Below are 55,423 nucleotides of genomic sequence, written 5' to 3'. Positions count from 1 at the left end.
TCCGGGGGGGGGGGCATTGTGGCCCTGCGTGATGAGGCAGCCCCAGCCCTGTGGAAGGCAGCCGAGGGGGGGGGGCGCTCTGGCGAAGACATTTGATGCTCTCACTCTTAACCCTTTCACCGCTCTCTGCACCGCTCTCTCTTCCTTCCCGTGGCTTTCTGACTCAAAAGGAGAGTTTTTTTCCAGCAAACATCTCCTGCTGAGAAAGGCCAAAAAGGGTCAGTTGCCAAGCTGTGGGAAGGAAAGGTGTCTGTAGGCATGTGCAGGGTGTATTTCCTCCCTGAGCTGCAGGGCATAGCGTAGGTAATGGGTGGGGCATTGTGAAGCTAAGATGGAGAAGTCCCAAGGTGGGAACCCTGGATTCTGACCCCATACCGTAACAGGTGTGTGAGCAGAGCCCGACCTAGATGCCCTGCCCTGCTCTCCCCAGCCCCAGCCCTTTGCGCATGTTCTGTTCGGTGCAGGGGCCCCAGAGGAGGGGGAGGAAGGGGAAGGAAAGGGGCTTCTGAGTGCACCTGCTGAGGATGGCTGAGTCAGACGGCAGCCAAGAGGCCTGGGGCTCCCCTGGGCTGGAAATTCCTTTAGGCAAACTCCATTGCCCCCCACCTCATGATATGGAAGTGGCAGTACAGGCCCACCTCGCAGGGCCCTGGTGAGATTGTTGTGAAGCAAGGCAGAGAGGGACTGTAATGGGGGGAAGGTCAGCAGGCAGAGAGAGGGGCCAAACCTGTCGGCTCTCTTGGCTGCATGGCTACTGAACCAGGAGGTCCAGGTTGCAGGGCACGGGCTCTGTGATGCCGCCGGGCGTTAAAGAAAAGACAGTTGTGGGCAAAGAGTGGAAGAAAAGGTCTCCTGAGGGTTGCTTGGCAACACAGCTCACTGGCACTGCCCTGGTTTTTTGAATGCCAGGCGCTGGGAGGCATCAGCGTCATGCTCCAGTTCCGGAGTTCCCAGAGATAGCCTGGCCTGGAGGGGCCTTGGGACAGGCCCCCTCCCTCTTTAATTGACCTACTCAGAGACAGAGAGTTCAAATATCCTTTTTGGAGCTTCCTGAATGGGTTAGAAAGAAGGGAAAGGTTTTGCCTTTGCTGCCACAGGGGCAGAAAATGCAGACCCCATTAAAGGGCAGGAGATGAAAGGGGCAGCTGGATGGGAGGGACGGTTTGGCAGGGCTGCAGGTGATCAAAGCCCTGGCTGGGGGGAGTCTGGTGGAGCATTTCTGAACTGTTTGTGGCCCCAGATCTTCCTCTGGGCTCTCCCTCTTTTGCAGGAGTGAAAGGGGATCCCTGTGCCTCCCTTCCCCCCCTTGCTTGGTTGATTCAGTGCTGGTGGGGAACCCGGGATCTCTTTGATCCAGGGACCTTCCTCTCTCCTTTGACAGCTCAGCAGTTAGGAGGGGAAAACTGGTTGCACAGGGTGGCATGTGTATGTGTGTGTGTAGGTGGTAAAAATAGATGCCCCCCTTTTTTTGTCTGCCCTTCCTGCTCAATCTCAGGAGACCAAAATCTTGGTCTCTTGTCCGAACTGGACACAGCTTCTCTTCCTCCTGGCCTGGTCTTCATTGGAATTTCCAAGCATGCATTGCTTTCCAAAAGAGAGGGATGTACGTGTGTGTGTGGGGGTGGGAGAGAGGAAGGGGAAACCATGGTAACGTGCGGTCTAGGAGTGAGACCAGCTTGCGTTTCTGTGTCTGCTCCCGAGTGAACACCAGCAAAAATGCCAGCCAATTTTTATCCTTTCCCACCCCTGTTCCTGCCAATGTAAGGTTGCCAGTGCAATGTAAGGTGCCTGTGGATCAGGAAGAGCTTACCAGGTGTTCCTTGTAACCCACGTGTCTGGATGAGGGCACATTGGGCAAGATTCACCTCTTTGATTCTGCAAGTGCTTGGTGCAGTTGGTCAGAGCGCAACACAACTTTGCACATGCTCAGTGCAGCTGCACTTCTTGGGACCCAGCACTTGGTCCTGTTTTCTCTTCTAAGGCATGCTTCTGTGAGGCTGTTGCAGCGTGTGGTGACGCTCGCACAGGACCCAGTGGGGCAGCTGACACCCCACGCAAGGCAGTTCTGTGGGATCAGACAAGTGATCCTTGGCCCTCTCCAACTGGCAGCCGCTTTCAGTTGAATTGGACTACACCTTCCACCCTCCCCAACACTGTTTGTGCTGGCTGGGATGATGGGGATGATGGTCCAGCACATCTGGAAAGCACCAGATGGGGGAAAGTGGCCTGATCATTTGGTGTATGCTTTTTTTGTTCTGCCCTCCTCTGCTCTCTGGGTGATCGGTGCATAAAAAATGGCAAAGTGTGTTTCCATGTTTTAAATAGCAACCCGTGCCCCACAAACTCTTATTATTTGGTTGCCTGCCCAGGCCCCTGGTGGAGGGATGTTGCTTTTCTTTACTCTCTTGTGAAGGAGCCCCGCTTGGGAGTAGGACCAACTTCACACATCACACAAAGCTATGGCTTGCTTAACCACATATTGCTGAGCGATGTGGTGCTGGGATCATAGCCAGTTATGGCTATGACCCCAGCACACACTGGCCTGTCAAACAAGACATCTGTGCTGAAAGCAGCCATGGTGGGACTCCTGACAGGAGCTGGTTGTGACAGCGGGCCCTTGGTTTGCCTCTGATCCTTGATGGATGCCGTGACCGATCCCATCCTTAGTGCTCCTTCGCTTCCTCTTTCCAGGCTGGTTGCGCTGCACTGAGATGATCTGAGGAGGACTGGGGAGGAGCAGAAAGCTGGTTCTAAGATGACCCGAACAGACCCACCTGATATCCTGGTGTCTGCGGTGTATCAGGACATCCCTGTGGCCTCCCTGGGCTCCGCCAGCTCTGCCTTCTGCCGGCCCACGAGGCGATGTGACTCCTCCATGTCTTCGTCCCTGGAGAACCAGCCTGCCCAACACTTCAACAAGCGACACTGTCGCAGCTTCGATTTTCTTGAGTCTCTCGACGACCCACCGCCTGCAGCTCCCGCCATGGAGCGGCGTTCCCGACGGCCCCCCACGCCGGAACCATCCTCAGCTCCTGCGGGCAAGAAGGTCTCTGTCCGGGCCGCAGCGCAGGAAGACTACGTTTCCCAGGGGAGGGAGGTCCCAAAGGAGGTGGCCCCCAGGGCCGAGCCCAAGAGGCGGGCCCGATCCAAGAGTGCACCCCGGGTCAAATCCACCTTCACTCCGGTTGTCATACCCATGTCCTCGTGCTCTCCACCAGCCCTAACTAGGAGAGGACGTGAAGTCCATCGGGTGTCCCGAGAGCCTGAGCGGGCAGAGGTGTCCCCTCGCCGGGAAAGCAGTTACGCCTCCATGAAAGCCTTGATGAGCGAGGTGCACCCCATCAAGCTGCAGCCTCAGCGGAGCAGCGGCAGCCGCATCTCCCCTCTCTGCGTAACTGGAGCAAACTGCCATGAAGAGGCTGCCCTGGCTGCACGGCTCCTGCTCCCCAGTGTGCATGTCAAGCGTCGGGTGGACATCAAGCCAGATGAGGCCACGGTTCTGCATGCAGCTCGCAGTGCCAAAGGGTCACACGGCCATGGAGAGGCCCCCCTGGTTTGGCCTCGACCTCCAGGCACGCCCCATAGCTTGGCAGTGCCCAGCAGCCGGCAGGTACCTGTGTCTCGGACTCCCACACCCAGTGATACTTACAGCGGGGAACACCGAGGGCTAGCGCCGTACCCTGCTGAATTTTGTGATGGAGGTGCTGCCGTGCCTGAAAGTGGTTGCATTCCTTATGTCCCATATGTGCCAACCAAGTTCTTCTACACTGAGGAGCCAGGCAGTTTCCCTCTGAAAAGTTCCAGCTATAAGTCTTACCCTCCCCATTATGGGGGCCAGGTTCTCCCGCCCCAATCTTTTTATGCAGAAGAACCTCCCCCAAGCAGCTTCTATCCTCTCCCAGCTAGAACCCTTTTTGTGGAGGAAAACAGGACTCATTATCCCATTCAGGAGGCCCCTGCCCAGACTTACTATGGGGATGACCCACGCTTTTACACTCCCAGGACCCCTCCCACAAAAGCTGCTGTTTACACCGAAGACCCTAGGGCATATCCTGCCTTGAGGGCCAACCCACGAGTCTTCTACACTGAAGATTATGGGAAATATCACGAGCGAGAAGCCATGTCTCGCACTTACCCGCATTCCCGTATTGCCCCATCAGTGCAGTTTAACGACTGGTACTGCCCTGAAAGGGGGACAGTGCCCTACCAGACATGGCAGGTGTCCCGCTTTCCAGCTCACCAACCTTCCCCCCAAGCCATGCTGTCATCATGGCATGCCAGCTACAGTGTCAGCCCCCCACGGCTTGATGTTGACACAAGGCACTATTCCAAATCCTGGGACAACATTTTGACCCCTCATGTGCGCCGGGAAGACCATCTGTTGCGTGGTCGTAGCTACGAGAACCTGCTGTCCCGGGATCCACATCGCACTTTCTCCCCTGACGACCGGCGCCAACCAGTGGTGGTGAACCTGTCCAGTTCTCCTAAGCGTTACGCTGCCCTTTCCCTCTCTGAGAATTCCCTCATCGAGAAGATGCACGCGGAAAGGGGGCGCCATGGCTGGTTTGTCACTCCTGAGATCACCATCACAGACAATGATATCCGAGCCAACGGGTTTGGCAGGAGGGAGAGGCGCTCGGCCAGTTGGGATGTGCTGGATACAGGAGATCCGCGAGACAGGGGCTGCATCCCAACCCAGCCCTACGGCTCAGAGCCCAGTGCCAAAGAGAGCACCGCCCGCCAGCGCAGCCTGGAGCAGTTGGATGAGCTCATCACGGACCTGGTAATTGACTACAAGCCCCCTTCCGTTTGCCAGCCCAGCGAGGTCAGCAACTTGGCCGACCAACTGCGGCAGCTGATCAGTGACGGGCTAGGCCTGCCTGCCAAGAAGCCGGATCCTTGGAGATCCGCGGAGCCCCACCCCACCAAGGAGCAGCCTGGCCGCAGCGCCTTCCATGCTGACCTACGCAAAGACCAGGGCCGCCGCTCCACTGACGCCCCAGGGCCTGCCAGGCCCTTGGAAAAAAGCCTGGATGACTGTTCCCCGGATCTCAGCGCTGACGAGGACGATGTGATGATGTGCTCCAACGCCAAGTGCCGCCGCACAGAGACCATGTTCAATGCCTGCCTCTACTTCAAGTCTTGCCACAGCTGCTACACCTACTACTGCTCTCGCCACTGCCGACGGGAGGACTGGGACACACACAAGGAGAGCTGCATCTATGGGCGGATTGGCAGCACCTGCCGCCACGTGCTGCAGTTCTGCCGGGAGAACTGGGAGGTGCACAAGGCCTTCTCCCGCATCGCCAAGGTTGGCTTCCTGTCGCGGGGTCGTGGGGTGCTCTTTCTGGGCTTCCCCAGCTCAGGCTCCGCGGAGAACTTCCTGCAGTTCGGCCTGGAGAGCTTGCTGATGTCACCCACTTACCTGTCACTGCGGGAGCTTGAGGGCTACTCGGACAACCTGGGGGAGTATGCCCAGGAACTCCAGGAAGTGGGCCAGCAGTATGACCCTGAGGAATGCTTCCTCCTGAATGTAACAGTGGCGGTGGGGCAGAACGTGCCCGAGCGGCCGTCCCCAAAGGTACAGGTGCCAACCGTCCGCAAGTACGCCAAGATGGCCTTGGCATCCTCCAGCCCGGAGAAGAAGATCCTCAAGAAGGAGCGGGACATGGAGACGCTGATTTTGACGCCCCCTCCCGGCACGGCTGACCTGGACAAGGACGGTGAGGAAGGGCGCAAAGCGCGAGAGGTTTGCTTCATCAACATCCAGCGTGAGCTGCGCATCCGCGGCGTCTTCCTGCGGCATGAGTTCCCGAAGATTTATGAGCAGCTCTGTGCGTTTGTGGAAAGCAACAAGCGTTTCACGCCCACCACCATCTACCCTATTGATAAACGGACCGGGAAGCAGTTCATGTGCATGATCATGGCAGCCTCTGAGCCACGCACCCTTGACTGGGTGGCCAGCCCCAACCTCCTAGACGACATTATGTGATCCCCCTTCTCCCACGGTTTCCTCTTGCTCTCCTTTCCCTTAGAGGTGTATTTTGCCACTCAAGTACTGATGTGATGTAGTCTGTCCTGTTCTTTCCAAGCAAGGAATGGTCAAGACTGGCCCCTGTGGGCCTGGCAAAGGAAGCGGTTCCCTGGGAGAGACCGTTCCTGCGTTGGTGGCCCTCAGCCCTTACTTGCTTCGGGACGTAGGCATTTCTCGCTCGTTGAAAAGATGAGTCAAAATCTGGCCACCTTACAAAAAAGCAAATATGTTAAGAATTCCAGGTTTGGTCGGTCAACTTTTAAGACAATAATACTCAGCCTTATAGTCCACTTTCTTCTGAATTCCTCCAGACAAGAATGTTCATACTTCATGGGGCGATTTCCTTTATTTTAAACATTTATCCCGGAGAAGGTAGGGGGAGTTTGCCACTGGCATTTCAGTGGGGGATATTTCTCCCCTGACACTGGCAGCTTTGTTGTGCCATCTTCGCAGCCAGACTTGGCAGAGGGTGGGCTGAAGCGTCCCGCCCCCACCGTCCGCTCCATCTGCTTCGGCTGCTGTCCTGTAAACCAAGGCCAGGGAGCAGACTGCAGCCCTTGCGCATGCTCTTTCTCTCTCTCTGGGGTGCTGGGGATGGTAACAGTTCAGGAAGAGCATAAGGGGGACCAGGTGGAGCATCCACCCCTTGCCAGGAAAAAGTGCTTTTGTGTGCCAGTGGCTGGCATCAAACCCTGAAATGTGCTGGCTTCTTTTCCTCTGCTTGTCTTTGCTCTGCACCTCCCACTGAAGCCACTGCCTCCCCGGAGCTCACCCATGTCCAGGGGGTGGGAAGCCACCTCTGCTTGTGGGAGAGCTGTGGGCCTCGGGGCCGAGCCACTTCGCTTTCTGCCAGCAATGCCTCCTCCCATCCAGGTGGGGAAATCCAGGTCAGGAGCCACGAGGATGGAATGTGGTTGCTAGGGAGATACTGCGGGCTCCATCCCTTGCAGACAGGTGGGGGGGTTGGCTGGGGGTTGTATTAACTCCCAAATGGGGCTGGGCATGCACCCTAACCCACAAAGAACAATGAACACCAGGCCTGTGCCTTGGTTATGTAGATTGTATGATGTGATCATTGGTGGTGGGAAGGGTGGAGCGCAGATCAGTCTCCTGGTCTCCTGGAATGCCTGCTGTGCAGCACTGCAGCCTGAGGAAGCCCTTCGCAAAATGCAACCAAGATGGTGGCACTGAGTGCCCCCAAAGGATCCCCAACTGGACCTTGCAGTGTCATCTTTGCTCATTTGCTGCAATCGCAGAATAGTTTGAGGGGTGAAGAGAGGCCTTCCAGGCTCTGCCTCCGGGGTAGTGGCAGACAATCCTCAGGGCTGCATGCTCAGAGTTGCGTGCAGGGTGCCACGAGGCTAAGGTGTGTCATCAGAGATGTAATGATTGAAACAGTATCCCATGGCTTGGGAAGGGGCTGCCTCCGCATCTCTGTATGAGTCCCTGTTCTAGCCAGGCTGCTTTCCCCCGCACCGGTCTTTTCTCGGAGTGACCTGCCAGGTGCCCCCTTCCCGCATTGATTCAGATCCGTGAGGAAGGCTGGTGAGCCCGCCGAGGGCACGACTCTCTTGGGGGGATGTGAAAGAACGCTCCTGCCTTGTTGAGGGGAGGAGGGGGCTTTACGGTGACAGGGTTCTTGGCAGGCTAGCCGGAGGACCAGAGGCCCCCTCCCCTGCATCCCCCAAGTTCCTTCTCCAGGATCCCTTGTGAGCTTTACGACGATTAGGCCCCCTGCCTTGTTTTTCCCAAAGAGAGTTCGGCTGATCTGTTTCCTCGGGTTCTGTTTTTGGGGTGGGTGGGGGAATAAAAAGCATGTTCTGTGGAAAAACAGGCTTGGGAAAGTGGTAGTGGCGTAAATACCGGGACGGTCCGTGTCTTCTCTTGCCCTGTGTTTTCTCACGTTACCGTTGTCCCAGGTCTGCTGGTTTCCCACACCACCATTTGAATAATGAAAAATTAAATCTATAAATAAATGTATAAATATAGACCCAGACGCACACATATAAATATATAGATATATATATATATAAAAACGAAACAAACTATTTCGTTTGAATAAACATAAACTATAACTTGAATGTGCTGCATTTGCGTTTTTGGAGGGAGGCTGGGTGCGCCCCCCCCCCCCCGACCCTGCCAGCGTTTCATTGCTCAAAGTGGGCTCGAAGGAGGCTGCAGCCCTTTGGCGGCTTTGGAGTTCCTGAACCGCAACGCTCGCTCTGCTATGGCAGCCCCAACGCGTTCCGTGGAGTTAATGTAACTGCAGGGGGTTGGGCTAGATGACCTTGGGATCTCCTTTGGCTCCGCAATTCTGCACTGCTTCTTCCGTTGAGGACCATCCTCCAGGGGGAGGGACTACAACTCCCATCGCCCCAGGCAGCAGCGCCACCGTCGTCCGGCACACAGTACTGTACAATTGGTGGGGGGCAGCCCCTCCTGACAGGTCGCCGAGTAGGTTCCGTGAGCGAGAGCGCCACCTGCGTGGGAAAGGTGGCAAAAGGGAGGCTGCTGCGGGGAGAATTTGTTCCGCGTGCAGTAGCGGAGAAGTCTGCATACGCTCAGAGGCAGTCTCGTGCCCATGCGAAGGACCATCCCACTCACGAAGCGTCGCGTCCCCTTTAAGACATCCGCGCATGCGCAAACGCGTTCGGCTCCCTCCCGCCCCCTCCCCTCCTGCGGTGCTCCGGTTGGCCGCCACGCGAGCCGCGTCATGGTGGCTCATTGGTGAAGATCCGCGGGTGCTGCGCCTCGATTGGTGGGAGCGTCTCCGGCAGACACGCGCGCGCAGAAGCTCCCAGGCGGAGGCGGCGATGGCGGCCGGAGTTCTGAGCGGCGTCCCTGACGCGGTGATTGATTCGGACGGGGTCTTCAAGTACGTTTTGATCCACGTGGAGCCCGCGGGAGCGGGGCCGGGCAAGGACATCGTCCGCGGACACGCCTGGGCTGAATACCACGGTAGGGGCGCGCAGGGCGGGCGGGGCCTGTCGCTGCCGCAGCCCTTTCGCTATTGGAAGAAGACCCGAGAGGGGCGGGGCTGGGGCTCTGGGGCGGGCCCCGTTCCCCGGCAACCGGCTGCTGCGCGCGCGGCGTCGGGGGCGGGGCCTGCCTTGCCGCGCCCGCGGGCCGCGGGCCGCGTCCGGGTGGGCTGCGAAGCGGGGAGCGGCCGGCGGGCGGGCAGTCGCGGCTGACGGCGGGGGCGAGCGTCGAGGCCAGCTTGGGAAAAGGCTGCTGCAAGGAAGGGGCGGCCTGCGCGGCCCGGAAGATGCCAGGACGGCCCGCGGTGGGCACTTGGAGGGGGCGGCGAGGGGGGCGCTCACCGCCCTGGAAGAGAAGGGCGCGATGGGCGGGGCTGAGGCTTGCCGTCCCCTTCCCCCCGAGACCCGGCTGGGCTCGCCTGCCCACGGGCGGCCGACCGACCGACCGACCCTCTCCCCTCTCCGCCCAGCCGATCTCTACGAGGAAGCGGCGGAAGAGCTGGAGAAGCGGGGCCTGCGGTGCCGGTGCCTGGGCGGCGGCAGGATCTCCCACCAGAGCGGGGCCAAGAAGATCCACGTGTACGGCTACTCCGTGGTAAGAGCCAGCCGGGTGGACCCCTGCACAGGGCGCCCCGGCTCTGAGCGACGATGCCGGGGCGGCGCAGGCGAGGGAGGAAGCCTATAAAAACCCTAGAGCTGGAGGGCGGCCCGAGCCCGCCCAGCGCAGCCCCAGCTCAGGCCTGGAGTCCAAATGAAAGCTTCCCTCGAAGCCGATTTAGTGGCCTGCTGGAACCACTGAAATGGAGCAGAGCTTATAACACAGCTGAGAAGCTGGCACAGAAAAGAGCGTTATCTTAAAATGGCTTTAATGAGCATATCAGAGAAACACAGGTTATTGATCTTACACTCGGCTCTCCCAAGCATAAAGAATCACACATTTAGACTGATTAGGTTAAGAAGTAAAAAGTATCTGACTTTATTGTCGCTTCTGTTACATCCGTCTTGGTGGAAACGATGAAGTTCCTTTGTTCTTCTTTCCTTTCTAAATACTTAGTTTGCCCTAAACTCTCAGCCCTACAGCTGCCAAGAGCTGCGTGGAAGAAAGGGGCAGAATTCTTCATCAAGGCCAGAGCACATGGCCCTGATGAAGAGAGCAGCATCCATGCTGCCTGCTTGATCGGTGGAAGGAGGAGGAAAGAGAGGAAGTGGGAGTGGCAACGGACAGGTTCCTCAGAGTTGTATTGTGGGACAACTTCATTTACATGCTAATTCACATGCTAATAAGGCATGCTGGATTTGCCAGGATTTCCAACATCCCTAACACACACCTCCCTCCATCTAAACACACCCGGGGAAGGAGAGCTCATCCCTTCTTTGAGCCAGTGGTCATGCAGTGAAACTGGTATCACTCTCTGGAAATTCATCTCAACGTTTAGTTGAGTTCTGCCTTCATGTAGCTTAACTCCATTATTCCTACCCGGTACTCTGGAATTAGAGACAAGTCTTGCTTGTCTTCCATGTGGCATTCGTTCAGGTAGTCCACGAGGGATGTTGGGTCCTCCTCAGTCTTCTCTTACCCAGGCTAAACATTCAGAAACGCTTCAGTCTCCCATTGCAGGTTTCGCTTTCTAGTTCCTTTGAGCGCCTTCACTTTCCCGGGATTCCTCTTAAAGAGAATCCCTGTCTTATTTTTGCCTTTGCAATTACCACGGATTTAGTGCAAATGGAAAGTGGGTTTATAAAGCTGATGATAAAGGATTATTTTCATTTGAAGAAGGATCCCTGCAGAGGGACAGCCTGGATAGGGAAGATCTAGCGGTCATGTAAGATTCCTTTGTGGATCTGTGGAGTATGGCGTGAAAGGATTCAGAGGCCTTGTCTCGGTAGAGCGGAGCTGGGATTTCAACCACGCTGGCAGCTTCGTTGGCTAAGTTTACCAAAGACGAATGCTAATCCTCTTTGCCTCCAGTATCTCAGGAAGCATCACGTGTGCAAGTAGTAACGGTGGCCTTGCTTTTTGCAGGGTTTTGGCCGCGCAAAACATGCCATTGCCACAGAGAAGCTGAAAGCCAGGTACCCCGATTATGAAGTCACCTGGGCTGATGAAGGATACTGACCACTTCCTCTAAGGAGCTCACCTTTGCCACGGAACAGCAGCAAGTGGGACTGACGGGGGAAGCCAGATGTTGGTGTGCGTGGAAACCTGTCGGCCTCTGGATTTGTTCTTTAAACTGCCTTATGATCAACCTGCTGTGCCTGTGCATCGATAGAAGGAAATAAACAATTGTGCTCGCTGCTTAAAGTGTCACGTCCCCTCACACATCTTCCTGGATCCGTTCCCTTCCTGCGGTGGCTTTTGACCAGATAGAAACAGCGGCGAAGGGAGGAGGACAGCTTTATGTCCGTGCAGGCCAGGGAAAAACGCAGAGGAGGCAGCTGAGCCCAGCCCAAGCAATTAAGAGCTGAAACAATAAGCACGCAGCGGTAACTGGCAGTACTCAGAATGTAAGCTCGTGGAGAATGTCTCCACTTGCCGCAGGAGCTCTGTTTCGTACATCTACAAAGCAGCAGTACTTCCAACTACAGTTTTAAGCTGCTTTGTTTTCTTGATAACTGTAGCTGTTAGGTTCTTTTTCTCCTGTAAAACAGAGTTGTTGCAACATTTCCTGATATGGAAAGCTGTGGGAAGCTGCTGGAAAAGCAAATAAAAAGGCTCCTTTCTGGGCCTGATCCAGGCCGCATATCAAGGAGGGCTTTGTCTGCTGCAGCCCAGCACGAGAGCATGCCGATTGCTTTGGCGCTTCAGGCCGAGGGTGAAGCAGTGCTTGGGATTGCCCTCTTGATGACCTGGGGACCCAGCTGTTGGACAGCATGCGAGCCTGCAAGGTCTTTCCTGGAGTTTATGGCCTGGTTGCACGAAGTCCAAGGGCGCCTTCGCGGAAAAGAGGGGTTGGGTTTCTTGGATGTGACAGCAGCAAGCTCTTGCGAAACCTCACTTTCTTGGAAGCAAGGTTTTGTAATCTGTTACAGTCTGGATCTCAGGGCATGTTTAAATAAAAGTAGCCATGCATAACTTGTGACTGGTCTGAACTGGGGACAGAAATTCACGGTCCTGTTTGATAGCAAGGTGACTAGCCTGCTTCGTTCTCTTCCACCTGAACGGCTCTTCGCTATTAATGGCAGCTCCCTGTATGGTATATGCTAAAGAGTAAAATGTCTGAAGCAACTTCCCAGGCAGCCATGCAGAGATGTCAAAAATCCCAAGGGGCAGCGAGAGGCCGGAGGAGCCCCAAAAGGCCGAGGGCCGAGGAAGAGTCTCCCGCCAGCCCCCTCTCAGGGAGCACTCGGCCACGAGGCAGTCCCCCAGTGTTGCCCATGTGTCTTGTTCCAGCCAGGAATCCCAGGCCTTTGCCAGAGATGCTGGCCTCAAGAGCCAGGGACTGCTGCCCTTTCTCCCGTTCCTGGGGTGGGGTAGGCTGCAACCAAGGCTGTCCATCCCCGAGCCAGACCTGAGCTTAGAAAGGACCTGGCGTGTGGCACCACCTCCTATTCCAGGGCCTTAAGAGAGTAGCCAGCTATCAAATGCCCTTGGTCATAATGAGGATGGGAAGCTTAGACTAGGGGGTGCAGGGGCACTGGTTTGCTTGCTAGAGTGGCACGCCGCTGCCATTCTCTGCTTCTGCTGTTCCTGTGAATGTGTCCAGGCCATGACCCTCTTCCCGCTGCTGATGGGTGGGTGTGCTCTTCCCGTACCCACCTCCCTGTGGCCAGTCCCCACCCTGTGCCTGGGCTGTGCTTCCCTCCTATTCAGCAACTGCTGCGTTGTCTCAAGAGGTGAAGTGATCCAGGAGGTTGAAGTCCAGGCCACCTTGTCTCCCGAGCAGCCTGTCTCCTTCCCTTTCTTCCTGGCAGGCAGGCTTGATCTTGATGCTGTGCAGGCCCAGGATGTGGGGGTTCTGGTGGCCACTGTCCCTCCTGCTGCTGCAGACGCTCGGTGAGTTTTCAGGGGAGGACGCCACCCCGTTGCTAGGACGGCCTCTGGAGGTCCCGCTGAGGGAGGGAGCACTGAACTTTAGTTTTGGGAAACCAGAAGGAAGCGGCTGGCCAGCCTGAACACCTGCTCCTTCTGGGGCCATTTTACCTCTGGTGAAAAGTTCAAAGCCTGTTCTGTATTTTGAGATTTGCCCTTTGGGGCTGCCCTTGAGTTTGTTTAGGATGCAAGAAAAGTGGTTACTTGTAGTTAGGAAATGGGCTGGCAGCCTTCCTCTAAAATCTACCAGTTGACACCCTTGTAGGTTTCTGGAGAGAGGCAGAAGTTTGTCTCCAAACCTGGGAACTGATTTATGCTGAAAATTTAGTTCTCCACTTTCTGCATTCAGATTATGAACAGCGTCTGAGCTGTTAAATGTGAATTTCCTGAATGGGGTTGTTGGTGTTCCTCATTTTGCCCTCCTGTGTCAAGGAGTGCAAGGTTTTGTCCTGGAGCCGCCTGGTCCATGTTGGTCCTTAAGCTCGCTGAGAAGGGTTGGGCTACGTGTTCTCTCAGCTGAGCCTACTTCACATGTTTGTTGTGACTGTTGAAGGGGGGAACCCTGGAAAACGTCTGGATTCTTCCAAGGTGAATAAGAACCAGGTAGGCAAGGAGATGGTCCTTGCAACCCACCCACCTGGGGTTTCTTTCTTTGTCTCCCAGACGGGCCTCCGTTTTATGTCCAGGCTGCGCTTGTCAACTGGTGTGGAAGTCCAAGTGCGTGTGATTTTGTGTGTGACTGCTGGGATTGTTCGGATGAAAACCAGTGTGGTGAGTTCAGCTCCTTTCTATTTGTTCAGGATGAATTTAAGATGTTGGTGCAGGAAAAAAAGAGGGGTGAAAAGTAGATTGGGTTCCTTGCTCCCTGCTGAATCACAACAGCAATTCTTCTACCCCGTCCCACCCACCCTTCGAGACTGCTGAAAAAGATTGCAGTCCTTGGGAGGAATTCTAATGCCCAGAGACTGGTGGACGGGACCAATTCCAGACAAGTCCTGGCTGTAAAACCCTGTCATTGGAACAGGATCTCTCCTAACAGGGCCTGGTGGTCGGAGCCTGAACCCCAACAAAGGAGAGCCCCTTCCCACAGCTGCTTCCTTTGGGTCCATCTCCTTCCTCTCTAGGGTCTTACGGACAGGGCAGGGATGCTCCTTCTTGGCAGCCCCCTTTGCCAGTCCCTCTGGGAGGTTGTGTACTGGTGGCTCTTCCCCCTCCGTCCCTTCCGTCCAGGGTATCAGAAGGCCTCGGGGGTCCTGGGGACTCGCTTCACCTGTGACTTCGAAGGCAGCGCCTGCGGCTGGGAGGATATCAGCAGCACAGCCTTCCGGTGGAGCCCCGCCCAGGCCAACCTGTCCATAGCAGGGGTGGAACCCCCTTTCGACCATACGCTGGGCACTGATTTGGGTAACCGGTTCTGCTGGGGGGGTGGGCAGGGGGCTGGAAGTCCTCTGCAAGGGCTTGTACATCTGCCTCATGCCGAGGGGGAAGCCCTTGTTGCCTGGAGTGCCTGGGGTTTAAGGTGTGCTGTGCTGGGGCATCCGCATCCCGCTTCTCCTCCCGTCTTCCACTCCCAGACGGGCCCCAGTGGAACCGATATGTGGCCGCCCGAGCCCCTTTCTTCTCGCTTCCTCTGAATGCCTCCGTTGCTCTCCCCCAGGCTGGTACATGACCACCACAAAGCAGAGAGCAAAGCCCTCAGCTGCAGCTCGGCTCAGGTCCCCCCCATTGCAAGAGGCGGCGGCTGCCTGCGAGATCCGAGCTTGGTATCGCCTGTGGGGGTCAGGTAGGTGGGCAGAGGATGGGGCAGAGAACTGGGGGGCAACCAGCAGCGGCAGGGAGGGGCGGGCCAGTGCCTCGCAGGACTTCTGCGCGCACACGTACACACCACCCCCACGCCCCTGTGGAGCTCACAGAGGAGATGCTCCTTGTGAACACAGGTCTCAACGGGACTCAGCAACCTCCGTTGACCCTGGAATTGAGCCAGGGAAATTGCACCCTCACCCTGTGGCGGAGCCCTCCAGGTCGCACCTACGCCTGGCGGGAGCTGGTGGCCTACACCGGCCGGATCCAGGGCACCTTCCAGGTATGTGGCACCTGAGCCCAGCCGTGCCTCCCGCCAATGGCAGCTCCTCCAGCTCACCCAGAATCCTGCATCTTGCAGGTAACCTTCTCCTCGGCCCAGGACTTCTCCTCGACCACGCAGCTGGCCCTGGACGACGTGGAGTTCAGGAACTGTGGCCTTCCATGTAAAGCAGGGGGGTCCTTTGTGTTTTATTGAACTTGCGTGCAGACTCCATTTCCCATAAAGACCATCCCAAAGGATGTCCGGAGGGATGGCTCTCCCTGAACTGCAGACCAGGTTCCACTCCCTTGCCTGCACATTGGTACGCAGGCTGAGGATGGTGGGGCCTGTGCTGCAGTGTGTCTGGTGGTGGGAGGGGCTCCCTTTGGGCAGGCAGTGGACCGCTGCAGCCAGTCCCTCTTCTCCCCAGGAGAGTTTTTACCTCTTCCAGAAAAATTCTGTGGGTAAAGCGGGATGTGCGTGGCCTGCTGGAAAGGAGCCTTGCCCTGACGGGTGGGATCAGCTATTTCCTTTGCATAAAGAGTTGATAGGGTGGCAGAAACAGGGTGCTTGTCTAGAAAATGGCCTTCCCGCTTGTCTCCACCTGATCCACAGACAGCTCCTTTTGGTCCACCCCCGCAGGTCCCCAGATGTGCGGCTCAGAGGCATTCCGCTGCCAGGGGGGTGGCTGCATCGCCCAAGACCGGGTGTGTGACGGCACCGCAGATTGCAGGGCCGGTGATGATGAGAATAGCACCGAGTGTGGTGAGCATCCTGGCAGAGGCTGGCAAGGGACTGGTTCCCCACCACTTGGCCTTTGGGGGGCCAGGGATGTGGGAAGCCCAGGCCTGCAGCTCTTCAGATGGCAGTGGAGGGTCTGGAGGGGCCCGAGAGGAAGGTGCCCGGGTCCTGCTGCTACACTGGTGGGGCTAACATGAGCATCCAGAACACAATCTCTTAGATGTGTTCCATTGGCACCGGGGGCTGCGGCTTTTCTTAAGGGATTGCTGAGCAGCCTGCAGCCCCTCTTCCCCGGTTTCCATGCTGGTTGGCCAAACAGTGCCTCCCCTGAAGCTTCTAAACCGAGCAGCTCGGTGCAGCTGAGGGGTCTGGCCGTGGGTGGTTCCAGAGAGCCGAAATGTGTGAACAACGAGTGCCCTTAATCCTCGTCTTTGCCCCTTTCCACTTACTCTACTCCAACCTGGGTTGATCAGCTCTTGGTTTTCCAGCTTGAAAGCAAAGCAGTTCCTTTCTGGCTGTCCGTATTTAGGGCGGTCCACAGTCTGACAAGCTCCGGGGCCAGCATGCCTCTCTCTCCCTCCACCCCATAGACTCTTTCACAGCTTGTTCCTTCGAGGAGGACTGGTGCCAGTGGACGGCGATGTCCAACGCGACTCTCTCCTGGCTGAGGAACTCGAGCTTCCACCTCGGTTCCTCTTCCACGGGGCCTTTGCGGGATCACAGCACCAATGGCCGGGAAGGTGGGTGCCACGCAGACGGCGATGCCAGGAATGGCTTTCTGTGCTCGCCCGAGAATCCGGTCTCCGTTCAGCACGAGGCCCCGTAGAGTTCGTGTGCAAGTGTGTCGCTGGGCCTTCTGGTTCTCTGCTGCTGTTAAAGCCCAGGACTTCGCGTTTACCTGAGGAGAAATGCTCCTCCTGGTTATTTCCTGTTCTGAGGGAGTGTGTATTTTTCTTTAATAGCAGCGGAATAGCGAGGTGATAAAAATCCGCCCCTGCAGCCCCAAGCAGTAAATCCTTCCCACGGCTTTAGGCTCTGCTGCCCCACTCTGCCGCGTTTTCGTGCTGTTCTTATGGGCCCCGCTCTGCCCCAGGGGCAGGCCCTTCTCCCCAGCAGCTGCAGGGGCCAGGTGGGGGGGCGCTTCCGGAAGGGAGCGCTTGTCTGCCGGCGCGGAAGAGACCTGCTGGGTCGGCTGCTCCAGCCCCCTTTGCTGGCTCCTGGAACTCGGAGACCTTTCGTCCCTGGCTCCGCGTCCCTGGTCAAGGCAGGGTGTTTTGCTCAAGATTCTGCAGCCTCCTGGAGATAGAGCGATCTGCCAGGTCTCCAAAAGCACAAGACCCTGTTGGGGGCAGAGTTAATGTTTGCAAGGCTTGGAGCCAGGCGTGGCTCCAGAGGGGGAGAGACTCCGGTGGGGCGCCCTTTGACTGCTTGATCCACTGCAGGTTTCTTCGTGTACGTCGGCACCCAGAACGCGGACCTCCAGGAGGGAAAAGCTTGGCTGAGCAGCCCCACGCTGGCCCTGGGCCCTGATCAGCAGTGCTACGTGAGTCATCCCGGGTGCCCCCCCAAGGCCCCAGCAGGACAGGCTCCTTTCTGCTGAACTCTCACGGTGGTCTTGTGGGTTTTGGTCCCCCTTGTCATCCGGGCAGCCCCTTTGGGTGCTCGCTCCTCTCTCTTGAATCCCCCCCCCCAACCCTGGGACCTGCCCCCAGAATGGTGGAGGAAGAGCAGACCCCTTTTGGTTCACCTGCATCCCAGGCAGCAGAAGCCTTGGATCTCCCCAGCCCACCGTCCTTGGAGCTGCTTGGATACAGTGACCTGGGGGGGGGTGGACACAGAGCCCTGGGTTGCCTCTCCCTCAAAGCGGCTTTGGCGCTTGGCTGGCTTTCCTTTCAGCTGGTTCTCTACGTCCACCTGCACGGCTCAAACAGCAACAGCCTGAATGTCTACGTCCAGACAGCGGAGGCCCTGCAGCTTGTCTGGAGCCGCACGGGGGACCTGGGTGACTACTGGTTCCGGGAGAAAGTGGATTTCCAGGTGGCACAGACGTTCAAGGTAGACAAGGCCTGGGAGTTGTGGTGCCAATTGCCCAGCCCTCCAAGGTGCAGGGCTGGCAGGCAACTGGGGCCATGAGAGGCTGCTGGCAGCTCCTCTAGCAGGCCCCTCTTTACCCTTTGGCCCACGTTGATCGGGCTGTTTCTTCTTTCAGATCCTCATCGAGGGTAGGATTGGAATGGGGCAGGAAGGGAGCATCGCTCTGGATGACCTTCGTCTGTCCCGTCAGTGCCGAGTGCAGGAGGAAGTGAGTGGCAAAAGTGAGTAGGAAACGTGGGATGGCTCAGCTGAGCCGTCGGCCTTCCAGCTTGCCCTCGCCCATGGCCTGGCACGGGCTCAGGGAGGGTGGGGTGGGTGTGCCTGAGCCAAGCCCCTCCAGAAGTACCTTCCACCAGGTGTGGTGCTGGCCTCTTGGAGTGAGGCGTTGGCGTTTGCCCCTTTCAGCCCCACTCCTGACCCCCGCCACGCCGGAGCCCTCCCACCCTTGCGCCAGGGGGCAGTTTGCGTGTGATCAGGGCAGGCGGTGCCTCGGCCTCGAGCTGGTCTGCAACTTCCAGGCCGAATGTGATGATGGTGCCGACGAGCAGCAGTGTGGTAAGGGGCTTGGGGAGGAGGGAGGCCAGGGAGACTCCGTGGGGACACTCCGTGGGGATCCAGAGGGAGGGATGCAAGGGTCAGTCCAGAGAAGCTCACCCAGCGCCTCTTTTACTGTCTCTGAAGGCACTGCTTTGTTTTCCATGTGTGTGATTTAAGAAGCATGGGTCCGTTGTGCGCAGATTCTGTAAAATGGCAAGCACAGAGGGTGGCGCAGGGTGCAAATTGAGGAGCCTTGGGACTCTCCACCACACCCCAAGCCTGGTCCTGGATAGAAAAGGCGTAGCAAAGGCCATCTTTGCAAAGAGAAAAGCGTTATTTAATCCAGTGAAGGAGAACAAAGCAGACCCAGCCCGATTATAGGTAGAAGCCCACAGGGAGGGGCTGAGCCTGGACTGGAGTGGAATGGAGGAGGAGAGGGGGTCCGTCTCACCCTGGGGTGGCTCATGGTGCACTGCTCAGGAAGGCTCCTTCCCTCCAGGGATGACTGGTTTTGCCAGCGGCCCTGGGGGCTGGATGGACGTCAGCGTGGGCCGGCTGCGATGGACCACCAGCCAGTTGGGTTCTGTGGGTGAGCACGGGGAAGGCTGCAATGGGACTGGGATGACACTGAGGGGGAGCGGGAGGAGGAGCAGTTGGAGGGCAAGACCCACAGACCCCGCTGAGCAGAGAGGCGCTCTGCTCTGCCATTGCAGGGGGCGGGCCGCAGCTGCCTTTTGGCCGGCCCAGGCCCACCGTTGCTCCATTCCTCCGCTGTTCCATTCCTCTGCAGGACCCACTTTCAGTGTGCAGGAGGGCCCAGGGCAGATGTTCTCCATGGCGCGGGCTGCTACCCCTGTGCTGGGTCCTTCGGGATCAGCCTGTGCTCTGCAGATGGGCTTCTCCACTGGCCCCCGAGGTACTGGTGCTGCTTTTGCTCTTTGCTCCGCCCCCTGCGCAGCTGAGTTTTGGCCTGAGGTCACCGCCTCACTCTTCTCCCCCTGGCCCCAGGCTTCCTTGCCCTCGCCATTGCCGATGAGGGCCTGGGGACCCGCTGGTGGGCCTGGTTTGCCCAGGGCAGTGGCACCGCTACTTGGTCAGAGGCCACGGTGCCTCTGGGCGCGAGGAAGAGGCCTTTCCAGGTAGGGCGCTGCCTGCAATTCCCTCTGGGTGGGGCCTGGGTGGGGCCTGGGGGTCAGCTCTGGTGAAAGCCGATGGCCGGGTCCCCACCTGGGATGCCTGTGGGTGCAGCTGCACAGAGAGGAGGGAAGAGGCTACGAGTTGTGTGTTCCCCCCGAAACCCCTCACCCCGTTTCTGTCCCCTGAGCTTGAGCTGCTGGCCATGGAGGATCTCGATGGCCCCCAGGAACCCCTGCCCATCGCCGTCAGCAACATCTCCTTTGTGAACTGCAGTGCCAAAGCCCCGGCCTCAGGTACCGGCCCCCGCCCCCCTCGCTCTTGGCAGCCCGGCTCTTGGAGGCTTTGCCCGTCTATTTTACACGCTGTTGGTGCTGCTGCTGACTTTGAGGGAAATGACAGCTGGGGGGTGCATTAACCCATCCAGGGTGGGTCTGAGCCAAGGAACGAAAACTGGCTCACCACAGCCTGAGACAGCCGTTTGCTGTGCAGCCTTTTCTGCCCCTTCTGTTGACCGTTGCTGACCCGGGGAACGTCCCCAGATGCCCGTGACCGTGTTTGCCAAGCTCTCCTTCCTCACGCTCTGTCCCCCCAGCCCCCCAAGCAGGGCTGTCCTGCAATTTTGAGAGCGACTGGTGCGGCTGGTACCTGGAGCAGAACGATGGCTTCGAATGGGAGCGGAGCAGCAGCCAGGGATGGGCCGCGGACCACACAACGGGCACAGGTAGCGCAGCGGGAGGTGGCGGCTGCCGCGGCCGTTGGGGGGCTCCGGGCCAGGTCCCGGCCCAGCATGCTTGGCTGGACGCGGAAGCCCTGGGCGGCTTGGAGGTGTCTCCGGAAGGATCAGCAGGCGCCGCTTGTGCCAAGGGCCGCGAAGCCACCTTGCTGCCAGCAAAAGCAGCAGTGGGACTGGTGGCGGGGCTCTGGGCGCTGCCTGGATTCCACTCGCCCAAAACGATGTTCTTGCTGCAGAAACTGGAAGCGGTTTAGAAAGTTGCGTGAGTCAGGTACTCATCCATCTAATCCAGAGTTCTCCGTGCTCGTTCTCTGCAATTGTCAGAGTTGTTTGTTTCGGTCATGGACCGTCCTTACCTAGCATGATGAAATGAAAGATCAGATAAGGGACACGAAACGACACAGAATGAAAGACAACTTGGACGTGGCCCCTCTGCAGAGACGCTCCGGAGAGCACCCCGGACCCCGCTGCTGCCCGGCCAGCATTTTGCAATTCTCCTCTCCCACTCAACAGGCTCTTTTCTGTTTGTGGATCCCTCCGGACCCCGGGGCTGGGGCCGGGGCTGGCGGGCGCGCCTCGTTTCTGCTCCGCAGGCCTCTGCGGCCACTGCTGAGGTCTCCTGTCTTTCCTTCTGGTATCGCATGGACGGCCCCCAGATTGGTAAGTGATCCTGGCCAGGCTCACACCCTCCCTTGCAAAGACTCTGTTTCAGGAGTACCAGCAGCCTGCTGCAGCTGCCAGTTGTGGACCTTACAAAGAGGAGAACAGCTGGGAACGGAGTGGCAGGAAGGTGGTAAGATGGGGTGGTCGGATGTTCTGGTCTAGCATCAGAGTGGAAGCCTGCAAGTGGTGCAGTGGTGCCCCCCCCCTCCCCACCCATCATCGTTTAAAAGCCTCTTGGCAGCTTTCACTCCATCTTCTGGCAGAAGGTTCATAAGTTACCAGTGCCTTTGCTCTGGATCCTGTGCTCTGCTGCTTCTTATCTGTGTTGGGGTTTTTAAAGAGCTGCTTATATTTGCATGCTTGCATCTTTTATCTGCCCGGGAAAAAGATCTGAATTTTCCAATCAGACACTCCGTATTCTTCCAGCATGTTTTAAATGTATGAATACAGCACCCTGTGGGATAGCCTGAAGGAACAATTAATTGTGTTGCACGACACTTCTGCGCTTGCCTCCTTCAGAAGACTATGTCCAAGCATACAACACACACAAACACACACGGAGCTTTGGGTTTTGCAGGTACCCTGACCCTCAAAATGAAGGAGGCTGGGGAATCAGAGCAGGTGCTTTGGACCAGGACAGGGAGCAACGGTGCGGTCTGGCATCGAGAGAGCTCCACCATTTCCCCCAAGCCTGGCTGGAGTTACCAGGTAAGGAATGACTGACACAGCCTCTGCTTTGTGTGAAGAAACCCCCAGATCAAGTTGCAGATATCAGGGAGACCTGGGAAGCTGCTGCTCGGAAGTGTTACGGGGCCCAAACCGTCTGACTCAGCCACCTCCTGTTCTTTCCTCCTCGGCCAGACAGCTGTTAAGTCCAAGCAACATCCCTTTGCTTTACAATTGGGTTGAGAAGGTTGCATGTGGGCAAGAACAGCCTTGTAATGGTCGGGATCCAGCTTTGGATCAGCTTGGCACCAGCGAGCTTCCGGGGCATCCTCTGTGCACTCCCTGTGGCCCCAAAATAAATAACCCCCATTTTCGGGTCGAGGAAGAAGGAAGCACAGACCAATTCAAACTGATTAGATCCGTTTGGACATGTTGCTTCCCTGGATTAGAACAGATTTCCCTGCACCCTTGAAAGTCTTCCTCAGATTCCAGTGGCCCCCAATTTTCCTTCATGCCATGAGGGCTAGAAACTTGGGTCTGAATGGGGGAGTCAAAATGCAAAATTCCACCCCTGATAGTTCAAGAACTCTGAAGAGGCTTTTGCCACCTGTCCTGCAGGTGATCTTTGAGGCTCTCCGGGACGGCTTTCTGGGGAGGATAGCTTTGGATGACATCACGGTGACGCCTGGGGCCTGTGCAGCTCAGAAGCATTGCTCCTTCGAGGCTGACGAGTGCGGATTCTCTGCCCCCAGGCAGCAAATGTGGCGGCGGCAGAACGGCACCAGGGGCTGGGGCCCTCCAGTGGATCACACCGTTGGCGAGCCAAGAGGTGGCAGATAGCGGGGTGCAGGACACACCTGCTTTGTCCTTGGAGGGGATGGGACTTGACAGCCCCGCAGGATGGGCCCTGGGGGGGACCTCAGACAGGTTGCTGCATTTGCTGTTGGGCTCCAGCATTCTGGCTTGCAGGAGGAGACAGCAATCCCATTAGGCCTTTTCCCTTTTTGAACCCCTTCCTGCAAATTGGACGCTGCCAGGCATGGTGCCAAATTATTACATGGCTCAGGAAGACAGGACAAATCGTGAATTATGTTTTATTGGAAGGATTCATGGCAGGCACCATCCTTGGAGCTTTTATCAGCTAAAATAACCCCGAGTCTGCCTGCCCTTTGTGAACCTCCGGCCTCTTTCAGCTGAAGCCTGTTCACAGTGAAGGTTCCCCCCCAGGGCATTACATGGTCATCGGCACCAGCGCAGACAAGCTGCCTTCTGGGCAGGTGGCCATCCTGCGGTCTCTCGTCTTCTCGCCTCGGCCCCACACCTACTGCGTCAGCTTTTGGTACTATCCAAGCAGCGGTGACCCAGGTAAGTGGAGTCTGGATGGGCTGGATTTGAAGGTAACCGCAACATCTGTGCTCTTGGCGATTTGGGGCATGTGTGCGTGAGCCTGGCTCACACAGCCAGGAGGGTTACGGTTCCCTTGATTCGCTGGCCTAGCCATTCTCTAGGCTTAGGGCAGAGGGAGGTCCTGCATTCAGGGTTTGTGCTGTTGGCTGCTCCCCTTAGGATCCTTGACTGCCTACGTGGAGGAGGAGGAGGGGGGAGCACAAAGAGGGACGCTCAGCCTGGACACGGCCCAGGGGGCAGCCTGGCGGTACGGCAGCTTCGTGGCAAAGGTCCAAGGGAGATGGCAGGTGGGCACGATAGTATTCCTGAACCCGCGCTGGAGCCTGTATCTCTGGCTTGCAAGGCTGGCAGAAGCAAAGGCTATAACTGGAAATGGGGGTCAGCTGCAGATGGAAGGAGGCCCTGGCAAGCTTGCTGTGAGCCGTCCTCGCCCTGCATGACCCCATCCCTGGTGACTTCCACGGACAGGTGGTCTTTGCGGCAGGAGGGGCTGACGGAGGGCCTGCTTCTTACATCGCCCTCGACGACCTCTTTGTGAAGGAGGGAGGCTGCTCTGAACCAGGTGAATGCACAGGGTGCCACGGAGGGGTGCTGCTATTGCTGCTTTAGATTTATAATCCCACTGCCCTTATTTTCTCGCTGCCTCTGCTCTCTTTTTTTTAAAAGGAAAGGGAATATTATGGGCACTATGGGAGGGCTCCCTCTGGAAGCACACCAGATTGGGAAGGCTGTAGCACAGCCTCGTTTCCATGTGGAAAAAGTGGTTGGCTTGGGATCCCTGTATTCCGAATTCAAAAGGGTTCAAAGGCTTGGCCCCCATTTCCCGGAGGAGGCCCTGACTAGGGAGCCTCGATCCAAGGGGACTCCTCTCCTGAGGTCACCGAGGGCTTTGGCAGCGCCTTCGGTAAGACGTTGGCGGCCTTAGTTCGGCTCTCCTCCGTCTTGGAAGTCTTGGGTCACCACTTTCAAGATTCCCAACCGGCACCCTGTTTGGGGATGGCTGGCTGAGCGGAGGTGGGCCAAGATGGGGAGACTCTGCTGAGGGGGACCCAGGGTCAGGGGTAACTGTGGCGTCCTCTTGGCCCAGGCTCTTGTGACTTCGAGTCAGGCCCCTGTGGATGGAGCAAGCCGCACGGAAACCGGTATGGCTGGGACTGGAAGGGAGCAGCCACCCCACTGCGCTCCCCGTCTCCCAAGGAAGACTGCACCCTCGGCACCGGAGCAGGTCAGCCTCCCTCCCTCCCGTCGCACGGAAGGCGGCTTGGGCTGCTGGGAGACGTCCTCAAGGCAGCTCTGGGCCTGGTGTCTGCCTCTGCCGAGCAGCTTAGCTCACCAGGCCTGCCTTTGACCTTCACTGCACCGCCCATAGATGTCTTTATTCACTTAGAGATTTGTGTGGCTGCCCAACTCACACGTGGCGACTGACTTGCAACGGAGCTGTGATTAGAGGGAGCAGATGGCTCCAGTTTGATGCAGCAACTGCCGTTTGGCAGAAGTTGCCCAGTCTTGCCTAGGTTTGGGGGATCTGACGCACCTTCTTAATCCATGGGTTATTACGTGACCCCGCCACAAGGAAGCCGAAGTCCTGGACGGTGCTCTTCGTCCATTTAGTGGCTTCAATTTCCTCATGAAAACCGTGGCTGGCAGATTGGGCAGGCTGCACATTCTGGGGCACTCGGCACCCTCAGCGCCCCAGCCTGGGGCGCAGTGGACCAAGAGGAAGGAGAACCCGTCTTGGTCTGTTTGATCAGTCCCACAGAAATATGTCCAGGCTGTATTTCCTTCGCACTGTTCAGCTTCTTCTTTGCAGGTTACTATGCCTACGTTGACACGGCAATGCTGGGCCCGGGGAAGAGCACAGCGCGCCTGGCAAGCGAACCCCTGGCACCCACCACGGGCTCCTGCCTGCGGTTCCACTACCACATGAGCTTCCTCGGCCGTGGCTGTGAGTGGGACGGAGGAGCCCCCCCCTTGATTGTGCAGCAGGTGTGGCGCCCTAATGGGGAAGGGCTTAAAGCTCTTTTCGCCAGAGGAGGGAAGCCACGAGCAGGGCTGGTTGGAGGGGATGTGCCGGGTCTCCGGTGGGGGAGGGAGGCACACTTCCTGGTGCAGATGTGGGGAGATCTGAGTTCAGGTCTTGATGCCGAGCCCCTCCTCTGCATCGCCAACTCCAGCGGAGCTCAGGGTGAAGCTGACGGGCACGCAGGGGGAGAGGACGATGTGGAGCGCCACAGGCCATCAGAGCCAGGCCTGGATGAACCAAACGCTCCTGGTGACCAGCCTCGTGGAGCTCCAGGTATGGCCGTAGAAAGGAGCAAGTGGCTTCTGAACTCAGCCTCCCTCCCTGGGACAACCGCGTGCTGCATGGTGACAGGGCCCCCCAACTTGTGGCCCTCGAGCCTCCAGGCATCTACCGAGTGATTGCATTTGCATTGCACGCCGAATTGAGAAGCTGCATCTCCCCACTGCAGCCCCTCAACCTGGGCTCCAAAAGTTGCATGCGGCTTTCTGCATGGATCTCTCTTGCCCATTAGCGGAACTTTTTCTCCAAAACTCCTGCCTCCCTGTGGCTTTGCCCTCTTCCCTGTGATACTCTCCTGTGGCGAGTTTGTATGTGAACTACCCTTCATCATGCCCTTGCCCTCCTGAGCGCCACTCTCTGCCCTTCAGATTGTGCTGGAGGCCACTGGTGGAGCCTGGGCCAGCTCAGGGGTGATCGCCGTGGATGACCTCCAGTACACGGTTGGGCTGGACTGTGCCACTCCTCGGGGAGGCCAAGCAGAAGGTAAAGTGGCGCGCACTGTACCAGTGATGCCACAGCTGCGGGCATCTGGGCAGAAAGGCCGGATGCTGGCGGGATCCCAGCTGGTGCCACCCCGATCCCAGGCGGAAGAGGCCATTGGCATTCCTTTTTTGCCTTGGCAGGGAGTGGCAGCCCCCGCCAGGAGCCAACGGTTGGCATGGTGGCGGGCATTGTGAGCTCCGTCCTCCTGGTGCTGATCGGGGCCGCCTGCTGCCTGTGGAAGCAGAGAGCGACTCGGGAGCAGATGGCAGAGGAGGATGGCAGCGGCCAGGGCTTTGACAACATCGCCTTTCGAGACGTAAGGCAGCCCTGGGGGGGAGCCCTGCTGGGTGCACATTAAACATCCCCTGCTTTCCATCCCAGGCCGCCCGAACTCTTTGTGGCCAGACTGGGAGGCTTCCTCTGGACTGGTCCAGCCCAAGGGCGAGTGACCAAGGCAGCTGGCTCTCCAATCAGACCATCCCTTGCTAGCCTCAAGGCAGCCCGTGCAGCTTCTCTTGGCTGGCAGCTAAGGCCGTCCCGTCCCTTTCCTTCACTCCCAGGACAGAATTATCCTGCCCCAGATGGCTTCTGATACAGCAATGGCCTGAGTCAGCCCCCGCCCTCCACCTGCCGGTCCTGCACAGCCAAGCCCGTCCGGTCTCCTGTCAGCCTCTGTCCCCCCGGAGAGGAAGCCCACAGTGAACCCTAGGACTCTAATAAAGGGGGTGTCCTCGAGACACGAATTGAATCAGTCTCTGTTCTTAACCAAAGACAGCCAGACGTTCGTGAATGTGCATTCTATTGCTTGCTGCTCAAAAAGAATGGTTCAGCGTACCACATAAGTAAAAAAACCCCACTCCCCAGAGGGGTGCAACACACCAGAAACACTCGTTTAAACTCTTGTATGAACCCACCGGATTGCACCATTTTGGCTGTCATGCAAGGAATTTTTAAAAAAATACATTATTTGGAAAAATAGGACAGATTATCAGTTCTTTCCAATGGCAGCCTGGGAGGATTTAAAGGGCCATAAACGGGCACCTAGAAAGCCTCCACCAGCCCCAAGTAAAATTCTTTCCTTTGTCCTGTGCTGGAAAGGTGGTGGTGGGTGAGTGGCAGGAATGTGCGTGCGTGTGAGCCCCAAGTGCTGTGGAGGAAGTTTATTGGAAAGGTAGATCTAAACTTTTTCACACACAAAATACCAGTTGGAGAAAACATTTACGAACATGACACAGATGCAGGCAGCGAAGTTATGGGCTGAAAGTCGGTTTATAAAAATAGCTGGTATAAAGGGCCACGCAATGCACATCGTTTTGAAAACGAAGCAGACTCTACCCCGGACATTTACCGCTCTCCCCCACCCTGGCCCCGCTGCCCCTCCCCACTCTGAAAGCCAACCAGTGGCTGGCAGGAGGGCCAAGGGCAGCTCCTGTTGCTTCTCGCACCCCCACCCTTCGGTTAGGGACCCCCTTGAGGCCTGGCTGCTTTTGAATCCTTAAAGAGAGCGACAACTTTCTGTCTTTCTTGCCCCTGGCAGATTCAGATGCAGTGCTTTATTAGGATTTGGATACTTTGAAAAGGAAGGTGGGAATGTCAGCTGTGGAAAGGTGTCTTGATCTACAATAGGGTGGAAATTTCGGAGGCTTCAGCCCAGCATAGACAAAGAGATCCTGGCCATGCGCAGAGTGGCGAACGGCCAGGCGAGATCAGTCGGGGCAAACTGATTTCGAGGCTTTGTCATCACTTCCCTTTCGGGCCCTTTTCGAGGGGCCTGCCGATGTCCCGCCCACGAAGCTTGAGACCTGGAGCGAGAGCAAAGAGGCGGAAAGGGACTCAGCCGGCCCGCCAGGTGTTCGCACCTTCCCCACCGCCCCTGTGCTCTCTGGAGAGGCGGGAGCCTGCTTCTCAGCCGGTGCTTCCAGAGGCTCGCCCAGAACGCAGCCTTAAGAGAGGCCACAGGCAGCCGGGGAATTCGGAGCCCCGGGGCCAAGAAGGGCCACGGCACCTGCAGCAGGCAAGTGGGTCCCTCACAGGGTGCACCCGCGTTCCTTCGGTCTGCCCCACTTTCCTGCCAGGACAGGCCATCCACGGGAGGCTCGCCTTGCATCTGTGACCATTTTGGGGCTTCGCCATTTATAATGCAGCGATCAGCCAAAGACCAAGCGTAGACCCAGGCGCTCGGTCGGGGCTCAGTTACCGCCCAGTCTTGGCCAGCGTGTTGCAGGAACTGCCCCCCCCCCCAGAAGGCTCCTTTTCGCTCACCGATGGCTCTTTCGATCTTGCCCAGCACCTGGTTGTTGGGGATGGCCCTGCCCGACTCGTAGTCTGCGATGACCTGCGGCTTCTCGTTGATTTTCTGTGGAGACAGAGCAGCTGAGAGGTGCAGGACCCCCACCCGCGCGCCGAGAGGACAGACAGCTCCCCCGTGCCGCGGCCCGCCCCCCGGGCCTACCGTGGCGAGGTCCTTCTGGGTCAGCCCCTTGCTCTGCCGGCCCTGCTGGATGACCTTGCCCACCTCCAGGGGGACCCGGTCGTGGTGCAGCTCCTCGGTCTCGCGGTCCAGCTTGGCGGTGTTCTTGGTGATCGAGTGCTGCTTGTTCTGGCCGGCTGCCCCTGGGGGGAGGCAGGGAGCGCTCGGCCGTCTCAGCCTGCGGCGGGACAGGCCGTTCCTCCGCCAGGGGCGCCAGGCGGGGCAGGCCGGCCCGCCCGCCCGCCGCCGCCCCCAGCGAGCCGCGGTCACCCCCGCCGCCCGCCCGCCCGCGCGCCACGTACATTTCTTGGAGGTCTCCACGTCTTCGCCCCTCCGCTGCGCAGCCAGGACGGCCTAGGGATCAACGGGGGCGTCACCAGCGCGGCCGGAGGAAGGAGCGGCCCCCCGCCCCGAGCCGGCCCCGCTCCTCCCACCGCGGTCTCGGCGGTCACCGGGCGGCTCTCCGCGGAAGCCCGGCTTACCGCCCCCGACCAGGCGGATTCCCCTGCCCGTTTCGCGGGGGCGTCCTGGCCGGCCGGGCGAGCGGACCTTCGGTGGCCTCTCAAGGGTTAGGGTTAGCCCGGAAGGGGAAGGGCGGGTCGCCCGGGATCCCCTCCCGGGGCGGGCGCCGACTCCACCGGGGACATTCCCCCTACGCGGGACGCGACGCCCGGTACCCTCGGAGCAGGAGCCCGGACGCGCCGGGACCCCCGCCCCGAGCAGCTCGACCCCGCCCAGCCGAGGCGGCGGAACCGAGGCCGGAGCTGCCGGGCCCCGCTGGACGAAGTGCGGGCGGAGCCAATGCAAATGAGGGCCTGGTGGGCGTGCCTCCCGGTAGAATGACGGGGGCTCTGCGCAGGCACTCCTCCCACGGGGAGATGGGCGGGGACAGAAGAGGGTGCGCACGCGTGCTCCTGCCCACCCTCACCTGCTTCGATTTGGCTTGAGCCGCGCTGGGCCCCTTCTTGCGCAGCACCGTCACCGTGTCCCAGTCGCTCTCCGCCATGGCGCCTCTTCTTCCTGCCTGCGCTTCTGCTTCTTCTTCTGCCGCCGCCGCCACCTCTTCGCTGCTCAACCTCCGCAATAGGCCGTCCCTCTCGCCGTTCCCTCCCTCATCCCATCTCTCCCTCGCGAGGGCGGAGCGCGCTGCACTCCCATTGGGCCGTCCCGCTGCCGCTCACGGACGAATCCTCAGCGTGATTGGCAGAGGAATTGACCCCTCCCCGTCCTCCCCTCAGACGACGTAACAATGGCAGCCACGCCTCCGCATCGTTCCTGTTTTGAAGGCCTTTAATAGGTCAATTTTCTTGTCGATCAAATCTCCCCTTCCTCGGACTGGTTGAGAAGGACGCGTTTCTTGAGGCTGGCCTGAGAAAAGAACTCCCCGAGAAGCCTGTTCGCAATAGGTTGTTTACCAAGCCGCTCATGATGGTCCGTCGCATGATTGGCTGCAGCGACAACTGGGGGCGGTCCTCCCCTCCTGAGCTGGGGACTGTCCGAAAGTGATGACGGCCCTTGGGCTCCAACTCCGGAGCCTGCGCAGAAGGCTCCGGTTCCGCTGCTCAATTCCTGAACGGGCAGCGCCGCCGCGAATCCAGGGTTTCCGGGAAGCTTCGCTTCTTCGGGGCGGCGCTCTGCCTGTCCCCCGACGGCCCATCTCCCCACTCCCTCCCTCCCGGCTTTATTGCTGCGGACGAGCCTGTGGCCCCTCCGGCAGGGATCGGATGGCGCAGCACGGGGAGATCAGAGCACCCCGCCCGGCCCGCCTCTTCCCTCTGAGTTCTCCGCGATAACGCCGCGATTTCAGCTGCGGCCCCGAAAAGGTAGATGGACCTGCGCCTGACCGTCACCGGACGACGAAGCCCCCTCCAGAGCCGCGGCGGCGGGATGGAAAAAGGCCGCGCCCCTCCTGTCGAGGGAACCGAAGCGACGTGGAACCTCCGCGCTCGGAGGCAGCGGATCCGGGCCCCGAAGCGGCCGGCCGCGTTCAGCCGGGGCAGCCCGAGGGGCCGGCTGACTCGCTGACAGGAGGTGCGCGAATTACCTCAGGGGCGGCCTTCCCGCGCGCCGGCGCCGTTCGCCGCGGCCACGCCCCCGCGCCAATCGCAGCCCGGGGCGGGGCCTCCGGGGGCGGGGCCTCGGCATTGCCGGACGAAGACAAGTGGCGGAAACGTTGGGCGGGGCTTCCGGTCGGTGCTGGGGTGGCCGGACGCGGCTCCGGGTGAGTGGGGGCAGCGACGGCGGCGGCGAGCGACCGGGATCGCCGGACGGGCCTCTCCGGGGGTGGGCCGCAGCCCACCGCTCCTGGCACGCCGGACGACAGGCCCCCTCCGGCCCCGCGTGGCACCGGCTTGGCGGGCTTCGGCGCGCCGCAGCGGCTGGAGGGCCCCCTCCCGCTGCACCGCTGGGTCGCGAAGGGGAGCGCCGACCGGCGCCCGTTTCTGCCTGCCCCGGCAGCCCTCGCGGTCTGGACGGCAGCTCCCGCCCGTCGCTCCGCGAGCCGGCCCGGAGGGCTCCGCGGGGCGGAACGCGGCTGCCGCCTCTCGGAAACGTTCCCGGGAGAGGCCCGCCCGGCGCCTCCCGGGGCTTTCCGAGCGGCCGTGACGTCCGGAGCGGGAAGTCTTCGGGGTGCGACGGGCGTCTCCCCGCCCCGCCCGGCGTCGGGGCCCGCGGGGGCCTCGAGCGGGGAGGGGTCGCTGGGCGGTTGCGATGCCCCAGGCAGCGGGTCCAGGGCCGAGAGCCCGGCGGGCTGTTCCCGCAGTGCAGCCCCCCCGCGGCCACTGGCCACGCCTCGACTGGAGCCTGGCTGCTCCTTCCAGCCGCGCCTTTGGGGGTTGAGGCAGTACGGACCGGGGAAAGGCGCCGTCTCGTCCTGGGTCAGGTCGGGATAAGCCTGGGCTGCGCTTCTAGGTACGCGGGGCGGTCGCGCTCCGGGAGGGCGCTTCGTCTCACCGAGCACGCGCTTGTCGCCGCCTCCCTCCACGGACAGCCGCCCTCTGCCCTCCTGACGGGTCAGCGGCCTTTCGGCTTTCTCTTTTGGCGAACGGGTAGTCGCGGCTAAGTCCCCCTGGGGTGTGCCTGACAGCGCAGCCGAAGTATGGAGCGGCATCCTTCCTGGGGGGCTTGCCTTTGCTGCCCTTTCCTTAGCCCTAATTGCGGCAGCGTGCAGAAAGGTAAACTTGCTAGTAAGGGAGCCAGGAACTGGATCGAGATAGGACAGGCGGAGAAATGAAAGTAGCCGCCTCGATGTCAGATCAGAAGACGGTCGGTTGAAGCGGCCGTGGGAGTCTGGCCTGTACAGGAAATGTCTTTTCTGTCAGTAGACGGGGCAGTGAAGATGGCAGATAAAGCAGTAAGTGGGAGGTGTTGCCAACAATGTTGGTCTTAAGCGTTTGAGGGTAGAGGTCAGATAAATTGGGGGACTTCGGCGGCTGGAAGGGGAAGCTGCTTGCTCTGTTTGCTTGGCAGGAGAGGAGAACTGCCTTTGATCTGCCGTGAGTGAATCTGGGGGTCCTCGGGGCTACAGAATGTGGCAGTGGCGTGAGAGGGGTGGGTTAGGCAAGCAGGGAGGAACAGTCTGTCTTAGCCTAGTGGCACAGCAGCTGGCACAATCCTCCATGGGCAGTGGCAGGCTACCTCTCTGTGCTCCAGGCTGGGGATCCACTCACAACCAGGTTGTTGTGGAAGTTGGATGCTAGCCTTGCAGAAGGCTGGCCTGCTAGAGCCAGCGCTGCTGGGCTTTTGCCTGCCCGTTCCTGGGTATGGGTGGAATCTACCCTTGCCCACTTGGGAGCAGTGCTGGGGGCCCCAGAGTCACACCCAAAGGGGGTGGGCTTGGTGTTAACTACTGAGGGAAAGCTCTTTTTAAAATGGAGCTTAACTGTGGCCCATTGTTCTTCCTTCCAGGGTTGTGAAGGCCACGCGAACAGTCTGGTTCACATGGCATCAGCCAACTCGACCCCTCCTGGCTCTTTGGATGTAAACCAGCCAGGGTTCCCCAAGGAGATTCTGGGCACGGAACTGGTGGGCAAATACCTGTGCTCGGAGTGTAGGAACATCTTGCGGCGGCCGTTTCAAGCCCAGTGCGGCCATCGCTACTGCTCCTATTGCTTGAAGAAAATTCTAAGGTGTCTCTTGCTTGCTTTGCATAAACCCCAGTGCCCTCCGCCAATGCCAACACCGCCCTTTGCAGATGGGAGGGCGAAAGGCTGCATTTCAAATGCTTTTCCCTGAGGAGCTAACTTTGCAGAGATTGTCACCCGGAGTTCCCTGTGCCTTGCCAAGAGTCTGAGGGGAATAGATTCCTCACATGGCTGATGGCTTGTATGGAGTAGGCAGCAGGGCAGTCCCTCCCCTCCCCGCTTGGGTCTGGGCTCCCAACATTTTTTCATGTGGGAAAGATCTCTCAGGGATCTCCCCAAACGTGAGCTTCACCTGTTTAGTTCCGAACCAAACTCTCACCCGTGAAAGCAGCTGCTACACCTTTCTGATTAACTCCCCATCTCCCTCCCTCTGCAGAAAGAGAGGAACCAAGCAGGTCAGCCAGGTAACTAAATGGCCTTGCAAAGAAGAGAGCAGCTGCTTGATTGCACCCAGGACAGGCACTCTGACGCCTGCCAGTTGTTTGGGGATTATTCTGTTGCTTCAGGAGTTGCAGTCAGGAGGGCATCAGGTGCACACCTCGGGATCAGTCAGGGTGGCACGGCCAAAGAGGGAGGGCAGTTCTTCCAGTCCGTAAACAATTCCCACCTGAGGACCTGGAAGCAGTTCCCCCTTGTGATGGTGGCCAGGCCAACGGCTGTTCGATCAGTTTGAGCCAAGCAGGACTGATTGCACATGCTCAGAGAGCCATTGAATGATGTCCGAGCAAACGCAGCTCTGTTCCTTTTTTGAGGAGTGTGTGTCTTGCTGGGGAAATGTCTGCCCAGTTGACTGGGGTGGGGGGTCCCCTGAGACTCTCTGGGATATTCTCACTGTCTCCCTCTCCCCTGCCAGCTTGGGGCCCCAGAAGTGCGCAGCCTGCATCCAAGAGGGGTTGTACGAAGAAGGCGCGTCGATTTTGGAAACGGGGGTGGTAAGTGCAGGGTCCCCCCTCTGTCTGCAGTAGGGGCGGCAGAGAAGTGGCTTCAGGCCAGTGAGTTGGAGGTGTGCCCATGCCTTGCCCCCCTCTCAGAAAAGCTTTCCAGTTGGGCTTGCTTGCTGGTTTGGACCATCCAAGGGCTCCTGTCACCAATCCCCCACCCCTGTACATATTGTAGGATAGACAGGCTGCTCTTATTTTACCTCTTGACACCCCCCCCTCCATCAAGCTGCTGCCACTGAATTGGCTGGCCAGACTTTCGTTCGCCTTCCCAGCATCTCTGTGGCTTAACCCTTCCCCTTTTGCCCTTTGAGGCTTTCCCAGATAACGCAGCTCGGCGGGAAGTGGAGAGTCTCCCGGCCATCTGTCCCAGTGAGGGCTGCACGTGGAAAGGGACGATCAAAGAGTATGAGGTAAAGATCTGAGGGAGCCTCAGCCGGTTTGGCCTCTTCCCATCCAGCCCCTGGCTCAGGAACGGGCTGGGACTTGGCGTCCTTTGTTGTCTGGAGCCTCATGGGGGCCCCCGCGGCTTGGGGCTTTTGTCATTGCTGAGTGTGGGGCTGTGGGCACAGAGCGGGGGCCTTCAGAGGCGGCCCACTCAGGGGCCCAATCCCCCTCCTCCGTGCGAACCCAGCAGCATCTCTTAGGGGGGGCCGTGCTCCCTTTTAGGCCGGAAAGCACTTTTCACATGGCTTCTGGGTTTGCCGTTTGTCCTCCCCAAACACGGGCGTTTCTTTCCTCCACTGTGTATCCGGCGACGTCCTCCCTTAGTGCCCAATTCCAGACTGTGTGTGGAGGCTTCACCTCTCAGAAGCTGAGGGAGAGCAGGTGGCCCTGGGGCTGGGGAGGATGCACCCTGCCCTGTGCAGGAGAGAGAGAATCCCCTGCTTTGCAGGCGGAAGGTCCCGGGAGGAGTTTTTCGGGTTCTGGCACAGAGGCTGCACCCCGTGGAGAGGGGAAGGGCCCAGGGCTTGAAGACACAAAGGCTGGAGCACCCCCCCCCCCTTCTCTAACGAAAACACTCTCCTGGCAGAGACCCCTCGGCGCTATGGCGGCCCTCTTAGTGCTCTCCCCCCTCCTCTCTGCCATGAACCACGAGGCCCGGTGGAGGTCGCGGGACTCTGCAGATGGACAAAGCCTTCTCCAGCCTCCCTCCCCATGGAGAACCGGGGAGTGATTCTGCTTCGGCTGGCTTGCTCAGAAGGCTGCCTGTCTCGCTTGGGCTGATCTCTGGGAGAGCCAGGCTGTCTGCGGCTGGGGACGGCTGCATGCTTTGAGCGTCAGTGCTTCCAGCTTGGAAAGTCCCTGGCGGAAGCCTGCGCAGTGACACCCCTCTGGAAAGTCCCTAAAATACTTGCTTGTTATTCAGCCTGAGAGGAAGTGGGGGCTGCCGGTGGTGCCAAGGGAACAGCAGCCCTGCTCAGGGGCTGGCGTTGGAACCTTGCGCATTTCCCTTCTCGCCATTCGACACCAGCAAAGAGAAGTCCCCCCGCCCCCAACCGCCAGCTGCCTTCTGCCGGTTTTACTTTCTCTCTGGGTGGGGCGCAGGGCTCTCACACGGAAAGCGAAAGTGCATCGCTGTGGCTTTCAGCCCTTCAAAAAGCTCTCGCCTTGGAAAGCTTCCAGGTGTGTCCTGAAGAGCCACAGCCGTGTTCGTACTTCCAAATGTGCAGCTGTTTGGCTCTCCTCGATGGAGTTTCCTCTCTGAGAATTGCCATCCCAGGATCTGACTAAGAACCCCATGGATCGGGAGAAGCCTTCTCCGTTCTGGGTCCAGACCTGGCAGGGTGGAAGTTGGCTTCCAGGGCAGTTCAGATACTTCAATGGGAAGTTGGAAAATCCCAGCCAGGCAGTCAGCCTGACCCCTTCAGTTCGGCCCCTGCACTTTGTGGTGGGGCTCTCTTCTTCTCCCCCCTTAATAAAACAGAGGCCCACCAGAGGACTGTACGCCTCAGCAAACATGACCTTTCACAACAGAGTGAGTCATTTCTGACCGAGGAGCTCCGGCCAGAGAATCCATAGGATTTCCATCTTTTGGCTGCCTGAAGCAGAGCGACGGGCGTGCCTAACCCCCGGCCTCCCCCCTCCTGGGATATTGATTTTAGCAAAATAAACACAAAAGTTAGCAATGCAGTTAAAAAGTTAGAGAATTAGAGAATAAGTCAAACCCAGTCAGAACAAGCGATGTGGCCTAGCACAGATCCCCTCTGACACCAGCAATAGACCAGAGATGTTCTTTGGGTGCAGGGAGTCAAAGAGCTGAAGGGCTTGGCGGACCCCCTTTCGGGATGAGGTTTGGGGCCCTTGCTCAGCGGCAGCTCCCTTCAAACAGCCACGTCCCTCGGGTGGAAGAGTCAGTAGGAGGGCCTTCTGCTTCTCTGACCTGCGCTGGTCCTTTCACTGCAGAGCTGCCATGAGGGCAACTGCCCAGCCATGCTGGTTGCCTGCCCTGCGTGCCAGGGCCTGGTCAGGCTGGGCGAGAAGGAGCAGCATGCAGAGCAGGAGTGCCCTGAGAGGAGCCTCAGCTGCAAGTATTGCCAAGCCCTCTTCCACTTCTCTGAAAGCAAGGTATGGGTCAGAGCTGCCCCCGAAACCCAGGGTCTGCCTCTTGTTGCGCGGCTGCCGCGGCCCCTCAGCCAGGGCTCAGTAGCTGCCTGCTGTGCTCTGAAATGAGGTCGTGTTAACCGCTGAAGGCACCATCTCCGCTTTGTTTTGCCAGGCCCACGACGCAGCGTGCCCCAAATTCCCCCTCGCCTGCGAGGGCTGCGGACGGAAGAAGATCCCCAGGGAGAAGGTCAGGAGAGCGCAAGGCACTCGGCTTTAGTGCCCCCCCCCCATTTCTCCTGTGCAGCTGCCTCGGGAGCACCCTTGAGCTGTGCGCCTTTCTCCCCTCTGTGGCCAGACAGGGTAGCAACCCTTGGCCTATCCTAATGCCCCCCTCCGCTGGCAGGGGGAGTGAGGAAGCTGCCTGCTGCCAGGCCAGGCTCTGGACGGAATAAAGGGCAAGCTGGCCATTTGCTCCCTGTGCTTCTGGGGTGGGACAGGGGCGCAGGGGTGTGCGCCTCCCTCTCCCTTTGAAGCTGCTCTTCTCTCCTGCAGTTCCTAGACCACGTCAAGACCTGCAGCAAATGCAGAGTCCCATGCAGGTTCCAGCCAGTTGGCTGCACCCAGCTGGTAAGTAAGCGCCAGCTGCCCCCTGCCCCCCCTTCCTTGCCAACACCACTCTGAGAGGGAACCCTTCTCCTCCCCTCATCGTGGGATAAATCTCACCGTGCCCCCCCACACTCACTGCCTTGGCCCAGCCTGACTTCCCCTGCACCCCCTGGGGATCTGCAGATGGAAAATGAGAAACTTCCAGACCACGAAGGGAGCCATCTGGGGGAGCACCTCTACATGCTGCTGAGCTTTGTGTTGAGCTTGGGCTCCGCATCCAACAAGCTGGAGCCCCTGCTGGGCCGCCTCTCCGCGGAGGCCGGCTGCGCCCTGGCGGCGGGCAAGCCCCTGGTCCCGGAGGCCGGGCTCCCCAGCTCCCCTGAGCTCCTGGGGAAGTGCGAGGCCCTGGAGAGGAAGGCGGTCACCTTCGAGAATATCGTCTGCGTCCTGAACCGGGAGGTGGAGAAGGTGTCGCTTGTGGCCGAAGCCTCCAGCCGGCAGCACCAGCTCGACCAGGAGAAGATCGAGGCCCTCGGTGCCAAGGTTGGCTGGGATTTCGTGGCTCCCCGGAGGGTGGCATTTCGCTGCCCAGTGTGGGAGTGGCGGCAGGCAGGCAGGAGGAGCTGCGAGCGCGTAGCAATGTTGCTGGCATCCAGAGCTGGACTTGGGGCCTTCTGCGGCTCAGTCCCACTTCCTGGCACGAGGGGAAGGTGCCACTCTGCGCGATGGGATGTGTGTCTGAGCAGGACAGGCAAACCGGGCTGGGGTGGGGGCGGCATGGGTCCACAGAGCAGTGTTTTGTTTTTCACTGCACGCCTGCGTGCACCCCTGCAAAGACTCTAAGCAGGAGACGCCACAAAGCCCCCCGACCATAAAAAGCCCGCATTGTGCCTTTCTGGCCCAGGTGCGGCAACTGGAGAGGAGCATTGCCCTGAAGGACCTGGCCCTGGCCGAGATGGAGCATGCCATCCAGGAGATGGAGGCTGCCTCCTATGATGGCCTCTTCATCTGGAAGATCACCGACTTCGCCAGGAAGCGGCAGGAGGCGGTCGCAGGGCGCTCCCCCGCCATCTTCTCCCCAGGTGGGCCTGCAGGAAAGCTGCCTCCGGGGACATCTGGGCTCTGACCTTGGGTGTGCCAGAAGGGCAGCTGCCGTGCTGCCCCCCACTCCGCCCCCAACCTGTCCTCTGCTTCTGTCCTCCTGCTGCGCTCGGCCAGCCTTCTACACCAGCAAGTACGGCTACAAGATGTGCCTGCGGATCTACCTCAACGGGGACGGCACCGGGAGGGGCACCCACTTGTCTCTCTTCTTCGTGGTGATGAAAGGGCCCAGCGACTCCCTGCTGCGATGGCCTTTCAACCAGAAGGTGGGATGCCCCGGATTCAGGGGGAGGAGCAGCCGCTGGGCCTGCAGAAGGAGCAAGCCGCCAAGCGGAAAAGCGGAGCTTGGCGGGAGCCCTTCGCTCTGGAGCTGCGGTGGGGAGGTGCCTTCCTCTGCATTTGGAATCCCAGAGCAGCAGCTTCTGCCCAGGGTGCCTTTTCTGCTCCAATGAGCGATTGAGGCCCCCCAGCACCAAATACCAAGGCCAGGAAGGTCGCTTGGTTCTTGGGATTTCAGGGGGTGACCCCCGAGTTCTGTCTCCTCCACAGGTCACCCTGATGCTGCTGGACCAGAATAACCGGGAGCATGTCATTGACGCCTTCCGCCCAGACGTGACCTCCTCCTCCTTCCAGCGGCCCATTAGCGACATGAACATAGCCAGCGGCTGCCCGCTCTTCTGCCCCCTCTCCAAGATGGAGGCCAAGAACTCCTATGTGCGCGATGACACCATCTTCATTAAAGCCATTGTAGACCTCACGGGCCTCTAGCGCCTCACCCGCTGGGAACTTGGAGCACAGGGTGTCCCCCTGTGGGTGCTAGATGGCCGCGTGGGGCAGCAGGCGGGATGCCCCCACGGTAGCGAGGGCCCGCCGGGCCTTCTCTCAGCCTTGGAAGCACACCGTGGCCTTGGGGAAGCACTGCAGCGAGGTGCTGCTTTAAAGCCCGGGGAAGGACAGCCCAGGGCCTGAAGAAGGCGCCTTTGCTGGTTCCAGCGTGCTCTTTGGGTTCTGCCGAGTCTGCCTCTCTCTGTGGGTTGCATTTTTCTTCTCTTTCTCCGGAGCACCTCTTTCCCTCGACACCACAGGCAGCAGCGGTGAGGTCCTGGGGAGCTGGTCCAGGGCTTTCCAGGAGAGGAGCAAGCTCTCAGGGGTGCCTTTGATTAAGGAGCCTGGCTTAGGCACACATTGGGTACAGCAGGGAGGATCATCAAGCCCCCACTGGCATGCATCTGAGAGAGAAGAGCCTACACTGTTTGGCTGCTGGGGCTGCCTGTGGACAGGCTGGAAATGGTACATGGTGGGAGGGGGGCTTCATCCTCTGGCCCAGCCTGGCAGCATGAACAGAACAGTTGGCACGTTTGACCTCCTCCTCCCTGAGAGGGGGCTGAGCAGGCTGAGACAAGGGGGGGTGTTTGTGGCCCCGGGACAAGCCTCTTCCTTCCTTCAGCAGCTTCGGTCCCCTTGTGGCACCTTTTGCTGGGGAGGGAAGCCACAGGCCTTCCCAGCATCACAGGATGTCCAGGTGCCGGTCACAGCTGTGCCTTTTCTGAAGTTAATAAAGTCACTTTTTTTTTTTTTTTTGCTTCCGAGTGAGGTCTGATTCTGGCAGAGCCCATGGTGCCCTTGGCAGCCGGTGTCTGGTGTGGTCACACACACCCCTGTGCAACCCTGCACACCAGAGCCCAAGGTTGGGAGGGGTCCTGAGAGAGGGAGGGCTGACGCCTTGCTTGGAGGTCTGGCCCCCTGCTGGGGGGCTGCAGGAGGTGGCTGGGGGGCGAGCGAAAGGGCTCCTTTGAGGAGAAGCAAGATCCCCCATGGGGAGACAGCGCCATCAGGGTGGATTTTGATGGCAATGCTGAAAGTGCTCTTCTCTGGGCAAGTGAGAAAGTCGAATAAAACATTATAGAGGCAAATCTTGTTTTGCTCATGTTTGGGGGGAGGGGATGCTGGGGCTCTTCCCCCCTTGAAGCTGGGAAGCCTGGCAGCAGGCCAAGGAAAGTTTTGCCCATAAACTTCCCTCTGGGCTTGTTCCTAGCCTTGCAGCCCCACCGTTTCTGGTTGGCTCCAAGGAGCCCACTGGAGAACAGCAGTCCTCCATGGGTCTTCTCAAAGGCAAAGCCACCCTGTTCAACTCACTGCCCCTGTGGCCTCATGGCTGCCACAGAAGTGGGCCTCACTCGTAGCCCCCGGGGTGGCAAAGCAGGGCACCCATTGGCTGCAAGCAGTTTGCAAAGATGCTCAGACAGGAGCTGCAATGCAAGCCAAGTTTATTGAGACCAAGCCATGTTGCGCTGGATAGCTGAGGTTGGTGGGACCTGCACGCTGCCCACCCCCCAAAGCATGCCCTCTTGAGCAGAGGGTGGGCTAATTCTGGAGTGGCATCTCCAGGGGTCAAAGTGCCTGTCTCACACACACATTTGGACGCCTCTCTGCCTCCTCACAAAGCTTTACCAGCCTCACAATGTTACTCACCAGTGCTATTCGCACTGGTTGTGTCTTCAAATCTTGCACCCTCACAAAGAAAAATGTGCCACCTTGCAGGGAACATGGAATTACTTCCAGAGGTGAGTAACCCCCTCCCCCAAAAGCCAAGGATGGGTGGGCGTGTACACCTTCCCAGGCTGCAGCCCCAAACCTTCCGGGGGGCCCTCCCTGCCATGCCAAGAGTCAACAAGAGCCTTCTAAAGGGAGCAGAGGCACCAAGGGAGGCGCAGCGCAGCGCACCAGCTGCAAGGACATGTTTCTACTCTGCTTTTTCTCTTACCTTCCCATCAAGCAAAAACTCAGCAGGATGCTTTGGAGCAGCACAAATTTCCTGGCTCAATTTGTGTGAGTCCTGCGGCTGCTCAAGGCAGGGGAGCCGCACCAGAGGGTCGGCCGCATCCTTTGTAAACGTTCCAGCCCGCAGGGTGGGGGAAACACCTCCCCAAAGAGAGGTTTCTGGTGCCGTCCACAAGCAGGCCCTCTCAGCCAAGCCTTCACCGGGGGGGCACCTGCCAGCCTGCAGCTCCATTCCTTGAGTGGCGATGTACCTTCTTCCAGGCCTCACCCCCAGCAGGGCATCTGTGACGCTCAGGGAGATGGGCCAGAGTCGCTTGCCGGGAGATGACCCAGCTAGCCTAGGGGGCAAGCCCCGCCCGGCTCATGTTCTCTGCTTCGAAGCCCAGGAGAGACGTCTATGGAGCCGGGGCTTCTCGGCCTGCAGGATGCGCATGGTGCGGGGAGAGCGCCACACCCTGATGGTGCTGTCGGCGCTGGCCGTCACAAGGAGCTCCTGCTCCACGGGGCTGAAGGCCACCGAGTTGACCACGTCATCGTGCTGCAGTTTGGCCAAGCAGATGTCGTAATGCCGGTCCCAGATGTACCCATGGCGATCCTCGGCCCCACTGCATGGGAGACAGAGACAAGTGAGGCCCAGGCCAGAGGAGCAGCTCTGGGATTGCCACAGCCACACACTGCAGAACACCTCTAGAGACTAGCCCTCAGGACAGGACCACAGCCAGTACAAGTTCTGGACACCGTAAATTAAGGCACCCAGTTATTACGATACAGGAAAATGCCCCAATTCCAGCCAGTGTTCAATTTCTTCCTTAAATCTGTACTGACAGCATAAAGTTACATATTGGGTGTGGTCCCCCCGTTCGTTTGCGGGGGAGAGAATGGTAGCTTGGACTTGCACAAGAGCCAGGCAGCGGTTTTCTGCACAAATGCAGGCCAGTGAGGGCAGGGTTCATGCTGAGAAAAGGAAAGAGAGACTCTCCCTTTGAGAACAAAAGCCTGCTCTCGAGACCCTTGGTGTTGACAGCTGAGAAACCTCCGTGACCACCACACGAGGGGTCTGCGCCAGCATCCCAAAGAAGCCTCTTAACAGTTTAACTGGCCGTGGGGAGGGGTCACAAAGCCCCCCTTGCCCCTGGTCGAGAGTAAGGCAACCCGCCCCCAGCTCCATGGCCCTGCTGATGAGGGGCAGCGTCCTGGGCCGTCCCTCTGCTGTCCTCCTTCCCTGGGCAGGAGAGAGGGAAGGGCCAAGCACCGGAGGGGCTGCTCACCTGGCCACAAAGTCCCTGCTGACGTCTAGGAAGATGAAGTTAAACTCTTCGCTGGGGGTGTACGCCCGGTGGGCCCGCAACGCCCGCTTAGCTTCCTTCATGGTCTTGAGGTCCAGCACGCGCAGCTCAATCTCCTCGGCAATGGGGGGCGGCTGCAAAGGATCGGAAATGATGCAGTCCTCGGGCCAAGCGCGGCTGTTCACATACAAGTACCTAGAGAGGGCAGGGAGAGAGGGCTGGTCCTGCTGGCCTCATGGAGGGCGAGGGGGGCTGGAAATCTGGGCGACAGAGGGCTCCTGCTTGGCCTGACGCTGGGGAATCCTTGAGGGGGGACATCTCCAGCACATCCAGCCCTTCCCCAATCCCTACCGAAGCTGCCTTCCCTGGGTTGCAAGCACTACTCCCTTCAGCTTTGCCAAGTTTGTTCCGACTGCCGGTATCTGCCCAGAGTGGGCTTCCCCGGCTCTAGCAGAGCCTTTTAACCAGGGAAGCTGCGAGCTAAACCTGTGGTTTGCTACCTGCAAGGGCACCTGAAGATGTTTTACCACTGAGCTTAGGCACCGTGTCCCAGCCCACCCCAAGTTCTCTGTTTCTGGTAGATGTGGTTGGCAGCATTCCCTACCTGTGGTCTGGGGAGAGGCCCATGCCAATAATATGCCCGTGAATATCTATGACGTGATCCAGCGAATCAAAAAACTTGTCCGAATTCCTCTCCTCTCCTAGAACAGGCCCTGCAGTTGTCATTTGGTGCGGAAGGATCTGCTTAATTCCTGGTGGGGGGAGCAAGAGGGGAGAAAGGGGGATGCAAGTTGTTAGCCAACCTCTTACGGGGCGGTACCAAGCCTGTATTACCACCTTCAGTCAGACCAAGAGAAAAAGGCTACATAGCCAGGCCTTCTGCCTCTACTGTGGGGCAGCCAGATACCTCTAAGAAAAGTCTTCCTATTGTGTATCCCCAGAGCCTGGTAGACTATCCCTGAAGTTAGAGGTTTCACAGAACCATGGTTGCTCATAGCCATTGATCCTCCAACAGCCGTTCCTTCAGCGCCAAGGAAAGGGGTGCCCGGGTCCCTTACCAATCTGGTGTGGTGAGTAGGTGAGACAGCCGGTGGTGAAGATCAGGTATTTCTTGTTTCCACTCTGCAGGGAGAGCAGGTTGGCCTCCGGGGGCTTCGTCCTGTTCCGGGCCAGGAGTCGGGCCACTTTCGTCTCCATCTCCATCTCCGTCATAATTGGCTGGACGCGTCCTGCAATGATATCGCTCAGGAAGCGGTCCAGCCCATCTTTGGACCCTGCCTCACCTTCGGCCGCCGGGAAACCGCTTGGCTCGGGAGTCTCCTCCTCCGCCTCCTCACTGTCGCTCCCCTTGCAGGGAGCTACAGGGTCCTCCCCCGCCGGCTCGCCAGGGCTGAGAGGCTCGCCAGCCAAGTCGTAGCGGCTGCAGTCCACCACCATGACTGTTCGGATGGTGCTGGCATTCAGGTTCTGGATTTTGAAGAGCCGCTTCACCACGTTGACGTTCTCAGACTCGATGCCCTGTGAGTGGAAAGGCAAGCAGACCCTATCAGGAAGTCGAGGCCTGGAGCTCCCCTCGCCCGCCAAATCAAGGGTGGGAGCCTTGGCTCACCTGGAAGGCGTTGTTGAGCCACAGCACAGAGCAGGAAGTGAGGTACCCAATGCGGTGCAGGTTGCTGGAAATCAGGTTGGTCTCGTTCAGCCAGCAACCAAACACGTCGTAAGGCTTATTACGGACTCGGGACAGGAGTTCAAAGTTCTCTGAAAGAAGGAGGGAAGGCGCTCGAAAGGCCTTCTTGCTCTGGGGACGTCCTCAAGCCCAGGAGGAGTGCCTGCCAAGCGCTCGAGGAGCACTAAACGTGTTGAGCCGGCAGATCAAGACTTTGAGGGACGGGAGCCCTTCCTCCCTTCTTGCACTGCACAACACAGCACCCGGGATTCCCCCACTCTGCCAGAGCCGTAGGAAGGGACCGCCTGACCGCTCCCCTGATCCATCAGTGGCTGCCAGCAGAAAGTCTTTAACTGCCCAGGCCTTGCTAAGCATCTGCTCTTCTAGGTTTGGGGAGAGCTCTCAAAATAGCAGCTGGAGAAAAGGGCGGCTGAGCCGCTCAAACATTCTGCTCCTGGACCGGGAGGAGTGAGGTCCTTGGGCTCAGCTGCTGGGGAAGCTCTCCTAGACTCACTGCCAGGAAAGGGGAGGGCAAATCTGAGTCCTCCCCAACCTGCCCTGAAGCCCAGGGTTGCGGGTAGGATGCTGCTTGCCAAAACACTTGCAGCAGTTCCTGAGGAAGCCAAGGGGCTCCGAGCAGCAGCTTGCTGGCTCTGCCCTGCGGAGCATTGAGGTTCTCCAGCTCCAGAAAGCTCGCAAAGGTCCGCCCTGCAAGATCGCCTTACCCAGGCTGATGACCGCAATCTCCCCAGACGAGGAGGTCCGGGGGCCCATAAAAACTCCAGAGACCAAGAGGAGGGAATCATCTGCGTTGAACTGCGAGAACTGAGTGTAGCTCCAGTTGTATTTTTTCATGCTGGTGCTATGCAGCAGTGAGAGCTGGAGATCGTTGTGCCAGATCTGCAGCCAGAGAGGAGGAGGAACAGGGCTGTTGGGTGGCTTGAAAGACCTGACTGCAGACCCCACCCCAGTTTGTAGGGGCTTTGCATCTGCTGCCACTTTGCGCAAGCCAAGCAATGTTGGAGGGGCTGCAAAATCCAGCTCCCTAAGGATGCAGGCCCACTGTTTTTGAAAAACAATGGCAGGGAAGTTACTCATACTTCTCAGGGCAAACAGGACTGAGAAGCTGGAAAAGTGACCAACAGCACAATCCTACCCACCGCGGTTCAGACACAAAATCTTCCTCAGTGAGGCTGATTCCCAGGTAAGCTAGCCTTGGCAAGACCATCAAAAACTGGGGGAGAATGTCATGCCAATCCTTCCCAGCACAATTTTTCGTTATTTATTGAGACTGACATGTCACATGACCCTGGCTTGAAAGATGGATGGTCACTTAAAAGGCAGAACACGCCTGCTTGTTGATCGATTTTTAAAAACCATTTCCTATTTCCTCCATGAAGCTTTTCTCCTCCCCACATTACCCTCCCAACCAGCCTGTGAAGTTGGCCAAGCAGAATGATAACAAGGTTGGCCAGCTGGCCAACGCTGTGGCTAAATGGGGACCCGAGCCTAGCAGTAGATCCTCCTTCCCCGGCACTCTCCCATCCCACCCCCCAAAATGGCTGCTCTAGGGCCATCTCGCTGCCCCCCCCCCCCGACCTTGACGGTGCAGTCCTTGGAACAAGAGGCAAACAGGTAGCCGTTGTGGGAGAAGCTGAGGTGCAGGACCTGGTCTCCATGCTCTTTCAGGCTCTGCACTTCAACACAGGGGATGGTGTCGTACAGTCGCTGGAACTCCCCATACCAGGAGGTGGCAGCTGGAGCAGAAAAGGAAAGATACAGATCGGGAGGCTGCGCTGGTTTTGTTCGTACCCCATCGATCGTGGCTGTGGGCGGGGATGTCACTTTTTGTGCCCAGCAAAGAAAAGTCAGTGCGACAGCGATGCAGCTACGTTGCATAGTGAGCTCCACAACCGCCCCCCATCCAACCTTCTACGTGGGACCAACCGAGGAACCCCGCCGAGGAACACCCACCCAATGCAGGATTTGGGTCCGGGGGGGGCAGAACCAGAGCCAGGCTGCAGTTCCGGGTTAAAAGGGCTCAGCCTCTCCGTCCCTTCGGCTCCCATCTGAGATGCAACCGGGTGGGTGGGGGGAGGGGGCGGCTCCGGCTGCTGCTTCTCCTTCTTCACCCCCCATGGAAAGCCATATTAACCCTCCCCCCCTCTGGGGAAGGGGCTGCGCTGCACGACCTCCGCAGGCGCCGCCCGGGGGGCCCTACCTGGGTGTCGCGGGACGTCCCGGGCTACCCCGTAGTACCGATAGAAGAGCTCCTTCCACAGGACCTCGTCGCGGGCCACCGAGCGCCACTGCCGGCACACCCGCCCCGCGGAAAGCACGTCCGGGAGCTGCAGGTAGCGGAAGATCTCGTACAGGAGGCTGTCGGGGAGCATGGCGTCATCCTGCCGCCGCCGGGCCGCCGGGAGTCGGAGCGGGCCGGTCAGCCCGGAGGGCTGGGCGGAAGGGAGGGAGGCCCACCAGGCCGGCCGCACGACGCCCCTGCCGGGGAGGCTCCCACCCAAAGCGGCCCCTGCCCGGCCGCGCACTTCCCTCCGGTGCGCCTCCGTCACTTCCGCCAACGGAAGCCGATAGGACCGGCCCTTCGCTCGGGCACCCTCCCTCCCCGGCCCTGCCAGGCGTGACGAGTCGAGCCCGGAGCGGAGCGCGGCTGCCTGGGCCGGCAGGGGGCGCTGGGACGCGTGCGCTCTAGAGCGGCGGGAGGCGGACAGCCGGGCGTGCTGGCTGGCGCGGGGGGAAGCGGGGGCGCGGCGCTGAGGCTGAGCCGGAGGGCTCCCGGCTGGGGGCGCGCCCGGGCAGGCGCCCGTCTTCCTGGCCCCGTTCGTTGTCTGCAGTGGCGAAGGGCGCCCGGGAAGTCCAGCAGAGCGGGAAGCGCAGCGGCGCCCGGAGAACGCGCCGGCTGCCGAGCGCCTCCCGCGTTCAGCTTGCGCACCGCGATGCGAAGGCGGTGAAGCACAACCGCCGCCTGCCAGGAGCAGGCGCCCGGGGCCGCGTCGCCCGGACGGAGCCTGGCGCAGGGCCAGGTCATCGAGGGCCGCGGAGGGGGTGCGCGGCCCTGCTGCTGCTGCTGCTGCTGCTGCAGGAGGGCGCCGGATGGCAGGGGGCGCCGGCCTGGCAGCCGGGCAAGGAGCCAGCGGGAGAAGAGCTTTGCCAGGGCCGGTGGCTCCCCGGGGGCCGGAGCTGCAGGCTCGCGGGCTTCCCCAAGAGGCTGCCTTGCCCACCCCGGGGGGCCCCCAACGCAGTCTGTCCCTTTGTGGAGGGAGGGGTGCTCTTGCCTTCGGGGTGGAAGGAAGCAGCAGCAGCTGGGACCTCCCCGTTGGCTTCTGCCCTTCCCTGGGAAGCCTGATTAATGCCTAACTGGGAGCCCGCCCGCCCGCGCTCCTGCACCCACGGGCACCCCCAAGCCCTGCCGGTCATTGCCATTCCGCCATGGTGCCCATCGCTGTCCTCCTGGCTGGGCTCGTGCTGGCTTCGCCCTCCTGGGCCCAGAAGCCCAGGCCCTCCAACAGTCCCATTGACAAGATCAGCGCCCAGGAACAGTTTGATCCTGCCCGGGTGAGCAGGGGCAAGAGGAGGCGGGGCCGGGGGTCTCATTTAGACGGGTGCCCCTCCAGTTGATGCTCAGATGCCACAGGGCACTCAGAAGCTGTCCTGGGTAGCACTTAGGGAGACTGGTCACTAAGGGTAACCCCCTCCAACACAGCCCGTCATCTCTTGCCCTCAATGAGCCCCGTTTTGCATCTCTGTTGCTCGGGACCGAAGCAATCTGGCAGGTCCCTGAGGCTGCAAAACCACAGTCCTGATTCCCGCACAGTGCCTCTGTTGTTGGTGCCTGCTCCTTATCTGCTGTGTTTGCTTGGCTCCACTCTGGCTGCCAGACACTTGCCAAAGACTGTCAAGTGCGCAGGGGGTGGGTCCCTTGATAAGATTAAGGCTCCCGGGGGAGAAGAACCGATATAACATGCATCTTCTCTCTTTTCCTGGTTTTTGTTTTAAATACAATCTTCTGCGCGTTGTGTTACAAAAAAGCACGGTTCCAATGTAATTTTGTTTTCTCAGTGTCAAGTTTTTTTCAATCCTCGTTTCTGTTCTTAGTTCAGAGGAGCCGCTATACTGTCTTGTTCTGGGGAATAAAAGCGTAAAAGATTTGTTCTGAAGTTGATGTTGCACGTGACATTTTGAAAACATGATTCACTGAACAGGCTTTATTTTTGCAGCTGTTCCACATTTTCAGTGTGATTTGGGGGGGGCAGTGGAATCCATTGGGCATCAATTCCTGGTAAACAAGGGAGGGGGAGGCAAGTTGGACATCTTCCTCCTTTTCTAGTTTGCAGGGAAGTGGTTTCTGGTAGGGGTGGCCTCCGACTGCCTTTACCTGCGCGAAAATAGCTACCGGCTAGAAGCCACCCATGTGGTTGTGTCGATGATTGACAGAGGCACCGGGCCAAAATCTCTGCTCTTTAGCACCTTCCGCCCACTGTGAGTATTCTGGGGGCCCTGCACTCAGGATGGGGCATCTGGGGATGCCTTGGTCCCCATGCAGGTAGCAGACCCTAGGAGCGGGGGTGGAATGGGCTCGGCTAGAGACAATCTGGGGAACCAGGTTTGCAGGTTCAGCCCTTAATCAAAGGCATCCTGTTCCTTTATGCGGAGGGTCTACCTAGCGCTTCTGCCAGGCAACTGTTGAGGGGCCTCCCTCTTCCCCACACGTGTCCAGCCCAGCTCTGCAGAATCCATTTGGACAGCTGCAGGACCAGAAGTGCCTTCAAATATTTCTGAATTTCAGAGTCCAGCGTGACAAAGGGAAGGATGCTGGGTTAGGGTTAGGTTCCAGCAAGATTTGGAAGGTCCAGGTTCCCCAGCCCCACGTTTGTGGCAACGGGCTCTGTTGGTGAAAGATGCATGACGTGAAAAGGTTTCCTCTCTGGCCTGCTCTGAACCAGCCCCCTTTCTGGGTGAGGGGCAGGCCTGCTTTGCCTTACAGCTGTCCCTGGAGGGGCAGCGGGGCCAGGGACCCACCCTGGCTTGAACTGACCACCTGTAGAGGGGATAGGGAGTGGCCTTAAGGACAGGAGGAAGAGCCACTGCCAGATAAGAGAGGCTTGAGTCTGGCCCAAGAAAGTACCTCGAGAAAAGGTCTCAATCAGGCCCTCCCTCGTGCACCAAAGTTAAAGTGAGGGAGCGGGGAAACAAATTCAGGCTTGCAGGATTCTGTTAGGTAGTGTTGGACCAATATGGCATTAGTTTCTTAGTCCGGTCTTCCTTGGTTGGCTGACACCCCCTTCGTGTCTTCAGGGAAGGGATCTGCTGGAACATCAAGCAGACCTATTTTGCCAGCAAGACGCTCGGGCGGTTCCTCCTGAAGGGTGAGATGCGTGAGGGGGGAAGGCTTCCTCCCTCCTGGGTGTGTGGTGCTCTGGCTCCTGTCGTAAGCTGCCTCGGCTTACTCAGCCCCAAACCTGGCACTGCAGAGCACCCCTGTGCCAGCCTGCTCCTTTATCTCTCTGTGGTCCCTCTCCAGGCCGTGGCGCCCCAATGGCCGTGGTGGTGGGGGAGACGGATTACAGCAGCTACGCCATCTTGTACCTTCAGAAGCACCGCAAGATCTCAGCCAAGCTTTACGGTGGGAACAACCAGCCTCTGAAAACTGGCCTTTGGCTGGCGGGTGTTGCTGGCCCCGGATGGGCGGACTGTGCCTTGGGAGGAAGTCCAGGGAAGAGCAAGCTTTTGGGGAGGGGGCGATGGCTTCTGCTGGATTTTGTGTTACGAGTTGGACCCCTCGGTTCCCACGGCAGGGGTGGAGGTCACCTACAGCATCTCTGGGGCAGTCGCTGCTCTGGCCGGCCGCTTTTCTTTCAGGGTGACCCAAATCCAGCCTTCTGGTTGCCAGTCTCTGGTTGCGCAGAGATGCAAGGAGAGGGACTGCCTTTCAGGAGGGGGCCCAGGATGTCTCTGAATGAGCCCCCCCCCCCCGGTCTCTTCTCCCCTCAACCAGCAGCGTGGTGGAGCCTCTCTGTTCTGTAGGGAAATTTGCCTGCAAACAGGGACTCCTCTGAGATTTGACCCAGCCTGATCTTGCCCTTAACCCGCTTGAGGAAAAGGGAGCAATTTAGTGCCCCTTTAACTCTTCTCTTTTTTGAAACCTCTGGAAGGACGAACGGCACAGGTCGCAAATGATGTCCTGAAGAAGTTCGAGGCCGCTGTGGCTGCCATCGGCATGAGCGAGGACCTTGTCTTTTACTACCCCGTCTATGGTGAGTTGCGGGCAGCTCTTTGGCACCCAGGCAGCTTGTATGGGGAGATTTGCCCCTCTCTGGGCCGTGCAAGAGTCACACAGCTCCTGGGCAGGAGCAGAGTGCTTCCCCTCCTTCCTGAGCGTCCACATTGGGTCAGGCAAAGTGAACCCTGCGGGCTTGACCTGCAGCATGTTTACAAGAACCCGTCCATGGCAAGCTGGTGGCACTGGTGTTTAGCTCTGCTTGCTAGCGAATGAACGGAATCCACAGGGATCATTAATCCTGTTTACGTGGCTCTTTTCTGCAGGGTTTTGTCACTTGGCTGACCAATTCCACATCCTTGACGGTAAGTTGCCACCTTGAGCAACTTGGGCTGGGGCCGCTGACCTCTCTGAGAATCTCCGTTTTTAAGCAGCTAGTCCTTGGGAGGAAAGCGTCTTTCCATCTGTTCCACCCAGGGAAACCAGGCATGGGGATGGGAGGCCTGCACTGGCCAGGGATTATTTCTGAGACCCTCTCTGAGTTCCCAGCCTTTTCCCTGGAATGCTTCTCAACAGGCAGAGGCAAGCACATTGAGGGTCTTTGGGGGCGGGGGCTCTTCCATGGAACGTAAAATGGCTCGTCCAGCTTTGCCCTCTCCAGCTTGGGACTATTCTGCTGTGGAGCGTTGATTTCGTTTTGCGTGTTTGGCGAGGGCTCTTGGCAAAAGGCTGGATGCCACAGGGCCCCACGCACCCCTGGCCCCCCCAAGAAGTGGGCGGGCTGCAGCTCCTCTGCAGGCTGACGGGGGCAACGATGCAGAGCCCTGCTTAGGGGTAAGCAGTAAGCAGGGGCCCCTCAGGGGCAGGGGCAGGGCCTGCCCTCCCACCCAGCCGCGTTTGCCCCTTCTGCTTTCCAGAAACAAAGTACACGGGGTAGCAGCAGAGATGAGCAGCCTCTGATCAGAACCACGCTTTGCCTGTGTCAGACAGCCTGTGTGGAAACTCAAAATCGGGAATCGCTGAGCCTTTCCCTGCGTTTTGTTATCTGTTCCTGTTCCTGTGAAAATAAAACCAACTTAAGAAAGCCAAGCTTGACATCCTTTATATTTGCAGAAAAGGGGATGTTAGCTAAAGAGCTGCTTTGTGCTGCTGTGCTCAAAGGTAGAACCAGCAGGTAAGCCCCCGCCCCCGGTGAGGATCAGGATCGCTTGGAAAAGGGCCAGCCTCAGAGCGATGGAGTTGAGCCGGCGGAGGCTCTGGGTTTTAGCAGGACCCTGGGGCTCCCCCTCGCCCAGGGAGCGTCAGGCTGGGGTGCTGCCACATTGCCTTTGTTTTCTTGCAGAGTTGCTGCCCCCAACTGCCAAAGATGCCCCCCCTGCCCCCAGCTCAGCTGCCCTGCCTTCGGGGCTGTTCTCGGCCTCTCCAGCTTTTGCTGAGAAGGCAGTTCTGGAAAGTGCTCGCTGCCCCCCCTCCGGGTCTGTTCTCTTGGCGGCCGGCTTGTTTTGCTGTTCCGGCTCCAGCCTTCGCACGTGCTGTTTACCAGAGCGCCCTGGCTGCGTTCCTCGGACCCCCTCCGCCTGGCTACGGGAGGGCGTCTCTCATGGCTCTAAAGGGGGCGGCAGCCTTAAGCCAGGTCCGAAGGATGGAGGCTGTTCTCCTGCTGGCCTGGCAGGAAGGATGTGCGCACCCCCTGCTGAAAACTGTCCGGATCCTTTCTCCCTATTTCCCTGAACCCCTCTGGGAACAGTGGGAGGGGGTCGCGGGAGAGGCGCCTGGCAGAAGCAGCAGCCTCTGGCCAACAGCTGGGCTGAGCTGCGGCTGCGTCTCTGAACCGTTGAGGGGCGGCGGGTAGCTGCTGCAGCCCCGGTTGGCTCCCCAAACACAGAGACCTTCCCAAGCAGGGTGCGTGTGGCCTTTCTCCCGTGCCCAGCATCGTCCCTGCCACCTCCAGCCCTTTGACTTCCCCACTGAGCAAAACTCCTGGTGACCAGATGGACACAGCCTACCCCCTCACCCAGCTGTGCCTGAGAAGTGGGCCCAACCATCTCCAGATGGGCAGCTGCTGGAATGCTGCTTTCCCCTCTTCCTTCCTTAATCAGGAAGCTGGGCCTCAGCTGACTGTCTCAGTGTTCAAGCCCAGCAGAACGATACGTTCTATGTACTGAAGTTCTCCTTCAGGAACTCAAGGCAGTGCCCACCCTATTTTCCCCCACAACAGCACCCTGCGGGAGAGTCAGGCTTTCTTGGCCAGGGAACTGCCCACGGGCTGAATGAAAGATGGGGCGGGTGGCAGGGCCTTCACGCTGATCCAGCAATGCTGTTCCTGTTCTTCTCGCCCACGACACGCAGAGTCTGCCGGCAGAAAAGCCCACCCTGCCAGGAAGCAGCGAGGGGTTCTTGGCATCAGGGGCGGGGGGCAGCCAAGGTCTGGGTGCTCTGAACAAGGTGGTTCTGCTGGCGGGCTCCTTCCCTTCTCCCTCTCTGCGCTGTGCCAAATGTTGGATGAGGCAGCCCTGAACTTTGTACAGCAGAGCGAGAGCAAGCAAGGGAGGGGGTGTCCCTCTGCACACAGCCCTGGATCGTGGGGGGCCAGGCTCCTCCGCCTTGCAGGGCCACCTCTTCTGCCGGGCTCTCCAGATGGGGCGCAGCCTGGGCTGGCTGTCCCGGCAGGGCCCTTGGAGAGCAGAGGCTGCCCGGCTGCCCGTTCATGCTCTCCGTTTGCATAACTCTGCTTGGCGAGCGCGGGGGTGGGGGGAAGCAGGGGCTGGCCTCCAGCAGCAGGGTTGCCCCTTGACCCATGGCTGGGCTGGCCAATATATAGGAGGCTGTCCCAGTTCCTGGCTGACTGTTCCCAGGAAGCCCTTTGCAGAGACTTGCTACGCCGGTCAGAGCCAAGGATCGTCGCCTTCAGCATGCAGACTCAGCTTTCTGCCCTCTCGGCCTTCGCCCTGCTCTGCCTGCTGAGGGTCCAGGCGGAGATGCCCGTGCAGGGTGACTTCCAGCAAGAGCAGGTAACGGGGGCTGCCGTGTGGCGCCCCCCACGCCTGAGCCCAGGCGCTTGGCTTCTGCGGAGCAAACGCCTCGGCTGGGTCATCCCCCGAGCCTGTGGGTGGAAAGGCCCAGAGTCCCTTTGCGGTGGGCGCCTGTGTGCTGGGGGGGTCTGTGCAGAATGGAGGAAGCGCCTGTCTCTCATTCACCCTCTTGGTGAAGGCTTGGCTGCAGGAAGCGGCTCTCTTTCGGCTTGTCCTGAGGTCGGAGGGAGCAACGGCATCAGAGGCTCATGTCGCTACAGCACGCTGGAGCAAAACACCTCCAGTTTAAAAGCTGGTCTTTTTTGGCTGCGAGCCCCCACTTCTGTAAACCTGGAAGGGATCCAGACTCTTCCGAGAACTGCATTCCATCTCTCGGGAAAAATAAGCCTTGGAGCGGCCAGCACCCTGGGCTAAGCCCAGTCAAACTCTTTCTAACTGGTGCTCCTCTGCCAAATGCCCTCCTGGCTGGGGAGGCCTAAGGCCTGCTGGGGGTGCCAGGGAGGCCAAGGGTGTGATGTCAGGAGGCCTGACACCCCCTCTCACCCCCTTCCAGTTCACAGGGACGTGGTACAGCATTGGCCTGGCCTCCAACTCCCGGTGGTTCAAAGAGAAGAAGCTGGTGATCAAGATGTGCACCACGGTCGTCACGCCCACCGGAGATGGAAACTTGGACGTCACCTCCACCTATCCTAAGTAAGGGCGCCTCGTCGCTGCTCTTGCTGGAAAGCAAGGTGGGGCCTACTCCGGGGAGTCCGAGCCAGGCCATTGGGTGTCACGTGGCCTTCCGTGCGGCCCTGGGGGAAGGGCAGTCGTGCCTGATGGACACATCCTGACCGTCCCCCCATTCTGGGCCTGGCTGCCCCTCCTGAGCCAGCAGTCAACTCCCCTGATTTGGAGTTGGGCCCCGGAGCCGGTGCTGCGGCCGCCTCTTTGTGCAATCTCTCTTCCTTCCTCTGTTCCTGCCAGGCTTGACCAGTGTGAGACCAAAAGAAGCCTTTTCCTCCGGACAGATGAGCCCGGCCGCTTCACCTACACCAACCCGTGTATGTGCATGCCCCTCTCCGACCCGCCTGGGCCGTGCCCAGTCCCTGAGGACGGCTGCCCCCTTTCTTGCCACTCACATTCAGCTCTCTGTCTCTGTCTCAAGGGGGCCGGCCACATGGCTGGGCTTGCCAACCAGAGGAAACTGGTTTGCCAGGCCCAGCAAGCAGCCAGGGCACACGGGCCCTGGTCTAGCTGCTGGCGCCTTCCCTGGCCAGAGGGATTATCCCTCTCGGACCCCAGACTCCCTGTTAGAGGGGCAGCCTCGCCCTGGTCCTTCCTGTCCCACCCCTGGCCTCCAGGAGGGGGGAAGAAGGCTTCCCTAACTAATCCTGATGTAGGGGAGCTCCAGATGTGTTGAATGCCGATTCCCATCAGCCCCGGCCGGCATGGCAGGTAGCCTGGGACCCCCAGGGCAGAGCTGAGTTGGGCCTGAGCAGCCTGGATTTCCCACGCGGAGACGAGGGCTGCCTGCTGCAAGGGAGGGTGGCAGGGGCTCTGTGACCGGGGCTGCCAAATGGTTTGCGCAGAGGAAGGAGGTCCTGCTGGGTCCAGTGGGGCAGGGGACGCATCCTCCCGACCTCTGTCTTCCATGGGCCCTGGCTGGAGGCCCTCTCTCCTGTCTGCTCCTGTTTCAGGGTCGGGAAGCGTCCATGACATCAGGGTGCTGGAGACCAACTACAATGAGTACGCGCTTCTTGGGGACACGATAACCAAGGGGGCTGAGACGTTCACCATGGTCACCCTGTATGGTAGGTGCACTGTCCCTCTAGGGCACGGGTGGGCAAGTGCCAGGGAAGGGCGATGTGGGGGGAGGGCAAAGGGTGCTTACCAACCCCCTCTGCTTTCCTGGCGGCAGGGAGGACCAAGGTGTTGCGCTCGGAGCTGCTGGAGAAGTTCACCCAGGTGGCCTTGGGGGAGGACCTTGGCCAGGAGGACATCCTCATCCTGCCCCGGACTGGTGAGAGCGCAGCGGGCAGGGAGGCCCCCGGGCTTTAGCGGGACCAAGGAGGCCCAAATGGTTGGTGTTGTTCTGACCCCTTTCCATGTCTTCTTTCTGAGCAGATCTGTGCATGGCAGAAATGGTGTAGGTGAGTTGTGTTATTTGTGTGTGTTTGCCAGAAAGTGTCCTAGCATCAAAAATCCTGAAATACCTCTCTCTCTCTCCCCCCCGCCCCCCCAGCAACCAGCCTCACTTCTGGCCTCCGCCTCAGAGGGAGAAGGATGAAGGCCTGTTCCTGACCTGCAACGCTGGAATTCTCTGTGGGACCTCCTTTCCCCCTCTGCCCTGCACCCCTCCTGCCTCTCGCCTGGAATAACAGCCCCTCTCCTTGCCTGAAAATAACCCTAGCGATAATAAAAGAAAATGCAACACAGACCCGTGTGGTTGCTGCTTCTCTTGCGCCCTGGGAGGGGGGTCTGGGCTGGGTCTTTTGGACCCAAGGGAGGCTTTGAAGTGTAAGATTCCCTCTTGCCTGGCTTTAAAAAGTTCTTTAAAAATGCAAGAAGCCTTGTCCATTTCAGCAAGTTCTGTCAATTTCACCCACCATTCCTCCCTGACAGAACCCATCTTTGTGGTGTGGTAATCTTGCTGCGGCAATTGCATATGGAAATAAACTTCCGTGGCTGCTTTGGTGCCAACTGTCTGCCCCGCTGCTTCCCCGAAAGGGCCAGATCCTGCTGGGCATTTCTGGACTGGGTGATGTGTCAG

General features: G+C 59.2%; 9 protein-coding genes and 1 long non-coding RNA gene across 14 annotated transcripts; 8 read left to right on the top strand and 2 right to left on the bottom strand.

The window, feature by feature from the left end:
- Window positions 1–2,712: 2,712 nt before the first annotated feature.
- Window positions 2,713–6,016, top strand: AJM1 (apical junction component 1 homolog). The gene has a single exon (XM_063316099.1). It carries the CDS (start codon window positions 2,756–2,758, stop codon window positions 5,990–5,992), a length of 3,237 nt encoding a protein of 1,078 aa, XP_063172169.1. The 5' UTR covers window positions 2,713–2,755; the 3' UTR covers window positions 5,993–6,016.
- Window positions 6,017–8,807: 2,791 nt separating this feature from the next.
- On the top strand, window positions 8,808–12,085 carry PHPT1 (phosphohistidine phosphatase 1). Its single transcript, XM_063316203.1, has 3 exons — window positions 8,808–8,992; window positions 9,483–9,607; window positions 11,036–12,085. The coding sequence occupies exons 1-3, from the start codon at window positions 8,848–8,850 to the stop codon at window positions 11,126–11,128; spliced, it is 363 nt and encodes a 120-aa protein (XP_063172273.1). The 5' UTR covers window positions 8,808–8,847; the 3' UTR covers window positions 11,129–12,085.
- A 642-nt stretch (window positions 12,086–12,727) lies between these two features.
- On the top strand, window positions 12,728–14,103 carry LOC134506093 (uncharacterized). Its single transcript, XR_010068774.1, has 3 exons — window positions 12,728–13,006; window positions 13,706–13,813; window positions 14,082–14,103. It is a non-coding gene; the product is annotated as an uncharacterized LOC134506093 (long non-coding RNA).
- An 84-nt stretch (window positions 14,104–14,187) lies between these two features.
- On the top strand, window positions 14,188–25,040 carry LOC134506327 (apical endosomal glycoprotein-like). Its single transcript, XM_063316479.1, has 22 exons — window positions 14,188–14,446; window positions 14,700–14,825; window positions 14,980–15,125; window positions 15,204–15,288; window positions 15,747–15,869; window positions 16,436–16,585; window positions 17,288–17,388; window positions 17,742–17,900; window positions 18,055–18,160; window positions 18,345–18,494; window positions 18,976–19,065; window positions 19,267–19,392; window positions 19,485–19,615; window positions 19,801–19,906; window positions 20,206–20,334; window positions 20,860–21,006; window positions 21,587–21,717; window positions 22,294–22,504; window positions 22,903–23,040; window positions 23,242–23,369; window positions 23,551–23,644; window positions 24,170–25,040. Exons 1-22 carry the CDS (start codon window positions 14,188–14,190, stop codon window positions 24,505–24,507), a joined length of 3,174 nt encoding a protein of 1,057 aa, XP_063172549.1. The 3' UTR covers window positions 24,508–25,040.
- A 70-nt stretch (window positions 25,041–25,110) lies between these two features.
- Window positions 25,111–26,604, top strand: LOC134506040 (apical endosomal glycoprotein-like). The gene is made up of 4 exons (XM_063316024.1): window positions 25,111–25,378; window positions 25,753–25,867; window positions 26,008–26,183; window positions 26,428–26,604. The coding sequence occupies exons 1-4, from the start codon at window positions 25,223–25,225 to the stop codon at window positions 26,473–26,475; spliced, it is 495 nt and encodes a 164-aa protein (XP_063172094.1). The 5' UTR covers window positions 25,111–25,222; the 3' UTR covers window positions 26,476–26,604.
- Window positions 26,605–27,523: 919 nt separating this feature from the next.
- Window positions 27,524–29,454, bottom strand: EDF1 (endothelial differentiation related factor 1). The gene is made up of 5 exons (XM_063316532.1): window positions 29,266–29,454; window positions 28,640–28,691; window positions 28,320–28,480; window positions 28,130–28,223; window positions 27,524–27,669 (listed from the first exon to the last, which is right to left on the bottom strand). Exons 1-5 carry the CDS (start codon window positions 29,341–29,343, stop codon window positions 27,608–27,610), a joined length of 447 nt encoding a protein of 148 aa, XP_063172602.1. The 5' UTR covers window positions 29,344–29,454; the 3' UTR covers window positions 27,524–27,607.
- A 1,083-nt stretch (window positions 29,455–30,537) lies between these two features.
- TRAF2 (TNF receptor associated factor 2) lies at window positions 30,538–39,544 on the top strand. 4 transcript variants are annotated; one of them, XM_063316527.1, is made up of 11 exons: window positions 30,538–30,558; window positions 32,244–32,464; window positions 33,333–33,411; window positions 33,732–33,830; window positions 35,824–35,985; window positions 36,137–36,211; window positions 36,517–36,591; window positions 36,754–37,113; window positions 37,475–37,652; window positions 37,789–37,937; window positions 38,221–39,544. In XM_063316527.1, exons 2-11 carry the CDS (start codon window positions 32,277–32,279, stop codon window positions 38,437–38,439), a joined length of 1,584 nt encoding a protein of 527 aa, XP_063172597.1. In that variant the 5' UTR covers window positions 30,538–30,558; window positions 32,244–32,276; the 3' UTR covers window positions 38,440–39,544. The 4 variants fall into 4 exon arrangements, with proteins under 4 accessions (XP_063172597.1, XP_063172598.1, XP_063172599.1 ...); XM_063316528.1 differs by lacking the exon at window positions 30,538–30,558 and adding an exon at window positions 31,226–31,247; XM_063316529.1 differs by lacking the exon at window positions 30,538–30,558 and adding an exon at window positions 31,410–31,510.
- A 372-nt stretch (window positions 39,545–39,916) lies between these two features.
- FBXW5 (F-box and WD repeat domain containing 5) lies at window positions 39,917–46,110 on the bottom strand. The gene is made up of 8 exons (XM_063316484.1): window positions 45,626–46,110; window positions 45,004–45,161; window positions 44,130–44,304; window positions 43,348–43,496; window positions 42,797–43,256; window positions 42,343–42,490; window positions 41,721–41,933; window positions 39,917–41,057 (listed from the first exon to the last, which is right to left on the bottom strand). Exons 1-8 carry the CDS (start codon window positions 45,795–45,797, stop codon window positions 40,814–40,816), a joined length of 1,719 nt encoding a protein of 572 aa, XP_063172554.1. The 5' UTR covers window positions 45,798–46,110; the 3' UTR covers window positions 39,917–40,813.
- A 598-nt stretch (window positions 46,111–46,708) lies between these two features.
- On the top strand, window positions 46,709–51,971 carry C8G (complement C8 gamma chain). Of its 2 annotated transcripts, XM_063316485.1 has the most exons (8): window positions 46,709–46,977; window positions 47,750–47,901; window positions 48,718–48,788; window positions 48,944–49,045; window positions 49,575–49,676; window positions 49,966–50,004; window positions 50,753–50,813; window positions 50,982–51,971. In XM_063316485.1, the coding sequence occupies exons 1-8, from the start codon at window positions 46,852–46,854 to the stop codon at window positions 51,073–51,075; spliced, it is 747 nt and encodes a 248-aa protein (XP_063172555.1). In that variant the 5' UTR covers window positions 46,709–46,851; the 3' UTR covers window positions 51,076–51,971. The 2 variants fall into 2 exon arrangements, with proteins under 2 accessions (XP_063172555.1, XP_063172556.1); XM_063316486.1 differs by lacking the exons at window positions 50,753–50,813; window positions 50,982–51,971 and adding an exon at window positions 50,557–50,728.
- Window positions 51,972–52,448: 477 nt separating this feature from the next.
- On the top strand, window positions 52,449–55,088 carry LOC134506335 (lipocalin-like). The gene is made up of 7 exons (XM_063316487.1): window positions 52,449–52,650; window positions 53,225–53,364; window positions 53,638–53,714; window positions 54,351–54,464; window positions 54,572–54,673; window positions 54,778–54,803; window positions 54,896–55,088. The coding sequence occupies exons 1-6, from the start codon at window positions 52,552–52,554 to the stop codon at window positions 54,801–54,803; spliced, it is 558 nt and encodes a 185-aa protein (XP_063172557.1). The 5' UTR covers window positions 52,449–52,551; the 3' UTR covers window positions 54,896–55,088.
- Window positions 55,089–55,423: the final 335 nt, after the last annotated feature.

This window comes from Candoia aspera, chromosome 16, assembly GCF_035149785.1.
Source record: "Candoia aspera isolate rCanAsp1 chromosome 16, rCanAsp1.hap2, whole genome shotgun sequence".
NCBI classification, from domain to species: domain Eukaryota; kingdom Metazoa; phylum Chordata; class Lepidosauria; order Squamata; family Boidae; genus Candoia; species Candoia aspera.
The sequence above is the reverse complement of the archived record's forward strand: the minus strand, read 5'-3'. Positions and strand labels throughout refer to the sequence as shown.

Coding starts and splice junctions, on each gene's coding strand:
- AJM1 (XM_063316099.1), top strand. CDS start 2,756: ATGACCCGAACAGACCCACCTGATATCCTGGTGTCTGCGGTGTATCAG.
- PHPT1 (XM_063316203.1), top strand. CDS start 8,848: ATGGCGGCCGGAGTTCTGAGCGGCGTCCCTGACGCGGTGATTGATTCG. Junction 8,993..9,482: donor CGCCTGGGCTGAATACCACG/GTAGGGGCGCGC, acceptor CTCTCCGCCCAG/CCGATCTCTACGAGGAAGCG. Junction 9,608..11,035: donor ACGTGTACGGCTACTCCGTG/GTAAGAGCCAGC, acceptor TGCTTTTTGCAG/GGTTTTGGCCGCGCAAAACA.
- LOC134506327 (XM_063316479.1), top strand. CDS start 14,188: ATGCTCCTTCTTGGCAGCCCCCTTTGCCAGTCCCTCTGGGAGGTTGTG. Junction 15,870..16,435: donor TGAGAATAGCACCGAGTGTG/GTGAGCATCCTG, acceptor TCCACCCCATAG/ACTCTTTCACAGCTTGTTCC. Junction 19,393..19,484: donor CTTCTCCACTGGCCCCCGAG/GTACTGGTGCTG, acceptor CCCTGGCCCCAG/GCTTCCTTGCCCTCGCCATT.
- LOC134506040 (XM_063316024.1), top strand. CDS start 25,223: ATGCCGAGCCCCTCCTCTGCATCGCCAACTCCAGCGGAGCTCAGGGTG. Junction 25,868..26,007: donor TCGGGGAGGCCAAGCAGAAG/GTAAAGTGGCGC, acceptor TTGCCTTGGCAG/GGAGTGGCAGCCCCCGCCAG. Junction 26,184..26,427: donor ACAACATCGCCTTTCGAGAC/GTAAGGCAGCCC, acceptor CTTCACTCCCAG/GACAGAATTATCCTGCCCCA.
- EDF1 (XM_063316532.1), bottom strand. CDS start 29,343: ATGGCGGAGAGCGACTGGGACACGGTGACGGTGCTGCGCAAGAAGGGG. Junction 28,692..29,265: donor CTCAAGCCAAATCGAAGCAG/GTGAGGGTGGGC, acceptor GTTGATCCCTAG/GCCGTCCTGGCTGCGCAGCG. Junction 28,481..28,639: donor CGTGGAGACCTCCAAGAAAT/GTACGTGGCGCG, acceptor GCCTCCCCCCAG/GGGCAGCCGGCCAGAACAAG.
- TRAF2 (XM_063316527.1), top strand. CDS start 32,277: ATGGCATCAGCCAACTCGACCCCTCCTGGCTCTTTGGATGTAAACCAG. Junction 35,986..36,136: donor TCCACTTCTCTGAAAGCAAG/GTATGGGTCAGA, acceptor TTGTTTTGCCAG/GCCCACGACGCAGCGTGCCC. Junction 36,212..36,516: donor AGAAGATCCCCAGGGAGAAG/GTCAGGAGAGCG, acceptor TCTCTCCTGCAG/TTCCTAGACCACGTCAAGAC.
- FBXW5 (XM_063316484.1), bottom strand. CDS start 45,797: ATGCTCCCCGACAGCCTCCTGTACGAGATCTTCCGCTACCTGCAGCTC. Junction 41,934..42,342: donor GGCCTCTCCCCAGACCACAG/GTAGGGAATGCT, acceptor TGCCCTCTCTAG/GTACTTGTATGTGAACAGCC. Junction 41,058..41,720: donor AGCAGGGACTTTGTGGCCAG/GTGAGCAGCCCC, acceptor TCTCCCATGCAG/TGGGGCCGAGGATCGCCATG.
- C8G (XM_063316485.1), top strand. CDS start 46,852: ATGGTGCCCATCGCTGTCCTCCTGGCTGGGCTCGTGCTGGCTTCGCCC. Junction 50,005..50,752: donor CCAATTCCACATCCTTGACG/GTAAGTTGCCAC, acceptor TTATATTTGCAG/AAAAGGGGATGTTAGCTAAA. Junction 50,814..50,981: donor CTCAAAGGTAGAACCAGCAG/GTAAGCCCCCGC, acceptor GTTTTCTTGCAG/AGTTGCTGCCCCCAACTGCC.
- LOC134506335 (XM_063316487.1), top strand. CDS start 52,552: ATGCAGACTCAGCTTTCTGCCCTCTCGGCCTTCGCCCTGCTCTGCCTG. Junction 53,365..53,637: donor GTCACCTCCACCTATCCTAA/GTAAGGGCGCCT, acceptor TGTTCCTGCCAG/GCTTGACCAGTGTGAGACCA. Junction 54,465..54,571: donor CACCATGGTCACCCTGTATG/GTAGGTGCACTG, acceptor TCCTGGCGGCAG/GGAGGACCAAGGTGTTGCGC.